Source organism: Camellia sinensis, chromosome 12 (genome assembly GCF_055761805.1).
Source record: "Camellia sinensis isolate YWXY chromosome 12, ASM5576180v1, whole genome shotgun sequence".
Classification (NCBI taxonomy): Eukaryota; Viridiplantae; Streptophyta; class Magnoliopsida; order Ericales; family Theaceae; genus Camellia; species Camellia sinensis.
In genome coordinates, this window is record NC_138972.1 from 94,682,091 (window position 1) to 94,754,179 (window position 72,089).

The following is a 72,089-nucleotide window of genomic DNA, read 5'->3' on the forward strand; positions in this document are numbered from 1 at the left end:
TTTGCGAACGCAACGGCGGTGAGCTACTCGGCGGTGTGTTGCCGGAAAACCCCTCCGATGGTCAAGTTAGCACACACTCAGAGATAGAGAGAGAGAGAGAGAGGAAAAGAGTTAAATGAATGTTTAGGTTTCTCTCACCAAATGATGTTCCATTCCCATAATGGGGGGGCGTAGTCATGCTTATATACTTTCTGCGCTCACCTCTGCATCCATTCGCTTATTGACACGTAGAGCTACTCTCTCATCCGTCAGCGCAAATCCAGCTAAACACCACTTACTCAAACCACCAGACAACATTACCAGGAACGGGGCAGCCCGGCGACATCACCTCGGACTCATATGACCGAGCTACGTAACGAGTCCGACAGCACCACTCGTCGAGCTCCACCACAATCGAGCTTAGTAGCATTCCGGTACAACTGAGCTCTAGGTAGGTTAAGCCAGTCTTTAGAAGGCCTCTCTCGCCGAGTTAAATGTGCGAACCGTGAAACCAGGGTCGGCAGACAATCACCTCGGCCAAGTTAGCTTGGCCCAAACATGGGACCTGGGCCTCGACCGAGAAAACCAACTCTGGACAGGCCCACATTAGCTCAGCCCAAACATTCTCGGGCCCAAAGCCCCATTATAAATCTCCCTCTCATGAATGATTTGCAATTTTTTCTTTTTCTTTCTTTTTTTGAAATTTATTTTTGTTAGTTTAATCTAGTCGTTTTTCATTGTACTTGAGGAGGTCACTTTCTTACAATTAATTAGAGTTCATTGAATTTCACTTCCAATGTGGATCTCTATTTTTTTTAATATCTCTTTCCACGTATCAATAAGTAAGAACAAAAAAATAATAATAATAATAATAAATGTTTGTCGCATATTGTAATACAAAAATTCATCACAAAATCAGATAAAAAATATACATTAATGAATAATTTTTTGTAGAATTTATATTGTGTTTGATTTATAGATTTGGGTAGAAATTTAGAGAGAGAAAAAGAAAAATATAAATGAAATACAATTACATTTTACCTATATTTTACACACTTTTTTAATTTCATTTTACAAATCGTTAGTCAAATCTATAAACCAAACATAACTTTAACAAAATTCACTTTTAAAAATCTTATTTATAAATAAATATTTTACGTTCAATTCAGTTCAGTGATCAATTTTTTATTCGTAATAGACACATATTGAGTGCAAAGAGGGCAATTTTGCTCTACCATTATTCTCCATTTTAAGTCTTCCATACACTATGGTGTTCTCAACGAAATTGTGTAGTATAAAAAATTTATTTATGAAATGTAACTGATCAATCACAAGTTTTATTGTCCAAAATATGGTGCACTTAAACAACTCTTATTCATTAATAGAAAAAGGAAATGAGAGAGGAAATGAAAAATAGAAATTCAAAAAGGATAGATCAACTTTTTGTAAGATTAACTTAACAATGGCTAAATGATCGGAATTCCCGTGAGGATATTTATCACGCAAGATGGAATCAATAATTCGGAAGCAAAGGTTATTCAATGGTTCTGAAAATTTTGTATGTTTAAAGAACACATTCTGCCATTGCTTTTATAAACACAATGGCAACCGTTGCCAAAGGTCACAATTTTTGGATTCAAAAACTAACAGTCACAATTGTCATGAAACAATGTGTCCATTGTGTTCAAATTCAAATACTTAACTTACCAGATTGTTCCATTTCCTTGCGGGAAGGAATACACCAGCCATTGGATTTAATCAAGTATGCAGAGACACACCACATTATGGTGTAGTCGCACTTAATCTAACATCTCCCACTTGATCACATCATAATGAGGTGACAAACCTAAGTTTGGCATATTTACCTTGGTACCAAAATTTTGCCTCATGCCAACTTTCATTTATGAAATTACCTCATAGATCGACATCTAATCGTGACTTGGCCATACGTGCGCACGTTTTTGCCACCAATCTAACCGCACCCGTATGAATGTGTTCTCCCACTGATAACACACTCCAGATGACTTCCATTCACTATATTTCAAATGAACGACATCAATTTTCAATGTTGGGTTCATAGTCCATACCCAATTACCATTGACGACTTCAGCCGCATACATTTTTCATGTGTCGACTTGCACTGAAATTATTGTTAAGTACTTCCTTTAAGACCCATTCCTGAAGGTTTTTCTTAACACACCTTATCAATGACTTTTTGCTGATCAAGCAGACAATATCATCTAGCAGCACGTTGCATATAATGGACTTTACATGTCATGCTAATTATGATATCCATACCTTGTCAGTTCCTCTATCTTGTTACCTGACCAAACACATGTTTCCATACAAGATAGAGTCGCAAAACATCGGTTATCTAGGCGTCCCTAGAGTCATCCGACTATGCTCTTATATAAGTAGCTAAACCACCTAGCTAGGCATTTTTCAATCCCATACTAGCTACTTGTTCTCTGAATTTTTCCAGAAACAACCCTTTAGTCATAGGGTCAGCCACAATCTCTTCTGAGGGTATATAACTGACTTTAATTTCACCTCTCTCTACTATGTCCTGAATATAGTGGTAACTTACATCAATATGTTTTCCCTTGGAGCTATTTGCTCCACTCTTCATTAATGAGATGGCAGACTGATTGTCACAAAACATATTGACCGATCTGGCAGGTATACCTAATTGTAAACTGTTAACAAATCATTTTATCCAGACCGCATTTCTAACGGCTGTGCTGCAAGCTATGTATTCAGCTTCCATAGTGTACTTTGCAACACAACTTTGTTTCTTACTTAACCAAGAAATTGTTGTTCTACCAAACAAGAACACATGACCACTAGTAGATTTTCTATCATCTACATCTCCTGCAAAATCTGCATCAGTGTATCCTTTTATGTCTAAATCACACAAACCAAAACATAATTTCAAATTTTTAGTGCCTTTTAAATATCTGAATATTCTTTTAACTGCTTTCCAATGCTCCTTACCTGGATTGGATTGAAACCGACTTACCAATCCGACTGCGTGACAGATGTCAGGTCTTGTGCTTGTCATAGCATACATTAGGCTGCCTACTACCTGGGCATACGGGACATTTCTCATTTCCTCAATGTCGGACTTAGTTTGAGGACTTATACTTTTACTAAGACTTTGTCCCTTGCAAACAGGCGTACTTAAAGAATTACAGTTATCCATATTAAATCTTTTGAGCACCTTGTCTAGATATTTCTCTTGATCTAGATATAATAATTTTGAATTTCTATCTCTTGAAATTCTAATTCCTAGAACATAGGTTGCAATACCCATGTCTTTCATTTCAAATCTAGATGCTAAGAAAGTTTTGGTTTTTATAATCATATCTGGACAATTTCCTGCTAACAATATGTCATCCACATATAAAGATAATATTGCTAACTTGTCATCATTTTTCCAGATATAATGTCATGACCCGAACCTGCCCCCATGGGTTAAGGACATAACCGACCAGTAATCACGAGATTACCTACGGCCTTGAACCAAACCAGATATATTTTAACAGAGTTAAGGGGGGCAAAAGGAAGCAATTTCAAACTTTTGTCTATAGAGCTGTGCTTATATGGCACGTCATAACAATCCATGCATATATATGTTAATAACTCACATCAAAATATGTACTAACACAAAGTTCTGTACATACAGGATCATTCAAGTCTAGGTCAACCAATCAAAACTATATACAATCGTAATCCAAAGTCCTTGCTAACATGACAAAATATAACATAATAGCAAAAGGGTGAAGATGAGTCTCGTGCGTGAGACGTATGGGCTGACTCTTCAAAACCTTGGTTGTTCCACACAAACTTCACTGAGGCTGGGTTTGGACCTCCCTTGGCTCACTTACAAACACATGAATGAGCGTGAGCGAAAGCCCAGTGAATAATATCAAATAAAGAAGTTACACAAACGGTACTTAGAACAATACAAACTAAACGGCCTTGGGCCCAATTCATATTTCTATTAGGCATATATATATAAATATGTATAGGTCAAGTGACTGCGATTCCAAACACATCAAACGGCCTCGGGCCCAATTCGTTCATGTCCGACGGCCTTTGGCCCAATCATTCCTGTTCGAAAATCATCTGTATCATACGGCCTCTGGCCTATCCATTCATGTCATATGACCTCTGACCCATTCATTCATTTGCCCATTCATTCATCTGACTATTATTCAAGTCAGACTATCATCCATGTCAGACTATCATTCGAGTCAGACTATCATCCATGTCAAACTATCATTCGAGTCATACTATTATTCATGTCAGATTATCATTCGAGTCAGACTATCATTCATGTCAGACTATTACTCGAGTCAGACTATCATTCATGCCAGACGGCCTTCGGCTCATTCATTCATAGCAAACGGCCTTAGGCCCAACCATTCATAGCAAACATTTGTCCGTGATTCAAATCAACAAACTTATAGAACTTATAGAGGAATAAGTAATTGGACAAATAACATATTTCAAAATATCTTTGTTAAGATATTACTCATAGTGATCGGCTGGATGATTTGCCCTGGAGCTTGACCCTACACATTGCATAACACATATGCGTCACAAACGATTCAATCCGTTCTTAATTCATACATCCCTCTTAGGCTTCTTTCTTATCCTTTTAATTCATTCATAATGCTCAATACATGCCTAAGAGTACTTAGAAGTGAAAGAGAACGGAAAATGAAACACATAACACCTTTACAAATTTTCTGAAATAGAGGTCCTCGCTCAAGCATGGACTTATCCGCTCGAGCGGACCCATTAGGTCTGCAAAAGTACTGGTTACCTCATTTTTACACTCGAATGTGAATTCAAACGCTCAAGCTGAAGGTTACTCTACATAGCTCCCCACTAGAACGTGAATCTCCCCACTCGAGCGGACATCAATGTCTGCAAAATATTCTAGGAGCTCATATTTTACGCTCGAGCGGCGGTTTCCCCGCTCGAGCGAACTTCAAGAATTCTGGGTTTTCTAGAACTTGTTCTTGAGCTCAAATTCGATATTCAAAGGTTCCAAAGCTCATGATTTTGGTTCAAAACATACAAATACATCACACTCTATGAGAATGAAAGAGTATGACACCAATTTGCTCAAAATCATCATCAAATTCTCAAATTATCCAATATTTCCTTTGTATAATCAAAACTCATGCATTCAATTTCATACCAAATTCATATCTCTATCAATTCAACAGGCATGTTAGTCTTTCACCCCTATTCCATTTCAAATGGCACTAATGATGCTCATAACCATGAAAAACAACAAAACCATGCTTGCATGTATGCTTTAACACTCATTTTTCCACATTCAACTTAATACATGCTTAATTATGCAAAATCATGGTGATCCTATACATGCATGTGCAAATTAACTTCAATTTCACCAATTATGACACAATTCTTGTTCTAGGTAAGCTATTCGCTTTGAAATCATATGGCTACAAACTCAAACCCATGAATTAAGGGTTGGTTACTCACCTAGGAGCCTCAATCTTCTAAACGTATGCTTAATTCTTGAGTTGGTCTTCAAATTATTCACGCTTCAAGATCAAACTTCAATTGTTTCCCTCTCTCTTTCTCTCTAGCCGACCCTCACTCTCTTTCCTTTGAGCAATTTTCGGTTTTGAGCTCAAAATAGATGAATATAAGCATAATAGACCTCATTTTATAGTCTCTCACTAATCACATTTGATTAGAGTTAAATAATAATAATACTTAATTAATCGTTCTGAATCTAATTATTTTGATCCGAACAAATTTTCAATTAAATTTCACCGTAGGTTCTAAAAATTACGCTAATCACAATGGCGTAGTCAAATTCGGTTTCTGTGGCCGATAAGGCCTTCAATTTTCAGTTTATAACAGTAAGTTGAACAAATATTCCTACGGTGAATAGGTAGAAATTCAAAACCATATATATTCATATAAATAGCACACCAAATCATATCAAACACATAATCACAATCACAATTAAGACTAATTAGCGTAACACGAAATAGGGTTATCATAGTCTTCCCCCTTTTAGGAAGTTTGGTCCTCCAAACTTATTTTACCTTCGTCGGGAAACAAATGTAGATAGCGTAGTCGCATTTCATTCTCTTTTTCCCACGTGGCATCCGTCCCATAGTGTTCTTTCCATTCCACTTTCACCATTGGAATGGACTTGCTTTTCAGTTGTTTCACTTGCCGGTCAATGATTCGTTTCGGCCATTCGACGTACTCCATAATTTCATTAAGAGCTACTCGGTGATAATCAATCACATGAAACGGGTCTCGAAGATAGCCCCTCAACATCGACACATGAAACACATTATGGATTTGCTTGAATCCCGGTGGCAAAGCAACTCTATAAGCAACTGGACCAAGTCTCTCTAGAATTTGAAACGGCCCAATGTAACGGGGCGACAATTTACCCTTCTTTCCAAACCTGACTTGGCCCTTCATCGGAGTCACACGGATAAATATATGGTCACCAACCTCATACTCGAGAGGTCTCCTTTGGACATTCGCATAATTCTTTTGTCAGTCCTGAGCTGTTTTGACCCTTTGCCAAATGGTTTTGATCTTCTCAGAAGTGTCTTGCATAATTTCAAGCCCAAGTAAAGCTCTATCCCCGACTTATGTCCAACAAATTGGTGATCTAAACCATCTACCATACAAAGCCTGGTATGGTGCCATACCGATGCTGGAGTGGAAGCTGTTATTGTATACAAACTCTACTAGTGGAAAATAGTCTTCTCAACTCCCCTGAAATCTAAGGTACACATTCTCAGCATATCCTCTAACGTCTGTATAGTCCATTCTGATTGCCCATCTGTCTGGGGGTGGAATGCGGTACTAAACCTCAGTTCTGTCCCCATAGCTTTCTGCAAACTCTTCCACAATCTAGATACAAATTTCGGATCTCTATCCAACACAATAGATACCGAAACTCCATGCAAACGAACTATCTCGTCAACATATATTGTAGCCAATCTATAAGCATCAAACGTAGTTCTAAGAGGCAGAAAGTGTGCAGGCTTAGTCAGTCTATCAACTACAACCCAAATAGAGTCCATACCTCGAGGAGTTCGAGGTAGACCAACAACAAAATCCATAGTCACATGCTCTCACTTCCATTCAAGAATAGGGAGAGGTTGAAGTAGACTGCTCAGTTTTTGATGTTCAGTTTTAACTTGCTGACATTGAAGGCACTTGGACACATATTCTGCAATTTCTTCCTTCATTTTAGGTCACCAATAGCCTTGTTTCAAATCCCGATACATTTTATTGTTACCCAGATGCATAGCAAACACTGATTTATGGGCTTCATCTAAAACCCTTTTCTTTAGTTCTGGAATATCTGGGATACACATTCGGTTTCAAAATCTCAACACTTCGCCTTCGATGCTAAACTCTGCTTTCGGACTTGTCTCAAATTCATCCATCACTTTCTTGAGGAATTCGTCCTCCTTTTGTTTCTGTTTAATCTCATCAATGATCGCCAGTTCGGCTGAAATAGCGGCTATCAATCCGCCCTGTTCACATAATACCACTTCAATTTCAGACTTCTCAAAATCTTGCAAGATCTCTTTCTGTTCAGTAGCAAACAAGCCATACTCCCTATCGAATTTCTGCTTAGGGCATCAACAACTGTATTAGCTTTCCTGGGGTAATACTGAATTTCAAGATCGTAGTCCTTTATCAATTCAAGCCATCTTCTTTGTTGCATGTTCAACTCCTTCTGCGTAAAGAAGTCTTTCAGACTTTTGTGATCTATGTAGACTTCACACTTTGCCCCATACAAATAATGCCGCCAGATTTTCAAAACGAAAACAACTGTGGCCAATTCTAAATCATGTGTCAGGTAGTTCTTCTCATGTGGCCTCAACTGCCGAGAGGCATAGGCAATTACCCTTCCGTTCTGCATTAGTACACAACCCAAACCTTTATAAAACGCATCACTGAAAATTACAAAGTTTTTTGTACCTGTGGGCAATGTCAATATTGGTGCAGTGGTCAGTCTTGTTTTTAGTTCATGAAAGGCTGATTCTCTTTCATCATTCCATTCAAATGATTGCCCTTTGCGTGTCAGTTGGATAAGAGGTACAGCTATCTTGGAAAAGTCTTTCACAAATCTCCTATAATACCCGGCTAAACCCATGAAACTGCGGACTTCTGTCACATTAGTCGGTGTAGGCCAATTCATAATTGCCTCTATTTTCTGTGGGTCCACTGAAATTCCTTCATTGTTGATCACATGCCCTAAGAAAATAACTTTATCCAACCAAAACTCACATTTCTTTAGTTTAGCAAATAATTTATTTTCTCTGAGTGTTTGCAGGACAGTTCTCAAATGATGTTCATGTTCAAGTCTATTCTTGGAGTATATCAAAATGTCATCAATAAAAACCACAACAAATTCGTCAAGGTAGGTTTTAAAAATTCGGTTTATTAAGTCTATAAACGCTACCGGAGCATTAGTCACTCCAAATGGCATAACAAGAAATTCAAAATGACCATACCTCGTTCTGAATGCGGTTTTCTCAACATCTTCTGCCTTTACTTTCAACTGATGATACCCGGATCTCAAATCAATCTTGGAAAACACTTGTGATCCCTGCAACTGGTCAAACAGGTCATCAATACGGGGTAGGGGATGTTTATTCTTTATTGTTACCTTGTTCAGTTCTCGATAGTCGATGCACAAACGCAAAGTTCCATCTTTCTTCTTCACAAACAACACTGGTGCACCCCATGGTGAAGTGCTAGGCCGGATAAACCCTTTGTCAAACAGGTCTTGCAACTGTTCCTTCAATTCTTTCATTTTAGCAGTAGCCATTCTGTAGGGAGTTTTAGAAATAAGTTGGGTGCCTGGCATAATTTCAATCATAAACTCTATCTCCCTGTCCACTAATTCCCCTGGTAATTCATTTGGAAACACATCTGAAAATTCTCAAACAATAGGGATACTGTTCAATTCAACATTCACAGATGGTTCAGACAACACATAACACAAATAACCCTGGCACCCTTTCCTGATCAGTTTACATGCCTTCATTGCAGATATTAAATAAGGTAGAGGTACTACCCCGTTACTCGCAAATACAATTTCTTCCTGTTCTGGTGGCCTAAACACAACCCGTTTTGTCACACAATCAATTGTGGCACAATATTTAGTTAACCAATCCATGCCCAGAATTATATCAAAGTGCATAACGTTCAAGGGCAACAAATCCACATACAAACTAGCATTCCCAATTCGCATGTCACAAAAACGATATACAGATTCACACAATACAGATTCCCCAGATGGAACAGACACGCATAGTAGATATGGCAATAATTCTAGAGGTCTACTCAGTCTAGATGCAAATGCACATGTTACGAAAGAGTGCGTTGATCCGGAGTCAATTAACACAAAAGCATCCTGATTACATATAGAAATAGTACCTGAGACAACTGCATTAGCATTCTGTGTATCGCCCAGAACAAGCGCGAAAACTCTCCCTTGTCTCACGGTATCCCCGGTGGTAGTAGATCTCATAGTATTTCCCGGCTTCGGGATCGATGCAATTAAGCTAGCAACTAGCTTCCCACTGTTTTGGTTACAATCTCTGGCCATATGCCCTTGTTTACCACATTTGAAACAAGCTCCTGACACATGGTAACAAACCCCATGATGCCTTTTACTACAAATATTACACATTGGGGATGTATCTCGAGAAGAATTTGAAGTACTCGAGGAGCCTGTATTCTATTTTTTCAAAAATTTCTTCTTCGAAAAGAAGCCTTGTCTCTTACTGCCTTTCTAGTCTGTTGTTGGTTTAGTTTGTCTAGCCATGTTAGCTTATGATATTATGGCTCGGTCTAGCACCCCAATATAGGTTTCCAACTTTAGGACATTCACCCTTTCTAAAATGTCACTTCGAAGCCCACCTTCAAAATGCCTCGCCTTCTTATAATCAGTATCGATCACATGTGGTGCAAACTTGGCCAACACAGTGAATTTGGCCTCATACTCATCTACAGTCATACTGTCTTGCCTAAGTTCCATGAACTCCAATACTTTCCTATAGCGGACACATTGCGGGAAGTATTTATCATAGAAAACTTCCAGGAATTTCGTCCAGTCAATATCTTTATGATTTTTACGAATTAACATCCACCATCTTCTCGCTTCGTCTTCTAGCATAAAGGTGGCTAGAAGCACTTTCTGTGTCTCCGAACAAAAGAACACCTCAAATAGCTTTTCGATGCCGAGGACCCATGCTTCGGCTTTCAACGAATCTAGTCCCCCATGGAACTGTGGTGGTTTCATTTTCTTAAATTCTTTAGTGAGAGCTATTATCCGATCATCATTCTGATTACCTGGCACGGGTGGTGCCGGAGGAGGAGGTTGTGGCTGCTGCCACTGTTGTTGCCACTGTTGCTGTTGCCTCAATGTCTCTGCCATTTACTGAATCAATCTTTCCATTCTATCCATTCTGGCAGTAAAGGACCCCTCTAGCTCATCACCTCTTGTTCTCACCATCTGATTAGACTTGCATTATAGTTTATACAAAAGATTCACAGGTATGCATATACTAAAGAGCATACATATTCAAATAATTTGCAATGCAAGCAAATCACAAACTTATAGCACATAATTGTTCATATTAAAACATTTAAGCGTATTCTTGATGCTTTCAAATTCAAACTTATCACATGAATGCATCCAAGATCTTTTCTAGACGCTTATTGCTCATTCGGACAAGTGTGTGAATTATTAACTTGTGCTTTGATACTACTCTGTCATGACCCGAACCCACCCCCATGGGTTAAGGACATAACTGGCCAGTAATCACGAGATTACCTACAGCCTTGAACCAAACCAGATATATTTTAACAGAGTTAAGGGGGGCAAAAGGAAGCAATTTCAAACTTTTGTCCATAGAGCTGTGCTTATATGGCACGTCATAACAATCCATACATATACATGTTAATAACTCACATCAAAATATGTACTAACACAAAGTTTTGTACATACAGAATCATTCAAGTCTAGGTAAGCCAATCAAAACTATACAATCGTAATCTAAAGTCCTCGCCAACATAACAAAATATAACATAATAGCAAAAGGACGAAGACGAGTCTCGTGCGTGAGGCGTATGGGCTGACTCTTCAAAACCTTGGTTGTTCCACACAAACTTCACTGAGGCTAGGCTGGGTTGGACCTTCCTTGGCTCACCTACTGACACATGAATGAGCGTGAGGGAAAGCCCAGCGAATAATATCAAATAAAGAAGTTACATGAACGATACTTAGAACAATATACACCAAACGGCCTTGGGCCCAATTCATATTTCTATCAGGCATATATATATATATATATATATATATATGTATAGGTCAAGTAACTAAGATTCCAAACACATCAAACGGCCTCGGGCCTAATTCGTTCATGTTCGGCGGCCTCTGGCCTAATCATTCCTGTCCGACGGCCTTTAGCCCAATCATTCGTATCATGCGCCCTCTGGCCCATCCATTCATGTCATACAGCCTCTGGCCCATTCATTCATGTTAGACTATTATTTGAGTCAGACTATCATCCATGTCAGACTATCATTCGAGTCAGACTATTATTCATGTCAGACTATTATTCGAGTCAGACTGTCATCCATGTCAAACTATCATTCGAATCAGACTATTATTCATGTCAGACTATCATTTTAGTCAGACTATCATTCACGTCAGACTATTACTCGAGTCAGACTATTATTCATGCCAGACGGCCTTCGGCCTATTCATTCATAGCAAACAGCCTTAGGCCCAACCACTCATAGCAAACATTTGTCCGCGATTCAAATCAACAAACTTATAAAACTTATAGAGGAATAAGTAATTGGATAAATAACATATTTCAAAATATCTTTGTTAAGATATTACTTACAGTGATCGGCTGGATGATTTGCCCTGGAGCTTGACCCTACACATTGTATAACACATATGGGTTACAAACGATTCAATCCGTTCTTAATTCATACATCCCCCTTAGGCTTCTTTCTTATCCTTTTAATTCATTCATAATGCTCAATGCATGCCTAAAAGTACTTAGAAGTGAAAGAGAATAGAAAATGAAACACAGAACACCTTTACAAATTTTCTAAAACAGGGGTCCTCGCTCAAGCGTGGACTTCTCCGCTCGAACGGACCCATTAGGTCTGCAAAAGTACTGGTTACCTCATTTTTACGCTCAAGCGTGAATTCGGACGCTCAAGCTAAATGTTACTCTACATAGCTCCCCGCTCGAGCGTGAATCTCCCCACTCGAGCGGACATCAATGTCTGCAAAATATTCTGGGAGCTCGTATTTTACGCTCGAGCGGCGGTTTCCCCGCTCGAGCGGACTTCAAGAATTCTGGGTTTTCCAGAACTTGTTCTTGAGCTCAAATTCGACATTCAAAGGTTCCAAAGCTCATGATTTTGGTTCAAAACATACAAATACATCACACTATATGAGAATGAAAGAGTATGACACTAATTTGCTCAAAATCATCATCAAATTCTCAAATTATCCAACATTTCCTTTGTATAATCAAAACTCATGCATTCAATTTCATACCAAATTCATATCTCTATCAATTCAACATGCATGTTAGTCTTTCACCCCTATTCTATTTCAAATGGCACTAATGATGCTCATAACCATGAAAAACAACAAAACCATAATTGTATGTATGCCTTAATACTTATTTTTCCATATTCAACTTAATACATGCTTGATTTTGCAAAATCATGGTGATCCTATACATGCATGTGCAAATTAACTTCAATTTCACCAATTATGACACAATTCTTGTTCTAGGTAAGCTATTCCTTTTGAAATCATATGGTCACAAACTCAAACCCATGAATTAAGGGTTGGTTACTCACCTAGGAGCCTCAATCTTCTAAACGTATGCTTAATTCTTGAGTTGGTCTTCAAATTATTCACGCATCAAGATCAAACTTCAATTGTTTCCCTCTCTCTTTCTCTCTAGCCGACCCTCACTCCCTTTCCTTGGAGCAATTTTCGGTTTTGAGCTCAAAATAAATGAATATAAGCATAAAGACCTCATTTTATAGTCTTTCACTAATCACATTTGATTAGAGTTAAATAATAATACTTAATTAAACGTTCTGAATCTAATTATTTTTTATCTGAATAAATTTTCAATTAAATTTCACCGTAGGTTCTAAAAATTATGCTAATCACAAGGGCGTAGTCAATTTCGGTTTCTGTAGAAAATAAGGCCTTCAATTTTCAGTTTATAACATTAAGTTGAACAGATATTCCTACGGTGGACAGGTAGAAATTCAAAACCGCATATATTCATATAAATGGCACACTAAATCATATCAAACACATAATCACAATCACAATTAAGACTAATTAGCATAATACAGAACAGGATTATCACATATAAACACAGTGATTTAATGGACTCACAATATAGCCCATTTCTAAAATAGCTTGGTGGAATTTCAAGTACCATTATCTTGAAGATTGTTTAAGTCCATATAGAGATTTTTTCAACTTGTAGACTTTATCCTCATTGCCTTGGTTCTGGAAACCATCAGGTTGCATCATATAAATTTCCACTTTTAATTCTCTATTGAGAAAAGATGTTTTAACATCTAATTGATGCAATTCCAAATCCATCCTAGCGACTACCGCCATTAGAATTCTTATTGAGGCAAATTTTGCAACAGGAGAATATGTATCTACGAAGTCTATTCCAGGTTGTTGAGTGAAACCCTTGGCTACTAACCTGGCCTTGTATTTCTCTAAACTTCCATCTACTTTGAATTTCTTTCTAAGAACCCATTTGCAACCAATATCTTTTCTTCCATTTGGGAGATCAGTTAATTCCCAAACATCATTTTTCTTGATCGAGTCAAGTTCTTCATTCATTGCCTCAAGCCATTGTGTAGCATCATTGCTACTCATTGCTTCTTTATAACTAGTAGGATCATCTACTAAGTTATTAAGTTCTTCAACTTGAAAAACATAATGATCTTTCAAAGACGTAGATATCCAGTCTTGCTCTCTTACTCCCAATTATCTCAGGATTTGAAGGAGGTAAAACAACGTCATGTAGTTTGTGTTTTCTCCCACTATTAGATGGTTCAAGAAAAATATGTGGACTGTGTGATAAAGAAGGAAGAGAAGAATCCTAAGATACTTCAGAGAGCAATTCAATTTGTTCAATAGGAGTAACAAGATCAGTGGATTCAAGAAAAATAGCATCTCTACTTTCTATTAATCCACGCTCGGGATGGTAAAAACGATAACCACTCCCATTTTCGACATAACCAATAAACTTGCATTCCCAAGTTTTGCTTCCCAATTTATCTCTTAAAGGTTTGGGAATAAGTACATATGCCTTACATCCCCAAACTTTGAGATTTTGAACATTAGGTTTAGTTTCATGCCAGCATTCGTAAGCAGTTAGAGGTTTGGCTTTTGTTTCGACTCTATTCAAGATGTACGCAGCGATGGACAAGGCTTCCCCCCAAAAATGAATAGAAAGATCAGCATGGGCCATCATAGACCTTGTCATTTCCATGAGAGTACGATTTCGTCTTTCTGCGACCCCATTTTGTTGTGGTGTGTATGGCATTGTAAACAAATGTTTTATGCCATTGTCCTTGCAAAACGAATCCATAGCTTCATATTCGCCACATCTATCATTATTCAAATGTTTAATGAACCGACTAAGTTGCTTTTCTACCTCTAATTTATGTTCCTTAGACTTGTCAATTGATTCTGATTTGTGTTTAAGAAGGTAGATATGTCCATATCTTGAATAATTATCAGTGAAAGTAATAAAGTATTCCATGCCTCGATGAGTTTTAGTTTTTAAAGGGCCACTAATGTCCGAAGGAATTATTTCAAGTAATTCCGATGATTTCCAATGTTTAAAAAATGGCTTGCTAGTCATTTTACCTTTGATACATGGTTCACATATATCAAAATCATCAGAACATACTTTAGGCAATAAGGCACTTTTAAACATTCGAAACATTTTATTTTTATTAATGTGACTTAACCTTAAATGCCACAAATAAGAACTATTACTAGTAGAAACATGCAAATAATCAGAAAAGCATACTTTATTATCAATAGGAAGAGAGTACATGTCATTCACGCTTACACCTTTTACTAATACACTTCCTTTCTTAATCAATACTGTGCTAAACCTAAAAGTAATCTCAAAACCTTTTTGAGTTCACACCGAAACTGAAATTAAATTTCGCCGAATGTTGGGTACATAAAGCATATCATGAAGCACAATAGAAGTTCCATTTACAGAGAATTGACAGTTGCCGATGCCCAAAACATCACTATAGGAGTTGTTGCCCATGTAGATTCTGTGTTCACCAACCTTCTTTTCAGTAAACTCCACGAACATGTCTTTATTTTGCATAATATGCTTAGTTGCAGCAAAATCAATCCACCATGAATTTGATGAAGGTTCAAGCACCATTGCTTCAGAAACTGTCATGGCAACAGGGTTATGATCCTTTTTCCGCTTCTTCATAGGACAATTGGCTTTGATAGGACCTTTTTGACTGCACATGTAACATAGGCCTATCTGATGCTTGTGATGTTGTTGTTTTTGCCATTCTTGCGGTTTCTTCCATCCTTTCTGAAATCCCTTCTTCCATTTTTTCTTGAAAGAAGTCATTTTTTTCTTGTTGAATAGTGTGTGAGTATTATTCTGTAGTTGTGGTGAAGACTGTGCCATCAATAAGTTAGAAGATAATCCTTCTTTACGCCTGCGCTTCATCCTTTTTTCTTCCAAAACTAAGAGTACGGGCAATGTTACCATTGAAATCTCTCATCCGCTATGAGTTAGAGATGTGATAATATGATCCCAAGACAATGAAAGACTATTAAGTATGGTAGTTACTTGTATCTTGTCCGACAAAGAGTGACCAGTGTTGGATAATTCTTTAGTAATTAATTTCATTTGATTAACATGATCACAAACACTATCATTATCACTCATACGAGTGTTATTATATTTGTCCAAGAGCAATTGAATTTGAGTATCCGATCGAACTCCATACTTACTTTCTAGTGCTTCCATTAGTTGTCTTGCCATTTCATGTTCTTCAAAAAGCGGAATAATGTTATCTTTCATATTATGTAACATAGTTGCCTTTGCCATTGCATCATCTTCTATCCATTTATTTTGGAACCAATTAGAATCATCATCTGGTTTAGAAGTGGATAAAGTATGCAATGTTTTCTCATGTGTAAGAAGATAAGAAATGTGACATTTTCATACTCGGAATTATTTCCATTAAGCATCTCGATTCTTGAAGAATCCATGGTATTTTTAATAGCCATATTAAAAACAAAATGTGTTACTATGAAAATAATAATTAAAATATATATATATAATTGAGGATCCAAGGTTATTATGTTATTTATTATTATATTAATAAAATAAAATAAAAATAACAATAATAATAATAATAAAATGTATTGTATTATGTTGGATTGGGCCTTTAATTTATTTCTTTTGATCTAGCCCAAAAACAAACATAACAGAGCTTTAATATTTCAAACTCAACAACAGCAACGGTATTATTACAGTTGCCTTCTCCTCCGGCGACGGGTTGAATGACCAAAGAAAAATAACAGGTTTTGTAGGAACAAAATTTCAATAGTTTTTCATAAAAAAAGTTACTGTCTATATGTCATTATATTTGGAAAAACATTTGGGTTTATAATAAATTGAAGTTACCAAACCAAATGCTTGCGGTGCTCTGAATTTCCGGCAAAAAGAATTTATGAAAATTTTCTTTCTTCCAATCTGAAATTCAACACTTGCGTTTACAGTTAAACCTGCTCTGATACCACTGTAAGATTAACTTAACAATGGCTAAATGATCGGAATTCCCGTGAGGGTATTTATCACGCAAGATGGAATCAATAATCCGGAAGCAAAGGTTATTCAATGGTTCTGAAAATTTTGTATGTTTAAAGAACACATCCTGCCATTGCTTTTATAAACACAATGGCAACCATTGCCAAAGGTCACAATTTTTGGATTCAAAAACTAACAATCACAATTGTCATGAAACAATGTGTCCATTGTGTTCAAATTCAAATACTTAACTTATCAAATTGTTCCATTTCCTTGTGAGAAGGAATACACCAGCCATTGGATTTAATCAAGTTTGCAGAGACACACCACATTATTGTGTGATCACACTTAATCTAACATTTTTCTCATTGGGAAAACAAAAAAATGTCTCAGAAACATAAAGTATATTTGAATAAAAACATTAGGAAACACTGTCCAATTGGTCCAAGGGTGAAGCTTCATTTGCAGATTTTTTCAACCTCTCAACAGCTTTAGCAACCTGAAATGGCATGAAAAATGGTAACTTAGTACCCAAATGCAAAGATATCATTCAAATATATATATATATATATATATTACAAGGCAATGCAGACACATGATGTATTTGCAAAATAAATAAAATTTGGAGGGCAAAGTATAGCATTGACCTCTATAATTTGCTTATTATGACAATTTAATCCTTGTGATTTTAATTGAATCAACTTGGTCATTTAGTTTTTTTTAGACTATGTCAATGTAGTTTAATTGTTAACATAATTTGAATAGAAATTTAGGACAAAATGGTCCATTCAATTTATTTAGACCGACACGAGAGGAAAATTATAGAGATTACAAATGTAATTTATCCAAATTCAAAATAAATTTTTTAGCAGTGATATATGAATAGTTTGGATATAAAAGAAAATGCATAAAATACATAACTAATAAATTATATGTTCTATTAATAAAATACATACATAAAGGAGATTTTTTTTCTTTTTTTAATCAAGTATTACAGTACCTCTGCATTCCAATTTGTTCTGGCAGTTATGATGATTAGACATACTGTTTGTAGAAGGACTCCAATAATCATCCCCCACCAAAGCCCCTGAACAATGAAAACAATGCTTGTAAATTTTCATTTTGAGAGGATGCTAAATCATTTACAATTCATAAGAATGAAATTTACTTTGATATCAGCGTTCGATGCATAAATAAAAATTACGTAATGAAACATTAATATCTCATGAAAAGTGAATTTTATTCTATATAAGTTTACGAGTTCCCACTTTTTCTGAGATATTTGTGTCTTAATCCTTACACTTAGACCATCCAAGTGTGAGAGAGAGACTTACTGCAGCTCCTAACCGTGTTTTGAACCCTAGGACACATCCAATAGGCAGGCCAACGATATAATAACTGGCTAGATTAACATAAGCCACAATAGCTTGCCATCCACTCCCTATGGCCACCCCTGAAGTTCACAAAAGACCTTTGTTAGCTAGGAACAAACAACACGATGAAGCTTCATTCAAAGTATTAAATCTATCAATTCTTTTCCATACACACAATCTGATCACATACACAACTTTGTAATTGAATTTGTGCACTTTAAATTATTATAAGTGTAAATATATAAATACTCACTGACCAGAAAGTATAGGTTGAATGCCATTTAAGAATACAGAAATAGCAAGTAATGGAGTCATATTGGACACTGCAGCAATAACATCTTGGTCGCTTGTAAAGAGTTTGCTCAATCCAATCCGGAAAATGAGAACAATTGCACTAAAAAATATACTAATGAGAATACTTGTCATGATAACTACAATCATTGAAAATTTTGCAACCATTGGATGTCCTGCCCCAAGCTCATTACCGACTCGAACGCTGCAATAATCCACCCAAATTAAAAATTAATAATAATAATAATAATAAAGGCCCATAAAAAGAAGCTGTAACAAATATTCTAACCTAGACTCCTAAATTTATTTTTTTATAAAAAAGTGATAATCAGACCCTATAAATTGCACCAAACAGAATATAAATTGCAATCATCTTTGTTCTCATGTAGCATACCTTACTGCCGCGCTCAGCCCCAACATGAACTCAATGTCCCATGTCCAGTAATTTATACTGATAAAATATTGTAATGTATCATTAGAAGATGATTAATATTAAAAAATAAATAAAATTGAAAGAGAGGTGTTATCTTACCAAATAGAAAGGCAATCTAAGGCAATTGTTGGGTTGGGGAGGAGGCCTGATATAAGTACAAGTCCTTGGTTGTACCATATCTCTAGACTGCATTAACAAAGATTAATTAATGATTTTAAGACAATTGTTAATCGTTTGAGATTTATACATCAAAAAAGTGCTACACTTCTCTCCCGTCCGTAATCAGACTGGAGCGTGCTATTAGATCCATAGAGGTCTATCACAGATTCCGTTTTGATGATCCGAATCATTTAATACATAGAATTCGTTGAGTACTTTATCTTTGTAAAAAATCACATTGATCGAATATCGATAGTTACTTAATCGGATTAGATTTTTGTCAATAGTAAATATAAATTCAAAAATAAATTGTTGATAAAAATCTAATCCGATCAAGTAGCTATCGATATCTGATTAACGTGATTTTTTACAAGGATAAAGTACTCGATGAGCTCTACGCATTGAACTGTTTAGATTATCGAAACAAGACTTGTGGCGGGTCCCATGGACCCAATAGCACCATCTAATCCACTTTGTGGACTGGAGACAAACTGCCCCCTAAAAAAAAGCTAATAAATTTAGATGAAATGAGTAAATTAAAACTAGACTTGAAGGGTAAATTGTTCAAATTGAAACACTATAACTAAAATGAAATTTTAATCAAACTATAAAGGTGAAAAGTAGGATAAATTACAATTCACATCCTTCATGTTTAAACATTTTTCCATTTTGCTTTCACGTTTCAAGTTTTTTCTCAATTTATTTTTAAAGCTATCTTTGTCTAAAAATTAGACAAAAAAATGCCATTACTTGAAATATATTATTATATTTAACTTACACTTTGACTTAAACTTAAAACCCAAATATAATATATAAAAAAAATTATATTACGCGACTGCCAACATAGTATTTTATGTTTAGTTTTAGATAGAAATTAACATTCGTAACAAACTAAAAAAAAAAAAAAAAAAAAACCTTTAAAAGCCAAAATGCAAAAAAAAAAAGTAAACATAAAAAGGATTAAATGTAATTTACCCATGAAAAGTACAATTTATTTTTTAAAAAATATTATTTTCTACCAAAACAAATGTACCGATATACGTACCACAACATAACAGCAGAAGCAATAGTCAACTTGAAATAAGGCCAAATCCCATGAACAGCTTTGATAGAGAAGCCAGTCCAAGTATTCTTGCAAGAAGGGCTGAAAAGTACGTAAAGTCCTTGTAGCAAAACCAGTACCCACCAGGAGAAGCTGAGCGTAAGCGCTGCTCCAAGAAGCCCATAATGCAAGTAATTAACCACAACCCATGTCAACACACTGTGCAATACCAAAACCCCCATTGACATGTATGCCAATGGGTTCACAATGTTCTGTGCTTGAAGAAACCTTTGCATTGGACAACTTATCGCGAACGCATAGAGTTGCAGAATCATGCCTCGCGCGAAGATTTGACCCTCTTTGGCTATGCTCTCCGCTTGTCCAATTAATAGAAGGACTTCACCGAAGTACCAGTAGAGAAAAGTCAGAAGAATTGCTGCTGCTAAGTGTAGGATTATTGCTCTCTGGCAAATTATGCCCATCGCATCGTATTGCTTTGCTCCGTATGCTTGGCCGCACACAGTTTGAACAGCACTTGCCATCCCCAACTATGTCAATGTGTTAGAAAATTGTTATAGTTACAGATAGATAGAGATTACCAATTCATACTTATCAACTCATAAATTATTATTCACCCAAAAAATTTAGAAATTACTCAGAATTATCATCTTATAGTTCAGATTTATTTTTCATATGGACTGCACACTATACAAATTTAATCTCCATCACACTACCACTCACCCATAAAAATCTGGATCTCCAGATATTCTACTATTTTTTTTCATCTCTGAAAGTGAATGTTACTGTAAAGAGTTTAGGAGATCAATTCATATCTTTACTAAAAAGTCCTGCCCAGAAAGGGTTTTTTTTTTTTTTCCTAAAAAAAAAGCGCTAAAATATGCACTTTTAGGCCTCGTTTGGCAAGTGATTTTTTAGCCAAAAAGTTAAAAAGTCACCAAAAAAATCAAAAAACCAACAACCCATACAAAAAAGTCAAAGATTTTATTTTCTTTCTACTTTTTGCACATTTTTTCATAAAAAGTCAAAAATTCATCCCAAACATACTATTTTTTTTTTATATCACATTTTAACCAAAAAGTCAAAAAGTTACTAAAAAAGTATGTTCCCAAACGAAGCTATTAAAATAATTTCGTGCAAAAAAGTTTACTTTTTGATACTAAAATTTTGGTTCCAGAAAATAGTACCTCATTAAATATTCTATTTCATTCTTAATTTTTATCTTTAAAATACTAATTTGTTGTTGTATTATATTCTCTAAGCCCATCAAAGATTGGGCGGCTGGTTTTGGTGAGTTTAGAAAATGGACATGGGTTTCTATCTAATTTACTAATTGGACTAGAGGATTCACTTTAAGGCAATTTGTGTCTATCTTGGGTTCAATTATGTGATCTCAATCATCTAATTTTTAATACAGTTCTGCTGGGACCCCAGTGGGGTGACCCCCAGCACCTCACCTTCATGTCCCCAGCACCTCACCTTCATGTCGGGGCTGTGACTTGCAGACTAAAAAAAAAAAACAATTAAATTGATCCAATCACAAAATAGTGAGGATGTTGGGGGTCCAACTCATTTTCCTTTTTAATATTTGTTAAGTAGATCATTTATGTTGAGAATCACATTGATCGAATATTTTTACCACATGCTCAGATTATTTTTTCTTTTTTCTTTTTCTTTTTCTTTTAAATTTTGACAAGAAGTATGATTCTGAAAATATGTAGTCTATTTTTAAATATATGTATATATGTATATATATATATATAATCCAAACAAATGTCTATTGATAGCTGATTAATTGAATTTTTTACATAAATAATCTACTCAAAAGAAGCTAATAATTTAGAAATTTAAATCACAGAGATAGACTTGAGACTGGCTCAAATTTCCCTAAATTGGACACTCCAAGTTAATTAGAGGACTAAAGGGAAGCATTCTTCTTAAAAAATACAATGAAGTGAGAAAATATTGTTGAAAAATAATGATGAAGTAAAAAAATAAAAGAAAGTTACATTTCTGTTCTCGAGGGTCACGTTACAACTTCATAGAAACTGTAAATTCTTTAACTGTTAAAAATAAAAAATAAAATATTAAAATGAAATTTATTACTGTATTCATCCCAAAATATTATTACTTTATTTTATATTTCATTATCTCAAAATATTAGTCTATTTTCAAATTTTGATCACTAAAATAATATATAAATTTTTTATTTTGTCATTCTTTTAAATTTATTAGCCTTTGTTTGGCAAGATGGTTTTCAGGTTTTTTTGGCTATTTTAGCCACAAAAAACAAAATAGGCTATTTTAGCCATAACAAACAAAATATCACATCCAACCTATAATCATTACATTCTTCTCTCACAAAAAAAGTCAAAAAAGCCAAAAAGCCCTTCCCAAACCAAGCTTTTTAGCCCAGGCTAAAATAGCCAAAAAAGCCAAAAAGTCAAAAAGCCAACCTACTTCCCAAACCAAGCCTAAAAAGTTGATGTTCCAAAAAACGTGTACTATCAAAGGGTATTTATGAAAATTTAATATTTTTAAAATGCAATAATTATATTACTGAAAAAAAATTAAATTTTTCAAAAAAGACTAATATTTTGGACAGAAAGAGTATTTTTAATTACATATATACTGTGCAATCAAAGAAGGTCACGTTACAACTTCATAGAAACTATAAATACTTGACTGTTAAAAAAAATTATAATAATACAATAAACTCAGACTTAATTACATAAAATTTATTCAAAATTATAATTTTGTGAGTCAAATTTATTCTATATATATATTTAAAACTATACAAATTTAATCTCAACTCCATAGTCTCATTGGGGGTAGATAAGGGGCTCGTTTAGAAAGTTGACTATTTTAATAAGTTATTTAAATTTTTGACTATTTTAATAAGTTAAAATACTAGTATTTGGAGAGATGGTTATATATATATTTTTTTACAATTAATGTGATTGAGAGGGTAATTTATAATTGGACCAAGCTAAAGGCCTCTTTGTAAGTTGGGCCGCATAAATGGGTCGGGGTAAAGGGATGACATAGCCCGGTCTTTGAGCTAACGAGTTGGACCTAGGCGAAGTTGGACCGAGCTAAGCATCGCTCATAGTAGCGCCGAGCTAAGGCCGTCACTGGGCATGGTTCGATCAGTCTGAAGTAAATAGCTCGGTTAGAGCATGCACAACCGAGGTACAAGCGGTGAAGGAAAGACCCGAGCTAGGTAAAGCTCGGTCTAACCTGCCACTTGAGCGTGGCAGTACTAGCTCAGTCGTTTGGTCATACCACCGAGCTAGAACTATCTCACTTGGTTTATGCAGTGAGGGGGGTGTGAAAGGATAATCATTATTTTTCAGGAGTGTGATTTCTAGGAAGACTCTACATGGAAGAATAAGAGTTTTACTAGGATTGTGCTATGCGGAACCTATAAAAGCTCACAACATCACCTATGTAGAGGTAACACAACTTTGATTCTCGAATACACAGAACTTTTGTCTATTTGTCTATTTTGCTGACTTAGGCATCGGAGAGGTATCCGACACACACCCGCCGGCTAGCTTACGTTTGTGTTTTCAAGGAATAAAGCGACGACATTTGGAGGAGCATAAACTTGATCAACGGGATTATACGAGAACATTATTTCATGCTCGTACAATTGGCGCCGTCTGTGGGAATTCCAGAAAGAACAAAACCTCTTGATCGAGTTTTCCTCGCTAGTTGGAAGTAATGGTGCACAATGAAGACTTGCCGCAATCTACCCTCTATCTCTCCCATGGCGGATTTAGAGCCCCGGCGACAGAACTCCCAGAGGGATGCAAAGGGGAGGCGGGCTAGCAGCCCCCGTCGCTCCCAAAATCTTGAAAAACAGTGGCGGAGGATTGACCCTCAAGGCCTGGAAGATCGCGTGAAAGAGTAGGATGAGTTGATACGAAAGATGGCGGCAGACATGGAGTCAATGAAGCGCCAGATAAAAGGCAAAGGGGTGGCGATAGGAGAGGGGCGCAAAAGCAACACGCCCATTCGCCACTCGGAAGATCGTGGTAGGCATACCACACCATTGCAAGCAATGAGTAGGAGTCTGAGAACAGGCGGCACTCAATCAAGGACTTCCAGGACTCGTCACTCCAGGTCTAAGAGAACGAGAACTGAGAGGTCGCATACTGAGGGAAGCACCTATCGGCCCTCACATACGCACCAGACATCATCTAGGCACACGGAGTTGCCGAGGTCGTCTGACTTGCGAACTGTGCTTGAAGAAAGGGCACGATGGAAGGAGGACACCAGGGCACGCGATCTGCGCAAGGTTTCAGCCCTTTAGCGGTTGGCCCCTCGGACGCATGGGAGCGTTGAGGTAGGAATGCCAATACCGTGCCTTACTTACGAACCAACGGACAAAGCATTAGTAAGGTTACAGAGCTCACCGTTCGTTCCGGCAATTGAGAATGCACCACTACCTTTGGGCTTTCTCTAGCCAAAATTCACTACTTACGAAGGAAAGACAGACCCCTACATGCACCTGAGCCACTTTTGCTAGGTTATGGCAGTATACAGGCGGAACGAGGCCTTAATGTGTATCTTGTTCCCATCCAGCCTGGGCGACCTAGGTTTAACCTGGTTCGAAAGGCTACCAGAAGGTAGTATCACCTCATGGGCACAGTTGGCAGAGGCGTTCGTGACTAGATTCAAGACGAACACCAAAACACCAGTGGAGATTGACCAGTTACTCTCCATTGACATGGGCGACAAGGAAACGTTGAGATCCTATAACAATCGTTATTGAGAGACCATCAACCAAATTGGGGATTGCCCTACAAACCTCGCCATTGCACAATACAAACAAGGTCTGCCAGTCAGAAACAAGTTGAGGGACTCGATTACTATGACGCCATCCCTCACGATGGAGGCCTTAATGGAGCGAGTGCATTAACATATTCGCGTGGAGAAAGATGGCACCCATGCTAAAACAAAATCTGGCACAGCAGCAATGCCAGATAAAAAGACTACGGCAAAAGTCAACACAGTAGAACGACCAAGCAGGAATGGGCGAGGTAGGCGGGCTAACAGAGAAGACCCAGACAAAAGGTGGTTAAAAGTTCGCACTGACATTACCACGGTGTTCAAAAAACCGATCTACCGAATCCTAAGTGAGATACGAGACGAACCTTTCGTCCGATGGCCAGCTAAATTGGGAGAAGCACAAAAAGGACTATGACGAGAGGTCCCGGTGCACCTTCCATGATGAAAATGGGCACCGCACTGAAAATTGCACGCCGTTGGGACAACATTTAGAGGAGTTAGTGGCGGCTGGGCACCTGGACCAGCACATAGAAGGAGGAACACAGCCAGCCCCCCAGAACCATAACATCCCAAACGGGATGCTGGTCGACGCTCTACCTCAAGGTGTAATTAACGTAATACATGGAGTATTTGAACCTGAGCAGGTATGTGAGCTCAGGGGAATGCTCAAAAGGGCTGAGCACTTAAGGGAGGTATTAAGTGCACAACCTACCAACAAAAAGAGGAGAACAGAGGCCACCGATGTCATATCTTTTTCAGAAAAAGATTTAGCAAGGATATATTGCCTTCACAACAATGCATTGGTTGTCACTCTACGCGTTAAGAATTTTGACGTCAAACGAATTTTGATCGACCAAGGAAGCTCATGTGAGATAATGTATTATGAAACCTTTAAACAACTAAAACTGGAGGACAAACACATGGCACCTGCAACATTTCCCCCGATCGGATTCAATTCAATGCCAGTGTGGCCAGTAGGCAAAATAATTCTCCCAGTCAAAGGAACCATGACAAAACAGGCGGAGTTCTGGGTATTAAAAGTTCCTTCCACCTACAACATAATCTTGGAGGACATGGTTGCATGCCATGCGATCGGTAGCGTCAACCTACCATCAAGTATTGCGGTTTCCCAACGAAGCCAGAGTGATTGAAGAGGTCTTTGGAGACCAAATTATGTCAAAACAATGCTCCGTCACAGTAAATGGCAGTCGTGCTGCCAAAGGCTATGTACAGATGGTGGAAGAACCTGAGAGCAATGAACTATTTGCCGATGTTGGCAAGGCAGCTGAACAAAAGGCAATGGAAGACTTGGTACAGGTAAGAATAGATGAAAAAGACCTAGAAAATTTCTTTTTGCTTGGCTCGTCTTTGTCCAGCACTGAGAGAATAGAGGTCATGGAATTCTTAACCTCTAACATCGAAGTGTTTTCCTGGACACCGTATAACATGCCTGGCATTGACCCAAACTTCATCTGTCACCAACTGAACGTCCACTCAACTGCCAGACTGGTTATACAGTGCACTCGCAGATCAGCACTCCACTATGCCGAGATAGTGGCGGAAGAAGTGGGAAACTTGCTAGAGGCAGGAGCTATCAAAGAGGTACACTACCCTAGATGGATCTCCAATACCGTAGTAGTGCCAAAGAAGAACGAAAAACGGCGTGTCTGCGTGGACTACAAAACAGTCAACAAGGTATGCCCAAAACACAGTTTTCCCCTACTACGGATAGACCAACTGGTAGACCTGACGGCAGGACACAATCGACTTAGCTTCCTTGATGCGTACAGAGGTTACTATCAGATCGCTATGTATGAACCAGACCAGGAGGTCACATCCTTTATAACGCCTAGAGGATTGTACTGTTACAAGGTCATGCCCTTTGGCCTAAAGAACGCAGGGGCAACATTCCAACGGATGGTCACCAAGATGTTCAAACCATTGTTAGGCAGAACAATGGAGGCTTACATCGATGACAGGGTAGTCAAGAGCAAGGATGAGAAGGACCATCTCAGGGACCTAGATGAAATGTTCCAGATTCTGAAGAAGTACAAGTTACTCCTAAATGCATCCAAGTGTGCATTTGGTGTAGGATCAAGCCAATTCCTAGGCTTCCTGGTGACCAACTGAGGTATAGAGCCAAACCCCTCTCAGATCAAAGCAATCCAGGATCTAGAGAGGCCCAACATAGTAAAAGAAGTGCAGCATCTCACTGGCCTGGCAGTTGCGCTCAACCGGTTCATAAGTCGGTCGTCAAACAGATGTCGACCATTTTTCCAAGAATTAAAAGCCAAGTTTAAGTGGGACGAAGAATGCGACCTCGCCCTAGAAAGCTTGAAAGAATACATGTCTTCTTCACCATTGCTAGTAACCCCAATACCTGGAGAAGAGCTCTTTTTGTACTTAGCAGTTTCACAGCACGCAGTCAGTGCTGTGTCGGTCAGAGCAGAAGGAATCCAATATCTGCCCATCTTTTATGTCAGCAAGACCTTGTTGGGCGCAAAAACCAAGTACTTACCATTGGAAAAACTAGCTTTAGCCCTGATGATGGCCTCCAGGAAACTATCGCATTATTTCCACGCCCACACCATAATCGTCCTAACAGCTTTTCCGTTAAAAGCTTTGTTTGAGAGGGCGAACTTTTCTGGGCGAATCTTGAAGTGGGCGGTGTAATTGGGACAGTATGATGTCAAGTTTAACCCAGAACCACAATAAAAGCTCAAGCTTTGGCAGACTTTGTGGCAGAGTTCACGCCAGGAAGCCATCACATCTGCCCAGTTGACTTGACTGGTACAATCGAAATAGGGACGGAAAGTGTTGCAGGAAATGCACAACCCCTAATACAGGATACTCAGCCACATCCCAAGGTATATCGGATTGAGGAAAGTGCAGAAAAGGCAAACCATGCTGCACCAGGCAAAGACTCATCAACAAACAAAAACTTGGTACAGTCAGATAGTGAGGGGCAAACAGTAGGGGTGGACTTACAAGAAAATATCAACAACACTTACGATCCAAAAACATCATCCGACCCCTCAACTTGCTGGAAGCTATTCGTTGGAAAGATGTGGAAGCTCCTTGTGGATGGAGCATCTAACAGGCACGGTGCAGGACTTGACATGGTCCTCATCTCACCAGATGGCTTAGTAATGAAACAAACAGCCAACCTAGGATTCCCAACATCAAACACTGAGGCGGAGTATAAAGCGCTCTTAGCAAGCCTAAAATCAGCACTCTTCATGAAGGTCACCAAGCTAATGGTTTATAGTGACTCCCAGCTGGTAGTAAACTAGATTTCAGACGACTACGAGGCAAAAGATAAGAGGATGGCTAAGTACCAAGAGTTAGTCAGAAAGGAGATCATGAAATTCGAGGTAGTACGGATAGAGTAGATCAGCCGTGAAGAAAACAGTAGAGCAGACGAGCTAACAGGCTTCGCTTCGATGGCAGATACATCCATCCCACATCCATTACTAATTGACTTCTTACCAAGACCAAGCATTGAAGAACCTGAAGTAACAGAGGTATGTTGTGCCAAACTAGGCCCTTCATGGATGAATCCCATTATAGTGTTCTTAAAGGACGACATCTTACCCGAAGATAAGAAAGAGGCTAACAAAATAAGAGCAAAGTCACAGTGATTTTGGCTCTCCCCATCAATGTCCTTGTACAAAAAATCCTTCACAGGACCTGACTTGAAATGTGTCCATCCTAGCAAGGTTGAGGCATTCTTGTTCAAGACACACGAAGGCGTATGCGAAAGCCACCAAGGGAAAAGATCATTGCCCTACAGAGCAATTTCGCAAGGATATTGGTGGCCTTACATGCAAGTAGATTCAGAGAAGTATGTGAAGAAATGCGAGAAACGTCAGAAGTTCGCACACCAAATACATCAACCAGCCAGAGAGCTTCTACCTTTAACTAGCCCATGGCCCTTCGCAATGTAGAGCCTGGACATAGTAGGACCATTTCCAACGGCACCCGGCAACAGAAAGTTCTTTCTCGCAGCAACCGCCTACTTCACAAAGTGGGTGGAAGCAGAAGCACTCGCATCAATAAAGAAGAAAGATGTGAAGAAGTTCGTCTGGCAGAATATCATCACTTGGTTCGATATACCAAAAGCTCTAATATCTAACAACGGCACTCAGTTCGATGGCAAAATTTTTAGAGGCTTTTGTGAGGAATACAAGATAGAATTCTATAACTCTACACCGACATACCCCCAAGCAAATGGCGAAGTGGAAGCATCAAACAAAACCGTCTTGGATGGATTGAAGAAAAGGCTAGAGAAAGCAAAAGGCAAGTGGGCGGAGGAGCTCCCTCATGTTTTATGGGCTTATCGTACCACACATCGGCTGTCTACTAGAGAAACATCTTTTTCCTTGGCCTATAATATGGAAGCAGTAATCTCACTGGAAGTCGACCTCCCCACAATTAGAAGTGAAAACTTTGATCCAGACTTAAACGGAGAAGCCATAGCATTGGAGCTCGACCTTGCAGAAAAAAGAAGAGAAAGAGTACTGGTACACATTGCCTCATATCAGCAGGAGTTATCTAGAAAATATAACAAGACAGTACATCCGAGGCAATTCAAGATTGGAGATTGGGTGCTGCGCAAAGTAATGAGAAACACCCTGGTCCCTGGAGACGGCAAGTTAGAGCCTAATTGGAAAGGACCTTACAAAGTGGTTGGATTAGCAGGAAAATGGGCATACCACTTGGAGGATAAAGACAGCAAGGTCATTCCCAGGCCATGGAACACTGCCAATCTTAAGCTATTTTATTTTTAGCTTTTCTTTAAAGTACTTGTAATTTTTCCTTTTTCAATAAAACAAGTAGTTTCTTTCCAGTATAATTGCTTTCTGTTGTAAAAGTTGTTTTAGTAAGCTAGGGCATTGAAAGCAGAGTTGGCCGGAATAACCAACTTTGAACTCTCTTTAGCCAAGATCAGGATCTAGGCTGAAGAGGTTGGCTGAAAAAACCAATACTTCTCCTAAGCCAAGATAAGGATCTAGGCTGCAGGACGTTTGGCAGGAAAAACTAAACACTTCGCTCGAAGTTGGCAGGAATAACCAACTTTAAGCTCTCTTCAGCCAAGATCAGGATCTAGGCTGAAGAGGTTGGCTGGAAAAACCAATACTTCCCCTAAGCCAAGATAAGGATCTAGGCTGCAGGACGTTTGGCAGGAAAAACCAAACACTTCGCTCTAGGTTGGCAGGAATAACCAACTTTGAGCTCTCTTTAGCCAAGATTAGGATCTATGCTGAAGAGGTTGGCTGGAAAAACCAACACTCACTTCTCCTAAGCCGAGATAAGGATCTAGGTTGCAGGAAGTTTGGCCGGAATAACCAAACACTTTGCTCTAAGTTGGCAGGAATAACCAACTTTAAGTACTCTTCAGCCGAGATAAGGATTTAGGCTGAAGAGTGGTTGGCTGGAATAACCAACTTTGAGTACTCTTTCAGCCGAGATAATGATCTAGGCTAAAGAGTGGTTGACTAGAATAACCAACTTTAGGTACTCTTCACCCGAGATAAGGGTCTAGGATGAAGAGAATTGGCAGGAATGACCGAACAAAATACAAGACTCCAAGACCGAGATAAGTACCACGGCCATAGAAAGCTAAACTTCATACAAATTGTAGTTGAAAAATAAGTACAGGTATGAAATAAACCGAGCAAAAAGATGCAGAAATTGAAGATTTCATTCCAAATTCAAGTCAAAGGTACATAAAGTGGAGCCTCAGCCCGGTTACAAATTTCTTACAGTTAAGCATCTAAAAAGAAGAAAGTACATGGTCAAGCAAAGAGGTCATCTAAATCAACATCCAAGTCAACCCGAGCCTCACCAATTGGTAGCCCGGCATCGGCTAGTAGGTCGGTCTCCACCACGTCGTCAGCCGCAATGGGCACCGGTGGTCCCACCCGAGCTAACTGGACAACTGGAAGACCGGGATCAGTGATAGCGGCAGGAATAATGCTGGGCTTTGGAGTTGCTTCTTCTTCCTCACCTTGAAGAAATTTTTGTTGAATGGCGTAGGCATACTCCGCCATGTAGCTCGGTATGAAATACGGAGGAGGGTTGAGGAAGACTTCGGTCTCTAGGCCATGACCGAGCTGCGCCACGGCTGCTTTCCACCCACATTTGAAAAATATATCCTTAGCAGCTTCGCACCGCAGGATATAGGTGGCTTCACTTTCTTTGTAACCGCGATCTTCTGCCTCCTCCATCTTTTTCTCAAGCTCCGTTATCTTGGCATTCTTCTTATTCTCGACTTTAGCAAGCTCGCGCAGATAACGGTCCTTCAGCTCGGTTAATAATTTTTGTTTGTCCGCCTCCGTTGTGTCTACTAGCCCGGTGAGTCGGGCAACTTCTGATTGCAGCTCCGCCATTTTTTGCTTAGCCTTGTTTAGCTCGACCGTTTTGCTATCAACCTCAGCTACGGCCAGCCATGTCGTCTTGCACAGTTCTAGCACATGCTTATGCGCAATGTGGTTTTTCTGCATAGCTTGCGAAAGGAGAGAAAACGAGTGATTAAAAATCGAGCAAACAGATGGTGTAAAATGAAAGACGATTAAGAGTACTTACCAGCACCATTGACTTCGTCGCTGACCGGATGGCCTTTAGCTCAGTCAAATGGTCATGATGTTCCATGTCATGGGGCAAGCACACACTCTTGGCCAGGTTAAAGGCAAGTGTATGATCTTTGTCTACTACAACCGAATCTGTGTTTTGAATAGCTCGATTCTTAAAAGTGAGTTTTGGGGCCCAATCAGAAGATTTATCCCGGTCGGAACGTTCGGGCTCTGGGCTGGGCGAAGTGATTTGCGGAAACACGGTTTCATCCTCGTCAACAAGGCGTGGCTCGGTTGTGGAAGTCCGAGCGCGCTTGCTTGGCCAAGATGATGAAGGCTGGGCAGTTGGAAGCGCTACCACAGCCTCTTGTGTTTGGCCGGCCTGTGGTACCTTGGGTTGGTTTGTTTCGGTAATAAGTGCTCTGACTGCCTTCTTTTTGGCCATTTCTTGCTCTTCTGTTAATGGAATGAGGTTGATTTGTAGAAGGGTTGGATTGGGTTCTGGTGATGGCTCTAGAAGGAAATCTATCACCCTAGTCTTCCTCTTGCTGCTGTATCTGTATGTCGATTCGAAATTGAGTAGATCGGCCCAATTTCTATCACGATATCGAAGCGCGGCACGGAGTGCGTCGAGAATGTGATAATTGTACTGCGACTTCAGATGGTTCAAGTCTGCATAAAGGAAAAAGGCCAACGGTTAGCACGGTGCAAAAATTATCTCGGTCAAGAAAAGAAAGCACAAACTAAGTCGAGGTATTTATACCGGCTACTCCTTTATTCCAGTTAATTTGGTCGCCCGGGATCTGGGCTTCCTAATCTTCGAAGTTGCCTGAGACCCAGAAAAAGTCATCATCATTTACGTCTTTGTCTGGTGTCTTCTTTATTATTTTCTCTCGGCGACGTCTTATTCTTAAATAATATATCCATCCATCTTCGTTTTGGCCTAATGAATATTGGTGGAATAACTCCGCTAAACTGAGATTAAGGCCAAGCCGACGGTTTAGCTCGGTGATGCCATTTATTATTCTGTACGAATTGGCACTGAGCTGGGTTGGGCAAAGTCTTGTTTGTCGAAAGAATTCACAAAGCAGAGGCTGAACAGGAAAACGAAGGCCAGCCTCTATAATGGAAATGACGTTAAAAGGGACGAAGCCCGATTTTCCCCAGGGAATGGTGTCTAGTTTGGCTAGTGAGAGGTGGACGTCATCTGGAATTTGGTAATCCTTTCGGAACTCGGCTATGGCCCCTGGAGAGTTCACTAAAAATCGATACTTCCCCATGTGGCCTCAAATTATGTATAATTTAGCTTGGCATTTGAGATGACCTTCGGTATCTCGGTTGAGCATGCAATGGTGTGCCTGGCCAACCTAAGTCAGTCTGCAAAGTGAAGAGGAAAAGTGTTAAGCACAGATCGTTGGGCCGTGCTAAAAGTAACAAAGGCAAAATAAATGGAATCTTAGCTCGGCTACGTGGGATACTATCTGTTTTTAGCCCGGTTGGAGCGGAGGACTTTAGCTCGGTTAAGTGGAAAGAAAGGTACGTAGCCCGGTAAAAGCCTAGGGTACAGCATTCTTGGTTCGGTTTTAATTAAGTCAGAGAGCTGGTTTGGTCCCAAGTGTTAGCCCGGTCATTATCTAAGGCTTCCTTGTTCGGTAGTGCGCCCACCTAATGCAGTTCCCTAGCTCGGCTAAGTGAAACAGAAAGTCCTTAGACCTATTGAAACTTAATCTAGTTCGACTGGGTGCACACCTTAAGTACAAACAGGTTCCTAGTTCGGTTGAAGTGTTATTTTGGATCAAAAGCGTCATTTTTCAGATTGGTTATGAATCCAGTGGATCTATTACATGGTTCTTGGAATAAAGTGGTCATTTTCCATGAAGACTACAAAGTGTTTTGAGAAACATATATATTATCCTATGTATTACAATACAAATGCAAAATGAATGGAAAGAAATAGAGGATTGAGCTACTTACGGATTGAAAACGGAAGGATGCAGATTTGAAACCACGTAGATGGTGATGAGAACGCAAGCTTCGCAGGTACTGAGGTTACAAAAATGGAGGCTCAAGCAGAAGAGAGAGAGATGATGAATAGCGATATGTTTTGTTTGAAGAATAGGGTTTTGTTTTGTGTAAAGAGAGTGAAAAAGGCGGGACTGTTCAAAATTCGCGAGATACGAAGTCGGCGTCGACAGCTGTACTCAACCAATAGGGGCCTGCCACGTGTCCATGGAATAGAAAGCGATTCAGTTACAGCAATTGAAAAGACGTTTTGACCGGACAGATTTGTAGCCCGGTGTGAATTTAGTTCGGTTGAAGGCCACTTTTTAGCTGGGCAGGTAGAAGAGTAATCCCAATCATGCTACGCAGATGGAATTAAGGGGCAATTGGGAGGGTAATTTATAATTGGGCCGAGCTAAAGGCCTTTTTGTAAGTTGGGCCGCATAAACGGGCCGGGGTAAAGGGATGACATAGCCCGGTCTTTGAGCTAACGAGTTGGACCCAGGCGAAGTTGGACCGAGCTAAGCATCGCGCATAGTAGCGCCGAGCTAAGGCCGTCACTAGGCATGGTTCGATCAGTCTGAAGTAAATAGCTCGGTTGGAGTATGCCCAACCGAAGTACAAGCGGTGAAAGAAAGACCCGAGCTAGGCAGATCTCGGTCTAACCTGCCACTTGAGCGTGGTAGTACTAGCTCGGTCGTTTGGTCATACCACCGAACTAGAACCATCTCACTTGGTTTATGCATTGAGGGGGGTGTGTAAGGATAATCATTATCTTTCAAGAATGTGATTTCTAGGAGGATTCTACATGAAAGAATAAGAGTTCTACTAAGATTGTGCTATGTGGAACCTATAAAAGCTCACAACATCACCTATGTAGAGGTAATACAATTTTGATTCTCGAATACACAGAGTTTTTGTCTATTTGTCTATTTTGCTAACTTAGGCATAGGAGAGGTATCCGGCACACACCCGCCGGTTAGCTTACGTTTGTGTTTTCAGGGAATAAAGCGACGACGTTTGGAGAAGCGCAAACTTGATCAACAGGATTACACAAGAACATTATTTCGTGCTCGTACAGTGATATTTATGAAAAAAATAAAATAATTATAAATTTGATGTAACATTTTATCTTATTAACTATTTTAATTTATTTTATCTTTTTATAAATTAAAAAAAAAAATTGTCAAATAAGGCCTGGATATGGTAGATAGAATTGCTTAAAATAAAATGAAATTTATTATAAAGTACATAGATGTGCATGTACTGTGTAAAATTTAGAGCATCTATAGTGAATGTGTTAAAAAGTGTGTTATATAATAAAAAATAATAAAATTGTGATCTAAATTTGTATGTTAAGAGTTGGTTAATTTAGGTTAAGTTTAGCATCTTTAAAAAAATTTAAAAAGTCAAAAAGTTATTAAAAAATAAAAAAGTTCATATTGTTTACTTCTTCTTGGCGGGAAATCTATCAATTGAAAAAAAAAAAACAAAACAAAACAAAACAAAACAAAAACAAAATAACTACACAAATTATGCAGCCACACATTCTAACAAAATTTTCAACGTGACACATTTGTAACCATTGATGTGATATAAAAAATAAAATATTAAAAATTAAAAAGTAACTGAAAGTGCACTGCGCAGTATCAACGAGGGTAATTTCATAATTTTATAATTTTATATAATATTTTAATAAATATTTTTTATAAAAAATTAAAAAAATTATTCAAATATTCATATTTTTTTATTTATTTTTTAATTTAAAAAAATAAAAAGTGTATTTATTTAAAATATTTTAAACAATCCCTTAATGAGTAAATAATGATATAAATAAATGTGGGACCCGTTTTTATGCCAACTCTCCTTACCCCCCCTCTCTCTCCCTCTTCTTCTTGTGCTGTCAACTCTGCCACTTCCCCCCCCCCCCGGCTCTCTCTCTCTCTCTCTCTGTCTTCTGACTTTCGCTGACCAACAGACTAGTCGCAATTAACACACTCAGTAACATCTGTCATCATTAATGAACAATTTGACAATTCTCTTGTGGAGACAAAAAAAAAAAAAAAAAAATCAAAATGCCAAAAGAGCGACGGTAATGAATTCTAAAAATAGAGTTCTAAATTAAGGAATTGTTTAAGATGGTCTAAATAAATATATTTTTTATTTTTTTATAAAAAAATATATAGAAAAATAGAGAGATGATGTGATAGAAAAAAAAATAAAAAGATGAATTATTTTGGTATTACCAAATTTGGCCTAAGTTTTACTTATGATGAAAAAAAATAAAAAATAAAATAGAAGAAAGTCAAAACATCATATTAACAGATAGACTCTACTCATTAGAGCTCCTTTAGAGCTCTTAAGTCTCGTTTGTCTGGAGAGCTAGAGGGAGATTGGAATTGGTAGTCAGGTGGTATCCACTAATATTATGTTTGTTTTGAGAGATAGGGAGGGGATTGATAGTGAGCTCCGGATTAGGATGGACCACCCCAAGGGGATTCGGATGGGCCTCCAAGACTTGGTATTAAAAAAATAGTCTGATGGACTAGAAATTATTTATTTATTTATTTATTATTTTATTTTTTACAGGTCGGCCTTTTTTTTAACATTAATGTTTAATTTTTTGTATTTTTTGTTAAGTAAAAATCATTATTTTATTTGTTTTATTTTTTTTTGAAAATTTTTTATTTTATTTTTATTTTTTAAAAAATTTTTACATGTTGGGCAATTTTTTAAAAACATTAATGTTTAATATTTTTGTATTTTTTATTTGTTTTATTATTTTATATTTATTTAATATAAAAATAATTTAACAATCTCTACACTAACAACTATTATCAAAACAAACACAATTTTACTTAATCCCTTCACTATCAATCCCTTCACTAATAATTTCTTCACTATCGATCTTTTCACTATCAATCCCCTTCATTCTATTTCTAAAAATAAATATGACCTTAATTTAGAGCACTCAAACATTTTTTATGCCAAAAAGATGGCATCTGACACTAACTTCCACATTAAAGTTCATATTTGTTTAGCAGATTAAGTTGGATGAGATTATTAGTGAAAAAATTATTAATGAAAGAATTGTTAATGTAAAGATTGTTAGTGAAGAGATTAAGTAAAAATATGTTTGTTTTGATGATAGTGTAGGAGATAATTAATGATGAGATTGTTAAATTATTTTTATATAAAATAAATAAATAAAGCATTTCTACATTTAAAAAAATAAGTATTTCTATATTTAAAAAAATTAAAACAAATATTAAAGTAAACAAGTGCACTTGATAAAAAAAATGAAATTAAAAAAATAATTTTTTTATATAAAATAGACTTAATTTTCTCACTATTTTTCTAATCTGACCTAAAATTTATCCAAACTAATCCCCTTATGTGAAAATATTTATAAGAGTCCTATGAAACTACTAATCCCTTCTTATTTTTATCAACCAAACATAGGTTATGTAAGGCCAATATCTCTACCCATAGAGCCAACAAACATCTGTAGTACGGACTACCCCTATAGAAGGTCCTATGTGCAAAATGCATTTTGTCCCACATCCATTGTACACACGGTCGTACACTTTTTTTTTGGCTTAAGGGTTCGTTTGATATCTCTTATATAATTTATTTTTTTATCTTTTTTTTATCACATCACCTTTTTATTTTTTTGTACATCTTTTCATAAAAAGGCAAAAAATACACTTTTTTAAAACATCCCAAACCAATCCTTAATATTGTATTCTAAATCAACATTAGTGAGGTGGAAATGAAAAAAAAAAAAATTGTAATTTACTGTCATATCATTAATAACATCTTTTAATTAGAGGTCTCAAATTTTATTTTTTTTAATTTTTTATAAATAGATATATAAAAAAATAGTAGAAAAAAATATTGATTGTTAAGACTTAAATAAGTGTATTTACCTAAAAATGTATATTTATATAGTTTAATTCAAACAAGATTTTACTTATAAATAATATATAGTATATATATTTAAGATAAATTATAAATACTAAGGGTTTGTTTAAAGTACATACTGCTCTCTATAATTTAAAAAATTATAAATATCTCCTTGTAAAAGTTTTTTATTTAATAGAATTTACTAAAAAAATGAAATTTATAATTGGTTTCCTATATAATAACAAAATTATATAAATTATTAATTGAAACATAATTATAATATTATTAAAAATTGTTAATTGACCTGATAATTTATTAATAAAAGAGACGTTTTGTTATGAAATTAAAAATTTCAGGATTAGAATGTAATTTTTAAAACCACAATAAACAATTTGTATTTTAATTAAACCTCAAGGGGGTGTATTTGTAATTTATCCATATATTTATAACAAAAACTTATTTTGTCATTTTCTATATATTAAAAATAAATAAATAAAGCCTCGTTGGTTAATAAGTTAAATAGTAAAAAATTATTATAAATTATACATTATTTTTTATATTCTTTTACACATCTTTGTATAAAAAATTTAAAAATTAATTAAAATAACTTATTCTAAACTAATCCTAAGTAATTCTCTCTTTTTTTAAAAAAAATAAGTCAATAAATCGATTTATTTTTCATCAAAAAAAAAAAAATTCTTATTTTGGAAAATATGTCCGAAATCTAATAATATTGGCCAAAAAAATACATAAGTGTTTCGAATAACATGAATTATTTTAATTAGGACATTGTTGTTCTAGCTAAAAGTTAAATCCATTTTTTAAATATAAAGATGTGACACTGACAATCAATTAAAAAATATAAGACAATTTTTTCTCTTATATATATTTTTAATCATTAACTAATCATCTCTTTTACACATCGTTAATTTTAAAATATCAATTTAAAATGTATACTTATATATCATTTCTTCTTTTAATTAACTTATAAAATTCAGCCAAAGATTCACACAAAGAATCCCGTGAACACATGGGACATCCATACAATACAAATAATATCTTAAAAATCAAGCCGGTTTGAGTTCATTTAGAAATTAATTATTTTAATTAATTTTTTATAAAAAAAATGAGTAAAAACGTAAAAAAAAAATAATATGATAACTTGATTTTACATTTTAATTATTTTAATAAAAAAATCACTCCTCAAACAATCCCTACTATTAATTTTTTACCCTACTAATTTTAAAATACACTCTATTAATTTGATGTACGTACTAAACAGAACCAGATAATTTACCAATTCATTGATAGATGCAAATGGGAGACAAAAAAACTCTAGCATGTTTGACTTATAAATTTAAAAGGAAAAAAAATTAAAAATAAAGAAAAAAAATATTTTTTATTTTATGAATAATGCTTGGGACCCCCTTTTGGGGGTCACCCCCTCACCCCCTTTGCCACGTGGCAGGGGTGATTGGTGGAGTAGGAAAAAAAAAAAAAGAAAAAGAAAAGGTAACGAGAGAGAGGGGGTCAAAGGGGTGGGGAAAAAGGGGATGACTCTTATTTTATTTGTATATCTCTGGATAGTGGAGAATTTTTTTTGTTTTTTATTGGATAGTGGGGATTAAAGTCAGAAGATTCCCTGAAAACAAGGGGTGGGTGATTTGTATCAATTTCTTATCGTACGGATTCATACGCTCGAAAATTTACCAACGGTTCGACTCCAACTACAAATATTTTTATTGAAAAATATATTTATTATTTATTATTTAAAAAATAATAATTACACATAATTAAAATATAAAAATACACAGAAAACATAATTTATGAATGAGATACATCTTATTTGTTATGTAAATCATACATAAAACAAATTTAAACCACAAATCATAGATTTTATATATTTTAATTCCCTACATGTACATTATTGTTTATTATTTGTCAGGGTTAATTATATTTTTTTGTCTTTCAAATATAAGCCTTGTGTTATTTTAAATTGTATAAAAGTATTTTAATTTAATCCCTAATAAATAAAAAAAAGTGTTTCCAAATGAAACAATATAAAGACTAGAAAATTAATTGAAATATACTTGCATACATTGAGAATTAAATTAATATAATTTAAAAATTAAAAATCAAAATAACACAAAATTTATAATAATAAAAAATGTAATTAATGCAATTTGTTATTTACTGAACAAAGTACACCAGTATCAAGATCCTCGCGCCGACACCTTTGATTTGTCTATGGAACTCATAGCCTCCGTTTGGGAAGTGGGTTGGCTTTTTGACTTTTTGGTTATTTTAGTCTGGACTATTTTAGTCTGATTTGGGAAGGACTTTTTGACTTTTTGACTTTTTTGATTTTTTTTGTGAGAGATGATTGTAATGATTATAGGTTGGATTTGATGTTTTGTTTTTTGTGACTAAAATAGCCTATTTTGTTTTTTGTAGCTATTTTAGCCAAAAAAGCCTGGCTTTTTGCTTGGCAAACGGAGACATAGTGAGATTTCTCATTCCACTCGCTCACAATTATGATTTTTAAAATTTTTGATCCACTAATATGAGATTATTTATTTATTTATTTATTTATTTTTGATGCGGTGCTAATATAAGATTTAAAATATATATATATATATATATAGATATAAATAAATTGCACCTTCAAAAAATAATTACATAAATATATATGAAAAAATTTATAATCATAATAATTAAAATTTATAAATTTTATTATTAAACTGAATTTTTTTTCAATACACTGATTTGTTAAAAAATATATAATTTCTTTTTAACGGGATGCCTCAGTCTGAAAAATTTCTTTTTTCAAAATATACTCTGATTGCCTTTTTAAAGTAACACTGTGTAGTGATAAAACCTTAGCCTAATAATTTTGAAGTTATGAATTCAAGTCATGGAACAATTACTTTGTGCACTATGCCAAAGATTAGGTATGTATCTAATATTTTCCCTCCAAATACACATTAATGTGTATTAATTAGACTTTGTTGTTACTATGCCATTATAGACTGTGTCTGAAATTTTTTAATTTTTATTTTTTGGGTTAAAAAGGGGTATAAAGTTAAAATTTTTATTTGTCATCAAACTAATTTTAGTGAAATGTAACATTAATTTTTTACTTAAAAAAATGATCTTTTCAACAAATTTCAAAACATATTATTGTTTGACATACTATCTCTTTTTGAAAAGAAATAAACTCCTTGGTGAAAAAAAAGTAAAAGAAACTAAATTGGGAATTGAAAAATTTACCTGACTTCTTCAACTATGCTCTGATTCATAAATTTTTAGCAATTGATTTTGGGGATGTAATAATATGAGATATGGGTAATGTAAACTACCAAATTTAACAAACTTTTTTTAATTATTGATGCGGGACCTATCATACAATTGAAGTGAATGTTGCTTTAACTTTTGAAATTACATTATTGCATGACACATTATTTAATAAAACCAAAAATTGTAAATTTATTAGTTTTTATGGCATTTTAATAAATATGAAATATGTAAGACAAAATAGTGATACAAAGATATAATCATCAAACCTTCACATTCTCGTTCACCTATATAGGAGCGGTTTCATGTAATTTATTTAAACTACTTTTATATATTAAGAGTATGTAATATTATTTAATATAATTTTTGTTTATAGTTTATTAAGTAAAAAAAAAACTTAAATAAATTTTAAAAAAATAATTATTTAAAAATTGAGGAAGGAATACTTTAATAGTAGATGTCAGATAAAAAAATTTACAAAAAGTAATAAAAATTATAAATATTAATAATTAAAATTTTAAATTTTAAATATTTCCAATCTATATTAATTTCTCATATATTTTTTAAAAAATGATCCGAACCCTCACTGTAATTGGCCAAGTTATTTTTATTTATTTATTTTTTTTTTTTCTCCAACCATCAACCCAGGAGGGGGAGGGAGAAAGAGGTTTCAATCACTTCCGATATTTTTAGAAAAATGCTTGGGAGCACTAATTAGTGCTCCCACTAATTAGGTGGAAGTGGGTCCCGTCATTAATGATGTGATGTTTTGGTCTTGGAGTTGTATTTTTTTTTATTTTTTTTTACTTTTTTAATGCATTAGTGCTATTAGTGGTGATGTTTTTAGTGGGATGAATCATTGTTGATATTTTTAATTGTTCTTAGAAGTATCCAGCTACCCACTTTATCAGGAATAACCTCTAAGTTTGTTGTTTGAATTGTTAAGTTTGTTTGGTACTCAAAGCACGTGATTTATCCTTTTAGGTAGCATTTGGCTATGAAATTTCTATGTCAAGTAGTGGAAGTCATTACTTTTGTCATTAAAGTCATTTACTTTTCCAAGGTACCAAAAATAATAATAATGGAAGTCATTGTCAAAGTAGAAAACGGCTTCTCTTCAATTAATAATAACAATAATAATAATAAATGGGATAATAAAGTTTAGGAAACTAAAAAATTGTATATGATTGAGTTTTAGACAACTTGTGAATGACTTCCAAAAGTTTCCGTACTAATTACTTGTTGGATCCGGACTGTCTTCACTCTAAGGTCAAATTTGGCTAACTTAAAAAAATCAACTTATTTCATCTTTTTATCTTTTTTTGGGTCACATCAATCAACATTTCCTCTATACTTTTTTTACACATAATACAAAAAAAGTCAAAAAGTACACTTATTTAGTCTTCCCAAACTTGGCCTAAATCTAGAATAGTCTAGTTCAATTTGACTCATTAAATTAATTTTTAGACTTTTTTTTGATAATTAAAATCGTTCACATTTTAAGATTTGTTGAGTATATTATTTCTGTAAAAAATCGCATTGATCGGATAACGGATATTATGTATTCGGATCACTTTTATCAGAAAAAAATGAACGGCCAAAAAATTTATAGTTCATAAAAAATGATCCAAATATATAGTATCCGTTATTCGATCGGTCTGATTTTTTATAGGGATAAGTATTCAAAAAATCTTAAAATATAAACGGCTCAGATTATCGAAAAGTAATTCAAAAGTGAGCCCAATAGACTGGACTAGACCCTCCAATTCAGATGGTGGATGGAGACAAGCCCCAGCCTTACTTGTTACTCTATAGAATATATAAAAATTTTAAAATTTTCATTTTTTTATTTCTAAAAATAAAAATTTTGTTACAAAAAAATTAGAAGATTAATTCGTCAGTTGTTACTAAAAACATTAGAAAATCAATTTCTATCATCACTAAAATTATTACTAAAAAATTAATATTTAACTAAATTAGTAAAAAATTTGAAACGTATAGTATTTTTCATCCTATAATGATAGTCATGGAAGTCACTGTCAAAATAGAAAACGGATACTCTTCGATTTAACCTATAATGAAAGTGATGGAAGTCATTGTCAAAATAGAAAACGGTTTCTGTTCAATTAAAAAAATAATAATAATAAATGGGATGAATAAAGTTTAAGAAACTAAAAAATTGTATATGATTGAGAGGTTATTTGGAATGACCTAAATAAGTGTACTTTTTACTTTTTTATGAAAAGATGTGTAGAAAAGTAGAGAGGTGATATGATGAAAAAAAAGATAAAAAGATATATTATTTTGTACTTCCCAAACTTGGCCTGAGTTTTAGGGGTTCTCTGAGTGTCCTAGATAAGTATATTTTTTGATTTTTTAAATTAAAAAGTTAAAAAAAAACATGGTTGTTTGGGATGATTTTTTAATTTTTTATAAAAAATTGTATATTTAAAAATTATATAAATTAGTGTATTGGAGAAGATTGAGATAGAATAGGTTGTACGGTGGGATAAATTAGGGACAACTTGCGCAGAGTATAGGCTAAGAGATGGTTCTCTGCTTTTTGGGCATTGAATTGGAGGTGCTATTTGGTCCGTGGGGCCCACCACGAGTCCCATTTTATTTATTCAAACCGTTCAATGTGTAAAACTCGTCGAGTACTATATGTTTATAAAAAATCACGTTAATTGGATATTGATAACTATCTGATCGTAATAGTTTTTTTTCAACAGTAAACTATAACACCATTCATTTTTATACAAAACTGATTTGATTATGGAGTTAACAATATCCGATCAACGTAATTTTTTACAAACATATAGTACTCGATGAATTCTACACATTAAACAGTTCAGATTGTTAAAACGGAACCCGTGATGGGCCCCCACTGGCCGAACAACACTATGTTATTTGTGCACCCCGCCTGTACAATTTTTTAAAAAAGTCAGCTCTGTCTATGGAGACGTCAGAGTAGTTTGAAAATTAATTTTGTATAAAATTAATTTTTTAATATTTTTTTTTGTGAATAGTAATAACTTTTTAATTTTTTAAATAATTTTTTAACTTTCTAAATTTTTTTAGGTATTCTAAACCAGGCTTTAGACAACTTGTGAATGACTTCCAAAAATTTCCCGACTACCTTGTTACTCGGTACAATATATAAAAATTATAAAATTTGCATTCTTTTATTTCTAAAAATAAAGATTTCGTTACAAAAAAATTAGAAGATTATTTTGTCATGGAAGTTGTTAAGTGGTGTTTTAGAAAAATGATAAAAATTTATTTTTTTTTGAATTTTTTATGTAAAAAAATAAAAAGACGATGTAACTTTTAAAAAAAAAAACTGAAAAGCTAAAAAAAACTACCCCTAAAAACATTAGAAAATCAATTCCTATCGTCACCTTCAAAATGTCATAATATTAATCTTTAACGAAATTTTTTTAAAATGTCAGGTAATAAATGAATGGACTTTTCATGCCAAAAAAGTCTTATTTTGTAAATTAAAATTTTATTGATAATAGTTTTAGAAAAATGCTTGGGAGCACTAATTAGTGCTCCCACTAATTAGGTGGCAGTGGGTCCCGCCATTAATGATGTGATGTTTTGGTCTTGGAATTGTATTTTTTTTTTTTTTTACTTTTTTAATGTATTAGTGCTATTAGTGGTAATGTTTTTAGTGGGATGAATCATTATTGATAATTTTATCACTAAATGTTCAATTTCATCGTGATTATACTTCGGACATACCAATTCATCTCCATATAAGGAAATATTATATAAAAATAATTTTCTTGCAATTTTTTTTTTTTAACAATTAGACCTAGAGTAATAGGTCTCACATAAATTTTTTTTCTAATGAGAAGAGCTTTCCACTATCTTATTGAAACCACATAACCATGATAATACTGCCAAGAGTATATGAACCTTTGCATGACTTTTCATTCTCTTATTCTATGCATCAGGACAAGAAGTAAGGTGATGATTGATTCACAAGATTAATAATGAAATATTAATAATTTTATTAAATTAGTATGGTATTTATTATCTAATATTAATAATCTCGCTCCTACCCTATTACTAATAATTCTATAAATTTGTTGGATTAATTATCAATTAGATTAATAATTCTAAACTAAAATATTAAAATAAACATTGGATAATTGAGCCCATAAATTAATAACCTCAATCTCATACTTTAATCCCTTCAATCAAACAAGGCTTAAAGGTTCTTTATATTCTTACTCGCACTTCTTTTTAGTGTGTATGCATGCCTGTGTCTTTTATATATTATACATTCATTAAGGATATAGTAAATTTTAAAACATATAAACAAAACACAGAATTAAAGGGTATGTTTGATTTGAGTTTTAGACATGAATTTTAGAAAAAAAAAAAATTTCAAAAAATTGTTTGATTTGAGATTTTTCTCAAAAAAATTTCAAAATCACTTTTTCTCTCTTACACATGAATCAATCACTTTTTCTCTCTCCTCTCTCATTCTCAATTACTTTTTCTCTCACACACATCTACTCAATTATAACAAAATATCAATTCCTCCCAAACTCTAAAACTACTTTCAAAATATACAACCAAACAAACTAAAAAAAATTTTAAACTCTCTTCCAAATTTTTTTTTCAAAACATCTCTCCCAAAAACAAACTAAACAAGCCTAAAGTCTTTGAGGAAAAAAATTATAAGTGGGGTTTATTTTAAAAAACTCTTGTTCATAAATATATTTTTTGTATGAACGCCCCTATTTGGATTGAAAACGTTATTAACTTTTGAAATGTGAAAAAAAAATAATTATAATAATTGAGACTTAGGCCAAGTTTGGCATACCTCAAATAATTCATCTTTTTATCTTTTTTTCAGTACATCACATCTCTACTTTTTTACACATCTTTTTATAAAAAGATAAAAAGTACACTTATTTAGATCATTCCAAACAATCCCTAAATGTTATCAATAATACATGTTGCCGCCATTGCTACTAATATAATCACTAATATATTAATCTCAAGATTGTAATCAAAATGTTGGAAAATATTTTCTATCGAAAGATATGGAAGGTAAATAAAAATTTTGAGAGGATTTTGAGAGGACATACCATGATCCCGTAGGCAAGGCCTTGAGTGCCGACCATAGCAATGGAAGCACCAGCAAGCTGCAAAGCACCCAACTGGCCAGAAAAAGTAAGGGTAACAAAACTGAGCATATAATTGCAGACAGAGACAGCAATGGTTGCCCCAGAAAGGAGCCATAGAAGTTTCGACTCCCAACCCAGGAGTCGAAAATACCATTTAAAGGGTACAGGCTTTCGTGCCAAGATGTCTTCAACCTCAGAGGAGGACAAACCAGAAACTTGAGCCCCTCCTCCTCCTGGAAGCAGCAATTGCTGCTGGTAATCTAACTCTTCTGAATTCATGTTGTTCATGGCTTCACTCTTGGAAGAACTTCCATGCAAACCCCCCTCTTTAAAGGATTTGATTTGTAGTCTCATCTTCATTGGTTTACCTTTTTAATATATATCTATATTCTCTTTCTGTCTAGGTGTATTTTTTGTTTTTTGTTTTTTTTTTTTTGGGGGGGGGGGGGGGGAATTAAAGTATATCGACCGCTCCCAAGGGTTGACGAAATTTCACCAAGTTTTATAATTTTAATAAAATTATATTGATTTTTTTTAATAAAAGTTGAAGGGATCAAAATTAGTGCAGATAATATGTAAATCCAAGGACAAATAAAAATAATATGTATTTGAGTGTAAAAGTAATGATAATATCATATTTTTCCTGAAAAGAGGTTTAAGTGTTATGTAAATTAAAATTTTAAAAAAAATTTAACGTATCTACGTTAAGATTGTAGAACTTACTTTGTTTTTTTTCAAATTTTAACGGAGATAAATGTAATTTATCTTTTTTTTTTTTTTTGTGAACTTGTAAATAAACCTAATTTAGATGCTTCTAAAAAGTAAGTATTTGTGAAGAAATTTGGGAATGACAAAAAAAAAAAAAAAAAAAAACACTGAAATGTGAAGAAAAAAATGGTTATGGTTTTTTATTTTATCTTTTGTAAACTTTTTCAATATTTTTTTAAACAAAAAGTGCATGTAAATTATGTGCTTGTAAAAAGTTTTTTAAAAAAATCCTCTGAATTTTGAAAAGTTCGCTATTGAGAAAACTATATGAAAATAAAATAATTTTTAAAAATGAAATCAAACAAGGTTGTGTAATTTTTTACATGTTTCAATTTGTAAATGGAGATAGAATGATCTGGTGATAATATTTTTTTAATCAAATATTATTGAAATAGCAATACTATTTTAAAATTATAAATTTCAATGTCGCGATTATATCCTTGGGTCTTGCTGGAGACCCCCAGCTAGGCAGACCCCAGCACCCCCACCTCCGCGTGGGGGGCTGGCAATGGAAGAGAAAAAAAAAATTATTTTTTTTAACCAATCAAAAGGGACCCCAGCACCCCCACTGGGGTCCTATGCATTTTCTTATATCCTTTTATACATATTATATTGGATACTTAGGCCATAGATCATTTTTAAATTTTTAAATTTTTTGGGCCATTAGGCCCAAGCTCTAATCTGTTTGGGTTAAAAAAATATAATTTGCTCAAAAGTACAATTATTTGAAATCAACCAATTTGTCTATTTCTTGAAATCACTCTATCTCTTAAAATTACTCAATTTGTCTATCTGTTGAAATTCTTCAAGCCTATTTTTCTATTGATTGAAATTCACCAAATAACTTATCTGTTAAATATCACACATTTCTCTACTTCACTACCACCTACTGCCACTGTCATCAACGACTTTTATGGTGACTTTTTTGACTAGTTTTCCAGTGACTTTTCTAGCATGAGTGAAATTTTTCGACAACTTTTCTAGTGTATCTTTAACACCAAATAAGAATTTTCTTGTGATCTAATACTTTATATACTCTTTATGGTATATTTTTCACAAATTTTTCCTGTTAAGGGTATATATATTTTTTGAAAATTTTTGTGTTTGTGTATATTGTAGTGGAAAAAAACAAAAAGACAAAAGAAAAGGATCACATTACTTGAAAACTGGTAGGTAGAGGAGACACATTTGACGTGCCCTTCTCGAAGAGTACAAATCCTCTCAAGCCTTTCTGTCCGGCTGTTCTTCGGGGCGACGGGTCAGATGAAACCACGTCACCTATAAAGTAATAAACAACTCAAATTTATTTTTTTAAACAAAAACAATACACATCCACTGACACATACACACTCACAGCACACACACACTCTCACTCTCCTTTCCTTTTTCACTGACACACACCACAACGCGTAAACTTTCTCTCTCTCTCTCTCTATATATATATATATATATCGCATTTCTAACAAAAACAATTAGAATCACACACTCTCTCCCTATCACATTTTAATAAAAAAATATAAAAAAATTATTTTAATCTTTTTCATTTTGTTTTCATAATATATATATATAATTTTAATTTTTATAAAATTAATATCATTAAAAATATACTTTTAAAATAAGACGTATATTAAATATATTTAGTAAAAATTTAAAATAAATAAAAAGTAATTACTATGTTTAGTTATGCTTTTAAACTGTTATTTTTAAAATATAAAAATTAATTTGAGGAAAATAAACACACAAAAATCATATATTTTTGAAATTCTCAAAAATAATGTTCATTTCAAAAAAAATATATGAAAATAATGACTTCTATGCATAGATGTAAATTTTTTTTTAAGACACAAATTCAATCTATGCATAGGTGTAAATCAAATATAGAATGTTTTTTATTTCCTTTAAAAAAATTATAAACTCGTTTGGTTAATAAAATTAAATTAAAAGTCATTATTTTCATTTTTTTAGAATGAAGATTGTTTTTGAGAATTTCAAAAATATATGATTTTTGTGTGTTTATTTCATCAAATTAATTTTTATATTTAAAAAATAATAATTTAAAAGCATAACTGAACATCATAATTACTTTTTATTTATTTTAAATTTTTATTAAATATATTTAATATTAGACTCATTTTAAAGGTATATTTTTAATGATATTAATGTTATAAAAATTAAAATTTTATATTAAAAATCATATATATATATATATTATGAAAATAAAATAGAAAAGATTGAAATAATTTTTAAAATTTTTTATTAGAAATGAGAGAGAGAGAGAGAGAGAGAGAGAGAGAGAGAGAGAGAGAGAGAGAGAGAGAGAGAGAGAGATAGATAGATAGATAGATAGATAGAGGGAGGGAGGGATGTGACGTGACGTCTGCGTGCAGTGAGGAAGAGGGGGGAGTGTGTGGAAAAGGGAATGATTCGGTGTAGGTGTGTTTTGAAATTTTTTTATTTAAAGAAATAAATCTGAGCCATTTATTTCTTTATAGGTGACGTGATTCTATTTGAGCCGTCGCCTGGATGAACAGCCGGAAGGAGAGGTTGGAGAGGATCCGGACTCCTTCTCATAATACAATTTCGTGTAAACAAATGATGTGTACCACCTACCCTTGAGATACAAGAGGAGTGGCTTTTCTCGTGATCGGACTGAAGGGTATTGTTGGATTCATAGGGGTTTATCATAGGTTTCATTTTGATAATTTGAACCGTTCAATACGTAGAATTCGTCAAGTGCTATGAGATGTTTTGGGAAGATAGTTAAAAGCTATTTTTTGACATTTTTGTAGGAGCGGGAAGTGGCTTTTAACCCACTTTCCAAAATAGGACTATATGTCTGTAAAAATTCACGTTGATCGAATATCAATAGCTATGTAATCAAATCAGATTTTTCTAAGCCGTTTATTTTTCACCGTCTATTTTTTTTATATAAAACTGATTTGATTACATAGTTATCGATATCCGATCAACGTGATTTTTTACAAGCACATAGTACTCTACGAGTTTTACACATTGAACAGTTCGGATTATTGAAATGGGAACCATAGTGGGCCTCATGGGCCCAACAGTAAGTTTATGGTACAAACTTTTCAAAAGGATGTATACTATATGTAATTGTTATGTACATTTGTAGTATATATGTATTTTTATATTAAATATTATTTAATTTTTTGTTAAAAATAAAATTATACATTTTGTGATACCGTTAAATACTTTTATGATAATGTTACATATTTTTTCTAACATTACTACAAAAATTCTTAAAATAATTACAAAATGTGTGACTCCATTTTTAAATTACAAATTATCATAACTTTATCAAAAAAAATTGTAATATTTATTATAAAAATATATAACATATATTATAAAAATGTATAATAAATATGCATATGGTACAACACCATTTGAGGCGTCTGTACCGTAATATTACCCATAAGATATTTGCTTTTGATTCTTTTTCAATTTAAAAACCCCAGGTACCGTTTTTGTCTCAATTCACTTCATTTGTGTCATTCGGACTTGGATATCAACTTTCAAATAAGAAATAATTATTTGGATATCAATTAATACCAAATAGTGCTTTTATTTTAAAAGTTTATATTCGAATAATTAATTTTTGAACAATAAAATGATATGAACTGAGATATAAGATGGTGTGGGAATAGAGCCACCGGTAGAAAGATAGCATTCCCCATCCTTAACCAAGTGGATTTTTGTGAATTTTATTTAATATAATTTTTATATAAAATTTCATATAAATTTATGTAATTCCATATAAATTCACTGTATATCTTAACTAATACAAAAAATAAAAAATTCAAAACTCAAAATTCAAAAACTTGACCAATACTCGAGCTCTAAAATTATCCCTAAAACATGTATGTTTTCTTGTTCACACTCCGACGCATCTGCTCTATTTCTATCTCACCTACATCTCTACAAACCCTCCTATTCTTACATTCTTAACATTTTTTACAATTTCCTTGTTTATAGGCAAATTTTAGAAATACTAATAGCATATAATTATTGAATAGAAAAAGCTTTTTTGCCTTTAAATTTACTCAAATTTGATATGGACCATTCTACAACAGTTATTAATTAATTTAAAAACCAATCGCTTAAAATTCAACTCCCGTTACAAATTTAAAAATCATAATTTATATCTATTGCAGAACATAAGACAAACAAACCTAACTATTAGAGCATCTTCAATGGTTATTACTATAATACCACTACTATTATTATAATTTAGTAATGAATAGTGTTATTTTGCCAAATTATAACAATGATGCTCCAATGGTCACTTGCTATTTTCGTAATTCTCAACCAGTTTTCCCTCCAAGTTTGTAGGTGTTGTTTGGATATAGATTTTTTGTGATTTTATTTTTGTTTATTTTTTTGTCTTTTATGACCTTTTTTTTAACTATTTGTAAAAAAAATTATATATTTATATTATTCCCGACTAGACAAATATAAAAAATGAAAAAAATTAGAAAAATTAGAAAAAAAATTAAATATAATTCAATTTGAAAAATTAAATAGAAAAATTAAATTTGAAAAATTACTTGATTTTCTACTGTTTTAATTCTTTTTTTTTCAACTGAATTTGGAGTCACAAATATATTTATATTTACTGATGTGACATGTTTGACAATTGTTATTTTACTTGTTAAATTTAAGAACAGATATGATATATATCATCTTTGATAAGTAAAATAGTAAGTCATTAAAAATTTACTTTTAATCATTATTGTTAAATTATAATTTTTGATAAGTATTTTAAAAATTCCATTAAAGATGCGCTTTATGGATTCATGGTTCCGGATCATGGACTCATTCAAAGTCATCTTATTAGAACCAATCAAAAGGTAGTAGTTGGATTAGAATTTTTGGTTAGAAATCATCTGCCCACTGCACGTGCCCACAACTATAAGTCAGGTCAAGAGAGATAGATAGAGACATTCAACAACCAAAAACTCAGATAGAGAGAGAGAGAGAGAGAGAGAGAGAGATGGTTTGGCCAAATATATTTGATGGTGATGTTGTTGGGTCGGGTGTACTGCTTACCCAGGTGTACTGCTTACCCAGTTTTTAGCTTTTTTATTCTTTTAAGATCATATTATCTCTCACATTTTTAACTTATAAAAATAAATAATAAATTAAAAAAATAAAAAGTCAACTTTTTATAAACTTCTCAAAATACTCCAATGAATAGTCTAGTGTGGTTTTCTTATATAATAATGTTAGATATTATGAAAAAAATATCATAAAAAAAATTTTGAAAATTTTTCATCCTTAAATTAATTTGTAGTAATTTTTTTATATTTTATATAATTATTTTTAAATTAATTTCATTAAAAATTTTATAATATTTATTTGATGATACGTTGCATTACGTTCAGATCAATGATAGTCTTTTTAAAGTACTAATAAAAACGGATATCTTTTACCACATCCATTAATACAATGGGGGTGTTTGTTTCAGCTTTTTAGAGTCAACTTATGACTTTTAGCTTTGAAAAAATTATTTTGGACTGTTTGGTTAAACTTATTTCAAACAACTTCTGATTCTAACAGCTTATTTTAACTCAAAAAAGCTGGAGAAGCTGCTCACCCCTTACTTCTGATTATCAGCTTCTGCTGTGGGCATGTTAATTTATGATTATACTCTTAAATTTTTTTATTTTTTATTTTTTTAAAAATAAAAAAAGACTCAAATGGACTATAAATTATTATTATTATTTTTTATGAGAAATGTAGACAAACAAAAAATAAAAATTAATTGAAAAAACTATTTCACATCTTATTTAACAAACACTACTTAGCAACTTAAATCTATAATCCAACAGCTACACCAAACAGATTAACAACTTCTGATTAAAGTCATAATCTATAATCTGTTAAGTTATAATTTATAAGCTGTTTTAACAGCTATACCAAACGGGGCCAATGCCATGTGTACAAAATCATAGTTTAAGGAATTCCAGATTCTCTAGGGCAGAATTTGTTGTGGTATGCGTTGTTTAAAAAAAGGGTCCAGTTTGTCTCAAGATGAGATCAAGACTAGACCCGTCTAATTTGGCCTATGGAGCCTATTTTTTGGGCATGTTTTGATAATCTGAACCGTTAATGTGTAGAACTCATCGAGTACTATATGGCTGTAAAAAATCACATTGATCGGATATCAATAGCTATGTGATCAAATCAGTTTTGTATAAAAAAAGATAGACCGTGAAAAAATTAACGGTTGATAAAAAACTATTTTGTTCACATCGCTATCGATATCCGATCAACGTGATTTTTTACAGGCATATAGTATTCGACAAGTTCTACACATTGACCGGTTCAGATTATCAAAACGGGACTCGTGATGAGCCCTCATGGGCCCAACAGTACGGTCCAGTCCGATCTTAGATTGGACCAAAGCCACTGCCTAAAAAAAAATATTAAAAAAAAAGTAAATAACAATTAAAGTTATGAGATTTATTTAAAAATACAATTTGTCTTTGAAAATTATAAATATTTTATTATATAAAAAAATAAAATTCTTAGTTATTCTATTATTAATTGAAATATATATATGATAATATTAAAAATTATTAATTGACTTAATAATTTATTAATAAAATAGATTATTTGTTATATGATTAAAACTTGAGGAAACGTGGTATAATTTTAATTTTCGAAATTACATGAAATAATTTATATTTTAAGCAAACGTTAAAAGTGTGTAATTTAAAAAAACAAACAAATAAACAGGAGAGAGACCCTTCATTTCTCTCTATACTTTTACTCTCTATGGTCTTATTTGTTTGACAGATTAAGTTGAAAGAGATTATAAATACAATAATATTGAGTGATAAAATTACTAGTGTGATAATATTATATTGAAGGTGTACGATAAAAAAATATTTATTTATACGCTAGCTACTAAATTAATAATATTATAATAATAATTCTTTTTATTTTATTATTTTTGGATGGTATTAATATATGAAATTCCCCGATTACACTTCTTTCATTAAGAGAATGATGTACAGAAAGAGGCCAAAATTGTACTTAAAGCATCAATTCCGCCGGATTGATTTTCAAACCCAGGTCGGCACACAGCTAGAGTCTTTAATTCTTTCATACATTCCATAGCCAAACACGCTATGCGTAGACCCTACCTCATGCACAATCCAGAGACCCACCCACCATCTTTTTTTTTTTTTTTTTTTTTTTTTTTTTTTTATTATTGGAAATCTTTCCTATCTTCCTGCAGGTTCAAGGTAGTGCTCTTTGCAGAGATCATCAGAGTATCCTGTTAATCGTTTCGAGTGAGGAGACTATAACCTGAGAACTTGTCCTGACCTTCCAAGATAAACTTCGCTTAAGTCAGAACTCGCACAGCGGGGAGCATTGAACCCACACCAAGTGCTGATTAGATAACTTGAGGTCCAACCTTGCAGAGATCTCCAGGGTGTCCTGTTAGCCATTCCGAGCGAGGAGATTATAACCTGGAACTTGCCCCGACCTCCCAAGACAAACTCCGCTTAAGTCAGAACTCGCACAGCGAAAAAGCATTGAACCCACACCAAGTGTTAATTAGACAACTTGAGGTCCAACCTTCTAACCAACTGTGCTTCGCCTAAGAAATTAACCCAAAAATAAAAAAATTAAACTCATAACCTTAAGACTTAAATTCCAAATTTTAACCACAATACCACTCACTCATGGGTTTTCTTCTTGCTTTTTGATAATAGCCCTACCTCGATACACAATCCTAATCCAAAGACCCACCATCTTGTTGCTTTTTGATAATTTTAGAATGGAAAAGGGTTGGGACAAGGTCGGAACCACCTAAGGACTAGTGGTCATGTGTCCTTTCTAAATTTTTAATGTTTATACGGCTATTTATATAGATAAAGATTATGTGCCTTTTATAAAATTATAATACTGACTCTTCTTAAATTATGTAAGATTGTTTGTTTTTAAAAAATTTTAAAATTTTCTATTTTATTATTTTGATTATTCTTAGACACTTTTAATTAATAGGTCAAGATAAAAATTGAATTAATTGATAATTCATTTCTTGTCATGGAATTTATTTAGTTGCTCATTTCTCCTTGTTGTGGTGCATTTTTTTTTTAAGTTGATAAGATTGAATTTATTAATTATTTAGTTAATGAAATTTAATTATTTAAAAGTCACCTTAATTAAAATATAAGGATAATTGTGATAAAAATAAAAATGTATAAGTTTAATAATATCTCATTGTTACTTGTTATGAAAAAAAATAAAAATAAAAATAACTAATGATGTGATTAATGTGTGTCCTCTCTACATTAAATTTCTAGCTCTGCCACTGGTTGGGACCCTATTTGGGAACCCCACCACTCTTAATGTATTTGAATTAATTAATTTTTTTTTCCCTCCTATCTCTAGTTGATATGTGTCTGTAAGAGTTATGGGAGTAAAAAAAAAGAGTTCTATATTATTTCTGTTTTAAAATTCCCATCTCTCTTATTTTCAACCTACCTTCCCTCCCATTCTCTAACACTATATTTGGTTAAAGAATTTGTGAAGAGATTTATAAATAAATAAAAAATGTATAAAATTAAGTAAAATGTAAGTATTTTTTATTCATATTTTATCTATATTGTGACGCCCTCAAAATAATAAACAGTAAACCCATCAATATAGACATGCATTGATATATAAAAGCTTCACATTTTACTTTTCATCAGAGTTTCATTACCAAAAAGTATTACATGTTAACAACAAAAGCAAATGTTCTAAAGGCTTACAGCTTTCCAAGTTAACACTTGGTTACAACAAAAGAGTGGTAACTCATTTACACATTAAGCCATTGGCTTAAATACACACGTAATACATCAAAGAAACTAATCAACAAAAGTCCGCCCGCCATTAGCCTCCCAAGCTACGTCCTTGGAGGTGGCATGCTACCTGTACCTGAAAATGATATTCCCATATAGGGTGAGCCACAGCCCAGTAGAAATACACTAAACCAAATATAAACAATGACTAAAAGATTAGCAGTTGATAGATGGCCAACACTGATACTTTCCCTTATCACACTTTACAGTTTCATGACATACAAGTCCATGTTACAATCCATTTTCCAATTCCTTTCAATTCTCAATTTATAATCATGGCTCAGAACCTGGCCAAACAACTTATATGAGACAGTAACTCACATTAAACACTTTTCCATTTCATAGGAGATAAGCATACTAGCTATATCACACACCAACAGATAAGCATACAAGCTATATCATCACTTCCATAGATATGCATAAGAGCACTATCACACTTCCAAAGACAAGCATATGAGCTCTGTCAACACATTACTAAATAAGCATATGTGCTCTATCTATGGAGTCCATCCTCTATCTCCTCCCAGCAACATCCGGTTTAGAGGTCCATCCCCTATCTTCCCCTAAACCGTGGAGTACATCCCCTATCTCCTCCAACACGACACAATGCATATAAACAATAATTATACACATCATCACACAACACATAAATTTAATGTATTCTTTCAACCGTCATACTCAATGACGCATTCCAGTGATTAGTTTTAGTTTGCCTAATCATCATGGATTGTCTATAACAATCAAGACTATCCTCCACCGATAGCCCAAAGCAGTTATTTCTATACAGAAAATAAATGCAACAATGAATATATAATCAACATTTCAACTAGGTGAGTGATAAATAATCCAACTACACCCTTTAATCCCATATCTTTCCAAATCAATTCCTCATTTCTCATAATTAATTATGCAAATTAATTAACCAATGTAATTAGGACATTTTCCATAATTAACATTTCAACCCTTCACGGTTTCATTTTCATTAACGGTTTAACATTAATTTCACTTTTCCATGCCAAACATGCATCTAGGTTTTATATAGCTAAAATCCCAACTTTTGTAAATTTACACAAAAGTCCCAAACTTTCACAAAATTACCAAACCAACCCCAACATCTCAAAATACTAAAATTTAAAGACAAAGCCCATAGTGAGGAGTAGGTTATCCCTACCTCGAAGTTAGAGCTCGGATGGAGAAGAGACCAAAACCAAAGTGCTCCAATGACCAAGATTTTCGGATCAAAACGACGCCCTCGACGATCAACACAGCTTTTACAAAGGCCGAAGAGAAGGAGGACACTCTAACTAGATCAAACCCTAGAGAGAAGGGAGTTTCTAGAGAGAGAGGCTCTCAAAAATGGGTTTTAGAAAAAGTAGGAGAGAGAAAGAAAAGCAAAAAGTGATTTAAAATCACCCAGCGGATAACTCATATACGAATGACCCGCTCGAGCAGAGAACACAACGCTCGAGCGCCAAGAACAAAAATTTGGACACGCTCGAGCTCAATAAGGCCTGCTCGAGCGCCAAGACACAAGAATAAAGTACTTCCGCTCGAGCGCGAAAACCAGTCCGCTCGAGCGTAGATTTCTCCCTCCCAGAACTTACACCGAAAAGGTACCATCCACTCGAACGCCAAAGTACCCGCTCGAGCGCCACCGCTCGAGCGTAAACAAACCCGCTCGAGCGTAAAAATCACATCTGCAGAAGTTTTGCAAGAACACGAAATACTGGAAGTGTGCAATCCCCGCTCGAGCCCAAGAAGACCCGCTCGAGCGGATCGCCTAAAAACTGGATAAAAAGGAATTGAAACCAAGGTCTAACCAACCTGTAACAACCCTGCTCAAAATATCCTAAAACTCAATCAAGTGGAATTAAAGGACGGCAATAAGATGGATACCACTACCAACTTCACGGAACCAAGTCCGGAACACAACAGAACAGTAAAGGGACAACCGGGATCGCTATATATATTTTTTCTTTATATTTTTAAATTCTTCTCAAATTATTTAATCAAACACAACGTAAAAAAAAAAAAAAACAAAAAAACAAAAAAACAAAACAAAACAAAACCTTGTCATGATTAGTTATTCTATATTTTCCTCAATCTTTATGTTTAGCTTGTGTTTAGTGGAGGATTTGATAAAATAAGTCGAAAGGGAAAGGGAAATAAAAAGACAAGAAAAAAGAATTGATAGGATTCAAATTCGAAACTATATTTGGTTGAGTTGGAAAATGAAAAAAGAAAATAGCCTAAGGTTGTGTTTAGTTTATGAATTTGGAGAGAGATTTGAAAATAAAAAAAGTAGGTGAAATTTGTGTGAAATATAATTACATTTTACCTACGTTTTATACATATTTTCTAATTCTCTTTCTAAATCACTCCCGAAATCCATAAATCAAACATAACCTAAGTAAACCTAAAAAATAAAAAGTGATATTACATTTCCCTCCCACTTTATTTTTCCCTATATTTTCCATTATAATTAAATAAAAAGTAGAATTACATTTACTTTTCTCTTTTCATTTCATCAAAAACCCCCTAAACCAAACATAGCCTTGATTATAAAACTGAAATTGATGAAACATTCAACGCATAGATTCAAACCTCTTTACAATTACTCAAAATTGATATGAAAAGCAACATATTATTAGACTTCCGAAAACCATGATTCCTTTGCCAATTTACACAAAAACAGAGCAACGCATTTGGACTTGCAAAATCTAAAATCAATTCAAATACAACAAATCAAGATAATCTAAGAATTAAAAAGATTTTCATACCCAGTTTTTCATATTTTTAATCCACAAATACACATTCAAATCAACAAAAATTTAAATAACCACCACAAATTCAAAACTTTGTTATTTCTTTGTGTGTGATCCAAATAAAAAGAAAAATCTCTTCAAATATGAGCCAACTTTCTCTGTTTGGTAACGTTTACGTTTTTAGTTTATATTTACAAAAATTTTATAAACTGATTTTTGTTTATTTTTAAAAAAACATAAACTACAAACGCGTTTGGTTTAAACAAAATTTAAAATATAAAAAAGAGTGAGAAATGGTAAGTGGTGGCGGGTGGTGGGTGGAGACGAGTGGTGGCGGCGAAAGACGGTGGTGGAAAATGGTAGCGAGTGGGTGGTAGTGGTGGGTGGGTGGGTGGGTGATGGTGGCGGGTGGTGGGTGGAGCCGAGTGGTGGCGGCGGAAGACGGTGGTGGAAAATGGTAGCGAGTGGGTAGTAGTGGTCGGTGGGTGGGTGGGTGGGTGATGGTGGCGGGTGGTGGGTGATAGCGAGTGGGGGGTGGGGGCGGTGGTGGCGGTGGCGGGTGGTGGTGGCAGGTTGGTGCCGGATGGTGGGTGGTAGCGGGTGGCGAGTGGGTGGCGGTGGCGGGTAGGAGACGGGTGGTGGTGGCGGGTGAGTGGGTGGGTGGGTGACGGTGGTGGGTGGCAACGAGTGGGTGGTTGGTGATGGTGGTGGTGATGGTGATGGTGGTGGCGGTGGTGGCGGTGGCGGGTGGGTGGTGGTGGCAGTGGTGGCGGTAAGGGATGGGTGGTGGTGGCGAGTGGATGGTAGGTGAGTGGTGGTTGGTGGTGGCGAGTGGGTGGTGAGTGGTGGTGGCAGGTGTTGGTGGGTGGTGGGTGGCGACGGCGAATGGATGGTAGATGGATGGTGGTGGTGGTGGCGGCGAGGGGTGGGTGGTGGTGGCGAGTAGGTGGCAGGTGGGTGGCAGATGGGTAGTGGTGGTGGTTGGTGGGTGGTGAGTGGTGGTAGCAGGTGGTGGTGAGGGGTGGGTGGTGGTGGCGGAAGATGGTGGTGGAAAATAGTGGCGAGTGGTGGCTAGTGTTGGGTGGTAAAAATAAAAAACTCAAAACTCAAAACGTAAACTCATTTTTTGAGTTTATATTTTTTGGCTAAATTTATAAACTGAGACCATTGATTTATAAATAAAAAATTTACCAAGCAAATTTTTATTTAAGTTTTTTTTAATTTTGTAAATATAAACTGAAAACTGAAAACGTAAGTGTTACCAAATGACACCTTAATATCTGTTTTTTAATACAGTTTTCACATGAGGAGAGGATCAAACTACACTTAAATAACACAAACCCATCTCAAATCAAAAAAATAAAAATAAAAAACCAATCCAACTGATCAATTCAAATTTACTTCAAGAGAAAGCGAATAATTTTTTTACCACATCAAGCATGCTAGCATGCTTTGCCACCTTAATTTTTCCCCAAAGAGTTTGGATCCTTTTAGGTTGATTATCTCAAATTGAGAGAACATTTAGATTTAATAGACCCACTTTGAGGCTAATCTTGGTGATTCTAATCGTCAAGGACGAAGCTACATAGTGATTAGTGCGTTCAATTGAACCCACTCAACTTTGAATTTTTTTTAGAATTATATAGTATTTTGTAAAATTTTTGAGAGGTTCTTGTAAATTAACATCACTAAAATCGTTAAAAATAAAAATGACCCCGTCAAAATAATTTATAGACATAAAGTTTATACAAAAAAATACATTCAAAATAATGTGTCAATGATATTTTTTAAATTATGAGGCAATGGTGAGTGTTTTATAAAAGAATGACCAGGAAAAAAAAAAGAAAAAGAAAAATTATATCACTTTATATAAATATTTTGTTTATATATTATTATTATTATTATCATTTTTAAAGTCAAACTTAGTTAAGAGTGTATCCTAATAAAAGCCTTTGGATTAATAGTTACTAGCCTATCACCCGTTCTTTGCACGGAATAATTATAGATATTTTATATTTATTTTAAATTTTTTTAAAGATTTTTTATAAAAATAATTTAAAAATTTTATCACTAATCATAGTGTATGGGAGAAGTTGAAAAGGGTACTGCAGTAACTATACATGGATTGTATCTATAATTATTTGTATGATGGGATTTTAAGGCCAAGTTTGGGAAGACTAAATAAGTGTATTTTTTGACTTTTTTTTGTATTATGTGTAGAAAAAGTAGAGAGAAAATATTGATTGATGTGACCCAAAAAAGATAAAAAGATAAAATAAGTGCACTTTTTTTGTTAGCCAAACTTGGCCTAAATGCTGATTAGGGGATTTTGATCAAATCAATAAATGCAGGCATGTGGAAAGACATATGGATTGAAAAAACTTAATAAATGCTGATCAGGGAATTTTGACCAAATCCATAAATGCTGAGATTTTTTTTAAATAAAAAATAAAAAATTTAGAAAATTCAGATTGAGATATTGAAACTCTCACAGGCCTTGGGGGTTAAAAACCTCTTTTTGCTTAATATATAGTATAGATAATATAATATATTATAAGATGAGAGAAATGAAGTGTTATCTTATTATAATAGAGGAGATCTTATAAAAAAACGTGTAGACATGAATGCCCTCCTATTTTATTGTGTTTATAATTATCTATATATGTGAATTGTGATTTTTAAGTGTTTTTTTTTTAAATGTCTTCTTTTTTTCTTTTTTTATATTATATTAAAGTTTAATATTTTGATAATAATCATTTGTGTTGGACTTTTCAAGGAATTAAATGTCTTTTTTTTATTATATTATATTAAAGTTTAATATTTTGATAATAATCATATATGTTGGACTTTTCAAGAATTTTTTTTTATGTTTGTTCTTGATGCATTAAAGTACTATTATGAGGGATAATAATCATATGTGTTGGGACTTTTCAAGGAATTCATATGTGTTGGATTTCAAAGATTTTTTTTTTTATGCTTGTTCTTAATGCATTAAAGTGTTATTATGAGGGTAAGACTTGGGAGTTGGGAGATGTTAATAAATGCTAAGTTTTTTTTTTTTTTAAAATTAAAAAATCAGAAAATTTAGATTGGGAGATTGAAACTCCCATAAGACTTGAGATTAAAAATTTCCTTTTGCTTAATATATAGTATAGATGTAGAACCATATATTGCGGTGTGAAGTCATAGATTCCAACTCTTATAGACAGAAGTTTCATATCGTTTGTGGTATTTATTTATATCGCTAGGAATTGTAGGTAGCTGATTATTTCTTCTTAAGTTTGGGCTTGTTAGACGGGTTATGGTTATTGAGCTTGGTATATTGTTGAACTTTAATTTTTTATTTTGATGTAATAGTTATCATATTTGTAATTAATCTCTTATCGAGTAATAAAAAGACAAAAATAAGTTAAAATTATCTTTCATTTGAGAATTGAATTCTTAAATGTTTATATTTTTTTTGTCACTCACTTTGATTTGTGTGGATTCCACACCCATGTGAGAGGTTTGGTAGAAAATTTGATAATTTGTTTGGGGTCCATAACATTTTCCTAATTGAGTTAAAATTCACAATTTTTACTCAATTGATATGAAATAATGATATCAATAATAACTAACGAAATGACATTATTAAATTAATAATCTGGCTAGGTCACTGCGAAACGTTTAATTTTTAGAACTCGTTAAGTAGAATATTCATATAAAAAATTAAAATGATTGGACATTAATAATTATATATTTGAATTGCATTTGCATTATAAAAAATAAATGATTATTCTTAAAATTATAATTGTTGTTTATGTTTGTAACATAAATATGATAACTATGAAGTAGGGATGAGACATCAAGCCAACCAAACTCAAAAAAAAAAAAAAAAAAAAAAATCATTTAACAAACCAACCAAATAATAATAAAAAAAAAATAAACAAAACTTAATTAAATGTTACTGTATGAGCATGAAATAATTCTTCTCATATAATCCTGTTGACCAAGTCTACGTTCCTCCAAACGTCATCGCTTTATTCCTTGAAAACACAAACGTGAGCTAGCCGGCAGGTGTGTGCCGGATACCTCTTTGATGCCTAAGTCAGCAAAATAGACAAATAGACAAAAGCTCTGTGTATTCGAGAATCAAAGTTGTGTTACCTCTCCACAGGTGATGTTGTTAGCTTTTATAGGTTCCGCGTGGCACAATCTTAGTAGGACTCTTATTCCTCCATATAGAGTCCTCCTAGGAATCACACTCCTGACAGATAAGGCTTATCCTTCAACACCCCTCTCGCTGCTTAAACCAAGTGAGATGGTTTTACCTCGGTAGTATGACAAAATGACCAAGCTAACATAGCCATGCTAAAGTGGCAGAAATGACCGAGCTCCAACTAGCTTGGTTCTTTACTTCATTGCTTGTACCTCAGTTTGGTCCGTCGAGACCGAGCTAACTATAGCAAGCTTGGACCGAGCTAATCAAGAGCAAAGTCCTGAGAAAAGCTGAAATCATCTCGGCTCAGAATGGTATGACTGAGCTAATTACACCACACCGACCGTGGTAACCCCAAGTACAATTGGACCGAGCTAACTACAAGGCCCTTTCACTCGGCCTTTTTTACCGCGGCCTATTTACCCAGCTCGGCCCAATTTATTTATAAATTACCCTCTCAATTGTCCCTTAATTCCATCTGCGCAACATGATTGGGATTACCCGTTACCAGCCGAGCTAAAAACTTCTGCCTTTCAACCGGGCTAAATTCACACCAGGCTACTAATCTGCCAAGTCAACACGTCTCTTCAGTGGCTGTAATTGAATCGCTTTCTATTCCATGGACACGCGGCAGGCCCCTATTGGTTGAGTACAACTGTCAATGCCGACTTCATATCACGTGAATTTTGAACAGTCTCGCCTTTTTTCACTCTCTTTACACCAAAACTATATGCTTTGAACCATTCATTTCTACTATTCATCTTCTCTTTCTCTCTTGCTTGAACCTCCATTTTTTCAACCTCAATACCTGCGATGCTCGCATCCTCATCACCATCTTCGTGGTTTCAGATCTATATCCTTCCGTCTTCAATCCGTAAGTAACTCTGTCACGACCCAAACCCGCTCCTATGGGTTTAGCACCGTAACCGGCCAGTAATCCGCGATTACCGAAGGCTTGCTTAACAGTAATAATAGTAATATAGAGTACAGGGGCTGGCAGAAGCTAAAACAGTAAATGAAAGATGTCCAATGAGCTGTGATAGTCTGTATGCAAAAAGACTTTTCATACATATTCACATTCAGAACCAAAACAGTATATACATACATATACAATCATCCAGGATAGGGACCTAATCCCTATTAGAACAGTACAGTACAGGTACAGTCAGTCTATACAAAAACAGAGACAGAAATGATGAATCTAAAACACCCCAAAAAGCCGTAGCTTGAAGGATTTAGAATCTCTCAGTGAGACACAGTGGTTGGCTTGACAAAAAGGGAGTTAAACCCAACGCTTCTAGCTTCGATTCGGTGCCTAGACACCTGCATATATATATAAACAGTGAACTAAAGCCCAGTGAAGAACATATGCGTAAAGAGGTTAAGAATGAATGTCCTTTCAGTATTTAAAACAGTCAGTTATAACAGTATATCAGTTATTCAGTTATAGCAGTCATATGTGGTGCATCCCATAGCAAAACAGTACAGTAGGTCTTAACAGACCGAACAATCAGTTGATGGCCATCATATCAGTAAACAGTAGTGGTTTCAACATGGGAACCGACAGAGATCTCTGTGACAGTAGCAGTACAGTACAGTACAGTAACAGTAAATTGCTATGGGTACCACGAATGCAGTTCGCAAATAGGACAAGCATTCATTTAGTAAGAAATATCATTTCAGAAAGCAGTATAGTTGATCATTCAGAAAATATTCATGATTGAATATATGTTTACAACATTGTTACTCACAGAGCACTGGGCTACAGATAGGCTAGAGCGTTATCGGATGCCAACCCTACACAGTTTAGGATGAACACACACTAAGTTGCACGTTTAGGAAACAATAACTTAGTCCCTATCTTGGCTCGGTGTGGTTCTATAGCATTATCCTCATTAAGATGCCTTAAACTAGGCCTAGGAATGCCTAGGATGGAATGAGGATGCAAAGATACACTTTAAAACACTTTTCAAATTTTTGCTGAAACAGGGGTCCCGCTCAAGCGTGACTTTCTTCGCTCGAGCAGACATACAGACAAAAGAGTTACGCTCGAGCGTGATTTTCCTCTCTCGAGCGGACTGCAAAAGTACTGGATATATGAAATTCACGTTCGATGGGCGCTCGACCCCCGCTCGAGCGTGAGACACAAGTCCTCGCTCGAGCGTGCATTCCCTCGCTCGAGCGGACTGTAAACACATGCAAAGTACTGGATACACGCATTTTGCGCTCAAGCGTTACTTTCCTCGCTCGAGCGGACTGCATGAACTCAGAGTGTACGCTCGAGCGTGGAGTTCCCCGCTCGAGCGTGGATCCAAAATTTGAAATTTCTAGATTTGTCTCCAAGCATGAAACTCAACATTTAAAGCATCAAATCCGATCCTTTTGGGCTAATTTTCTGGAAAACACTTTAAAACCCATAATATGACATGTTTCAAAGATCAATTTGCAAAATCAAAGCCCAAAGGTAGTTCAATTAAACACAAGACCAAACAAACCTCAAGAACATAAAGTGTATGTAACATGCAAGTGTTCAATTGAAATCAAAACTTCAAATACTTGATCAAGTGAGTCAATTCACTCAAAAACATGATGAATTCATGGACCATAGCTAGAATAAAGACATGCATGTGAGGATTTCCATGAAAACAATCTAAAAACTCACCAATGTATACATGCATGCATGATTCAAGCTTTAATTCAACAATTTAAAACCAATTCTAGACTTGGATCACTAATAGCTCATGGACCATGCAAGATACAACAAGAATTCAAGTTCAAGAAGATGATTCTCCTACCTTAGGTCTCTAATTTCAAGTCTAGGAGCTCAAATATGCAATGAACTCTTCAAATCTTCTAGGTCTCCAAGCTAAATTAAGTGAACTCAATTCTTCTACCAACTCTCAAGCTCTCTCTCACGTTTTGGTCTCTAAAAGTGGCTGAAGAAATGTTATGTCAAATGTGTATGAAATGAAGAGGAGTGTTGGTCTAGAACTAGGCCACTAAGTGGCAAAATGGTAGATAAATCCAACTAATGTAATTTAACATTATTTAATCTAATTTAATCATTCCAAATCAAAATTCAATTAAATCTACCATAAAATCACATAAATTCTAATTAACATAAAACACTAATCAGTTCCAGATTCGGCCGCCGATAAGGCCTTCAATTTGCAGTTTAAAACATAAAACATGAACAGATCATTAGTGGTCAAACAGATAGACATGCATTCAAACTAATACACTCAACCAATCAGTCAGAATTTCGGTCAATCAGTCACTTGACATGCTTAATCATAGATTAGCACTGATCAGTGGCGAGGGTTGTCACAGTCTCCCCTCCTTACAAAGAGTTTGGTCCTCCAAACTCGAATTACTTTCATTTTGGAAGAACACTAGATCTAGAGGGAACAGTTCAGGATATCTCTGGATCATATCGTTTTCCCTTTCCCAAGTAGCATATACGCCACCATGGTTTTGCCAATCAACTTTCACTAACGGAATCTCTTTGTTCCTCAACTTCTTGATCTGTCTGTTTACAATCTGAATAGGCTATTCTTCATAAGTGTAGTCATCACTTAGCACTACACGGTAGGCTCAATAACATGAAAGGGATCCCAAAGATAATCCCTCAACATTGAAATATGGAAGACATTATGCATATGCTCTATTTCAGGAGGAAGCGCTACTTGATACGCCACCGGATTAATTTTCTCAATAATCTCATACGGTCTGACATATCTCAGCGCTAGCTTGCCCTTGACTCCAAAACGAGTTTGGCCTTTCATCGGTGTCACTTTAAAAAAAACATGATCACCTATTTCATATTCTCTGTCTCACCTTCGGACATCCGCATAACTTTTCTGCCGGCTCTATGCGATTTTCAATCTCTGTTGAATCAGTTTCACTTTTTCAGTAGTTTCATGCACAATCTCGGGCCCAAGCAAAGGCCCATCTCCGACTTCTACCCAGCAAATAGGAGATCGACATTTCCTGCCATATAAAGCCTCGAAAGGCGCCATACCAATGCTTGAATGAAAACTATTGTTATAGGCGAATTTAGCCAACAGTAAGTGCCTTTCCCAATTTCCCTAAAAATCAAGGACACACATTCTCAGTAAATCCTCCAGAGTCTGGATGGTTCTTTATGACTGGCCATCTATCTGAGGATGGTATGCACTACTCAGTCTCAGTTCAGTACCCAATGCTGTCTGTAGGCTTTGCCAGAATCTCGATATAAACTTCGAGTCCTTATTAGAAACAATGGACACTGGCACTCCATGCAATCTAATAATCTCATCGATATAGAGTATAGCCAATTTGTCCGCATTATAAATTGTTTTGACAGGTAACAAGTGAGCAGATTTAGTCAGTCTATCAACAATAACCCAAATTGAGTCCATACCTTTACTGGAGCGAGGTAAACCAACAATAAAATCCATAGTGATATGTTCCCATTTTCACTCCGGTATCGGTAAGGGTTGCAGTAAGCCTGCGGGTTGTTGATGTTCGGCTTTAACTTGTTGGCAATGAAGACATTTTGACACAAAGTCAGTAATCTCTTTCTTCATTCTCGGCCACCATAAATTCAGTTTCAAGTCTTAGTACATTTTCGTATATCTTGGATGAATAGACAATTTTTGAATTGTGGCCCTCTTGCAGAATTCTTCTTTTCAGTTCAGTATCACTCGGTGCACATAACCTTCCCTGAAATTTCAGTACATCATTTTCAAATTGGAAACCCAGCCTCGGTCTAGATTCCCGTTCCTTGATGATCTTCTTCAAGAAGTCATCATGTTACTGTTTCTCTTTAATCTCCTTAATCAGTGTCGGTTGAGCAGAAATAGTAGCTAAGGTTCTACCTTGTTCACGCAAAACGATCTCAACTTTAAGTCTTTCAAGGTCACATAGTAACTCTTTCTGTCCGGTGAGTAAACAGGCTAAATTTCCGACCGATTTCCGACTCAATGCATCGGCAACGGTGTTAGCTTTCCCCGGATGGTACAAAATTTGCAAATCGTAATCCTTTATCAATTCTAACCATCTCCGTTGCCTCATGTTTAGTTCTTTCTGTGTGAAGAAGTATTTCAAACACTTGTGGTCTGTATACACCTCACATGTCGCCCCATAAAGGTAGTGACGCCAGATTTTCAGTGCAAACACTACTGCAGCAAGTTTCAAGTCATGGGTCAGGTAGTTCTTTTCATGCAGTCTCAGTTGTCGGGAAGCATACACAATAACTTTACCATTCTGCATTAAAATACATCTCAAACCCTTATAAGAAGCATCACTAAATATGCTAAAACCATCCATACTTGAGGGTAGGGTAAGAATCGGTGCAGTCACAAGTCGAGTCTTTAACTCTTGAAAGGCTGATTCTCTTTGATCGGTCTAGTCAAATGATATCCCCTTTTGAGTCAATTGAGTCAGTGGTAGGGAAATTTTGAATAAGTCTTTGACAAACCTTCTGTAATACCCGGCTAAGCCTAGAAAACTGCAGACTTCGGTAACATTTGTCGGTCTAGGCCAATTCACTACCGCTTCAATTTTCTGCGGATCAACTGAAATTCCATCCTTACTGATTACATGTCCCCAAAACATAACATTCTCAAGCGAAAATTCACATTTTGTCAGTTTAGCATACAGTTTCTGTTCTCTTAGGGTCTGTAGGGCAGTTCTCAAATGATGTTCATGTTCTTCCGTGCTTTTGGAATAAATTAAAATGTCATCTATGAAAACAACTACAAATTCATCAAGGTATGGTTTGAAAATTCTGTTCATAAGGTCCATAAATGTAGCAGGTGCATTGGTAACTCCGAAAGGCATAACTAAGAATTCACAATGTCCGTACCTCGTTCGAAAGGCAGTCTTTTCATTGTCCCCTGTCTTGACTTTCAACTAGTGGTATCCAGATCTAAAGTCAATTTTGGAGAATACTTGGGCATCCTGTAACTGGTCAAATAAATCATCAATACGAGGCAATGGATATTTATTTTTCACTGTTACCTTGTTCAGTTCACGATAGTCAATGCAGAGTCTCAATGAGCCGTCTTTCTTTTTTACAAATAAGACTGGTGCGCCCCACGGTGAAGTACTGGGCCTGGTGAACTTCTTATCTAACAGTTCTTGCAGCTGAACTTTCAACTCTTTCAATTCAGTCGGTGCCATTCTGTAAGGAGTTTTAGATACTGGCTGTGTACCCGGAATCACATCAATGGCGAATTCAATTTCCCTATCAATCAAATCCCCTGACAAATCATCTGGAAAAACATCTGAAAATTCTTTGACTATAGGAAAACTGTTCATATCAGTTTTAGCATCAGTAGGTACGGTCAATACACAACACAAATACCCTTTACACCCCTTTTTAATCAGTTTAAAAGCTTTCATGAATGAAACCAGATATGGGGGAGGTACTACTTCAACTCCGTTAAACACAAATTCAGGCAGTCTAGGTGGACAGAAAACTTGTTTGTTACACAATCTATGGTAGCATGATTTTTCGTTAACTAGTCCATTCCCAATATCACATCAAAGTGATTAATATTCAGAGGCAGTAAATCAATATACAAATGAACATCCCCAACAATAATTTCACATGCAGGGTACATATAAGCACAAGTCATAGATCCTCCAACAGGTGAAGATACAGCTAACAGATAGTTCATAGGTTCCAGTGGTCTATTTAATTTTCGTGAAAAAGCATGCGATACATATGAACGTGTAGACCCCGAATCAATCAGAACATAAGCATTTTGAGCACAAATTGAGAGTATACCTGGCACAACGATCTCGGTATTCTGTATATCTCCTGGTACGAGTGCGAACACTCGGCCTTGCCTTACAGGCTCTTTTCCAGTAGTTTTGGGGTTAAGTTTCGGTGGAGCAGTTGATGCTGCTGCGCTTGGTGCAACTTTACTATTGCCCTGAGGAGCAGAAGGGAAATCTTTGACCATGTGGCCCACCTTGCCACACCTGTAACAAGCACCAGATATTTTATAGCAAACCCCTTTATGTTTCTTACCATATTCAGAACAAGGCGGTATGGAACCACTTCCCTGACTGGAACTGGTTGTTGACCCTGTATTTTGCTTTTTATTCAATGAACTGTTCCGGCCTTTCTTAAACTTAAAACCCTGTCTCTTACCACGCCATTCAGTCATTGGTGTTTCAGTCTATTTTAATGCCTTAATGTTTGACTCAGCCATTATTGCTCGGTCAAGAACATCCACGTATTTCAGTAACTTTAGAACATTTATCCTGTCAAGTATTTCAACATTAAGGCCGCCTTCAAACTTCCTGGCCTTTTTGTAATCAGTATTAACCATGTGTGGTGTATATCTGGCGAGTTCAGTGAATTTAGATTCATACTCTGCTACCGACATGGTGCCTTGTTTCAGTTGTTTAAACTCAGTCACTTTGCGGTCCCTGACACACTGAGGGAAGTATTTCTCAAAGAAGGCTCCCTTAAACTGAGCCCAATTCATTGCAGTATTGGTGTCGTGGACCAGCATCCACCACCTTCTGGCCTCCTCTTGCAAAGTAAAAGTGGCCAATAGGACCTTGTGTGCTTCAGAACACGGAAACACTTCAAATAATTTCTCTATTTCAAGAACCCAGGCTTCGGCCATTAATGGTTCAAGGTCTCCTTGGAATGACGGTGGTTTCATTTTACTGAACTTCTGCGTTAGAGCAATTATGTCATCATTCACATTCAGTTCCGGCTGTACCGGAAGAGGTGGGGGCTGTTGGTTCTGTTGTTACCTCAAGGCCTCAGTTAGCAGTTCAACTGTTCTTTCTAGCCTTGCCATTCTGGCCTCAGATGATTCAGATTCATCAGCATTTCTTGCGTTATCCATTTCACTATAGACAATTATGGCAATTATAAACGTAAACAATTGCATACTTAACATATTAACACATTAGCACATATATTTATGTCATGGCCACAGATACTTTTTTCAATGCTCATGTAATGCTCTATTCACTTTTCTAGGACATCCTATAGCTCATTTAGACACGTGTGTGCGGTATAACTTGTGGTTTAGTATCGCTCTGATACCACTCTATCACGACCCAAACCCGCCCTTATGGGTTTAGCACTGTAACCGGCCAGTAATCCGCGATTACCGAAGGCCTGCTTAACAGTAATAACAGTAATACAGAGTACAGGGGCTGGCAGAAGCTAAAACAATAAATGAAAGATGTCAAATGAGTTGTGACAGTCTGTATGTAAAAAGACTTTTCATACATATTCACATTCAGAACCAAAACAGTATATACATACATATACAATCATCCAGGACAGGGACCTAATCCCTATTAGAACAGTACAGTACAGGTACAGTCAGTCTATACAAAAACAGAGACAGAAATGATGAATCTAAAACACCCCAAAAAGCCCTAGCTTGAAGGACTTGGAACCTCTCAGTGAGGCACAGTGGTTGGCTTGACAAAAAGGGAGTTAAACCCAACGCTTCTAGCTTCGATCCGGTGCCTAGACACCTGCATATATATATATATATATATAAACAGTGAGCTAAAGCCCAGTAAATAACATATTCGTAAAGAGGTTAAGAATGAATGTCCTTTCAGTATTTAAAATAGGCAGTTATAACAGTATATCAGTCATTCAGTTATAGCAGTCAAACAGTACAGTAGGTCTTAACAGACCGAACAGTCAATTGATAGCCATCATATCAGTAAACAGTAGTGGTTCCAACATGGGAACCGACAGAGATCTCTGTGACAGTAGCAGTACAGTACAGTAACAGTAAATTACTATGGGTGCCACAAATACAGTTTGTAAATAGGACAAGCATTCATTCAGTAAGAAATATCATTTCAGAAAGCAATACAGTTGATCATTCAGAAAATATTCATGATTAAATATATGTTTACAACATTGTTACTCACAGAGCACTGGGCTACAGATAGGCTAGAGCGTCCTCGGATGCCAACCCTACACAGTTACTGGATGAACACACACTGGGAAACAATAACTTAGTCCCTATCTTGACTCGATGTAGTTCTATAGCATTATCCTCATTAAGATGCCTTAAACTAGGCCTAGGAATGCCTAGGATGGAATGAGGATGCCAAGATACACTTTAAAACACTTTTCAAATTTTTGCTGAAACAGGGGTCCCGCTCAAACGTGGCTTTCTCCGCTCGAGCAGACATGCAGCCAAAAGAGCTACGCTCAAGCATGACTTTCCTCGCTCGAGCGGACTGCAAAAGTACTGGATACATGAAATTCACGCTCGATGGGCGCTCGACCCCCGCTCGAGCGTGAGACACAAGTCCTCGCTCGAGCGTGCATTCCCTCGCTCGAGCAGACTGCATGAACTCAGAGTGTACGCTCGAGCGTGGAGTTCCCCGCTCGAGCGTGGATCCAAAATCTGGAATTTCCAGATTTGTCTCCAAGCATGAAACTCAACATTTAAAGCATCAAATCCGATCCTTTTGGGCTAATTTTCTGGAAGACACTTTAAAACCCATAATATGACATGTTTCAAAGATCAATTTGCAAAATCAAA

At 35.1% G+C, this 72,089-nt stretch overlaps 2 protein-coding genes across 2 annotated transcripts; both read right to left on the bottom strand.

Moving 5' to 3' along the window:
- Positions 1-17,112: 17,112 nt before the first annotated feature.
- Positions 17,113-46,419, bottom strand: LOC114287028 (protein DETOXIFICATION 41). Its single transcript, XM_028230294.2, has 8 exons — positions 45,905-46,419; positions 20,209-20,753; positions 19,104-19,190; positions 18,966-19,022; positions 18,538-18,776; positions 18,242-18,360; positions 17,908-17,994; positions 17,113-17,406 (listed from the first exon to the last, which is right to left on the bottom strand). Exons 1-8 carry the CDS (start codon positions 46,301-46,303, stop codon positions 17,329-17,331), a joined length of 1,611 nt encoding a protein of 536 aa, XP_028086095.2. The 5' UTR covers positions 46,304-46,419; the 3' UTR covers positions 17,113-17,328.
- LOC114287029 (uncharacterized) lies at positions 30,705-35,478 on the bottom strand. Its single transcript, XM_082899283.1, has 3 exons — positions 32,359-35,478; positions 31,609-32,267; positions 30,705-31,528 (listed from the first exon to the last, which is right to left on the bottom strand). The coding sequence occupies exon 3, from the start codon at positions 31,524-31,526 to the stop codon at positions 30,819-30,821; it is 708 nt and encodes a 235-aa protein (XP_082755409.1). The 5' UTR covers positions 31,527-31,528; positions 31,609-32,267; positions 32,359-35,478; the 3' UTR covers positions 30,705-30,818.
- Positions 46,420-72,089: the final 25,670 nt, after the last annotated feature.

Coding starts and splice junctions, on each gene's coding strand:
- LOC114287029 (XM_082899283.1), bottom strand. CDS start 31,526: ATGCAGAAAAACCACATTGCGCATAAGCATGTGCTAGAACTGTGCAAG.
- LOC114287028 (XM_028230294.2), bottom strand. CDS start 46,303: ATGAAGATGAGACTACAAATCAAATCCTTTAAAGAGGGGGGTTTGCAT. Junction 20,754..45,904: donor GCCTTGCCTACGGGATCATG/GTATGTCCTCTC, acceptor ACATTGACATAG/TTGGGGATGGCAAGTGCTGT. Junction 17,407..17,907: donor GAACAAATTGGAATGCAGAG/GTACTGTAATAC, acceptor ATGCCATTTCAG/GTTGCTAAAGCTGTTGAGAG.